The following is a 72089-nucleotide window of genomic DNA, read 5'->3' on the forward strand; positions in this document are numbered from 1 at the left end:
CTCCATTACTGTTAGCATCATCTGGAGTTCATTAGCAAATCTTCCGACATCACTGTCGCAATATTTTGAGATTCGTGGCAACTTTTACTACATTACTGTCGCATTATTTTGAGGTTCGTAGCAACTGTTGGAACATGACTGTCAGCATCAATTTGAGGTTATTCTAAACGTTCACTCCATTACTGTTAGCATCATTTTGAGTTCATTAGCAATTCTTACTAAATCACTGTCGCATCATTTTGAGATCATTAGCAATTCTTCTGACATCACTGCCGCAATATTTTGAGGTTCGAAGCAACTCTTACTACATTATTGTTGCATTATTTTAAGGTTCCTAGCAACTCTTACTACATTACTGTCACCATCACTTTGAGTTTATTAGCAACTATCACTACATTACTGTTAGCATCATTTTGAGTTTATGAGCAATTCCCACGACATCACTGTAGCATTGAATTGAGTTCAATAGCAACTCTTACTAAATGACTGTCAGCATCACCTTTAGGTTGTTCGAAGCAACACTTACTACATGACTGTAAGCATCACTTTGAGGTTATTCGAAACTTTCACTCCATTACTGTTAGCATCATTTTGAGTTCATTAGCAATTCTTCCGACATCACTGTCGCATTACTTTGAGGTTCGTAGCAACTCTTCCTACATTATTGTTGCATTATTTTAAGGTTCGTAGCAACTCTTACTACATGACTGTCAGCATCACTTTGAGGTTGTTCAAAACACTTACTACATCACTGTCAGCATCACTGAGTTGATTAGCAACTATCACTACATTACTGTTAGCATCATTTTGAGTTCATGAGCAATTCTTCTGACATCACTGTCGCATTATTTTGAGATTCGTAGCAACTCTTTCTACATTATCTTTGCATTATTTTAAGGTTCGTAGAAACTCTTACTACATTACTGTCAGCATCACTTTGAGTTTATTAGCAACTATCACTAAATTACTGTTAGCATCATTTTGAGTGTATGAGCAATTCTCACGACATCACTTTAGCATTAAATTGAGTTCATTAGCAACTCTTACTAAATGACTGTCAGCATCACTTTGAGGTTTTTCGAAACTCTTAATACATTACTGTAAGCATCACTGAGTTTCTTAGCAACTATCACTACATTACTGTTAGCATAATCTTGAGTTCATTAGCAATTCTTCCGACATCACTGTCGCATTATTTTGAGGTTCGTAGCAACTCTTACTACATGACTGTCAGCATCACTTTGAGGTTATTCTAAACGTTCACTCCATTACTGTTAGCATCATTTTGAGTTCATTAGCAATTCTTACTAAATCACTGTCGCATCATTTTGAGATCATCAGCAATTCTTCTGACATCTCTGCCGCAATATTTTGAGGTTCGTAGCAACTCTTACTACATTATTTTTGCATTATTTTAAGGTTCCTAGCAACTCTTACTACATTACTGTCAGCATCACTTTGAGTTTATTAGCAACTATCACTACATTACTGTTAGCATCATTTTGAGTTTATGAGCAATTCCCACGACATCACTGTAGCATTGAATTGAGTTCAATAGCAACTCTTACTAAATGACTGTCAGCATCACCTTTAGGTTGTTCGAAGCAACACTTACTACAGGACTGTCAGCATCACTTTGAGGTTACTCGAAACTTTCACTCCATATATGTTAGCATTATTTTGAGTTCATTAGCAATTCTTACTACATCACTGTCGCATCATTTTGAGATCTTTAGCAATTCTTCTGACATCACTGTCGCATTATTTTGAGGTTCATAGCAACTCTTTCTACATGACTGTCATCATCACTTTGAGGTTATTCGAAACACTTACTACATCACTGTCAGCATCACTGAGTTGATGAGCAACTATCACTACATTACTGTTAGCATCATTTTGAGTTAATGAGCAATTTTTACTAAATCACTGTCGCATTATTTTGAGATTCGTAGCAACTTTTGCTACATTACTGTTACCATCATTTTACGTTCATTAGCAATTCTTCCGACATCACTGTCGCAATATTTTGAGGTTCGTAGCAACTTTTACTTCATTACCGTTGCATTATATTGAGGTTCGTAGCAACTCTTAGTACATGACTGTCAGCATCACTTTGAGGTTATTCGAAACACTTCCTACATTACTGTAAGCATCACTGAATTGATTAGCAACTATCACTACATTACTGTTAGCATCATTTTGAGTTCATTAGCAATTCTTCCGACATCAATGTCGCAATATTTTGAGGTTCGTAGCAACATTTACTACATTACTGTCGCATTATTTTGAGGTTCGTAGCAACACTTACTTCATGACTGTAAGCATCACTTTGAGGTTATTCGAAAGTTTCACTCCATTACTGTTAGCATCATTTTGAGTTCATTAGCAATTCTTACTACATCACTGTCGCATCATTTTGAGGTCATTAGCATTTCTTCTGACATCACTGTCACATTATTTTGAGGTTCGTAGCAACTCTTACTACATTATCTTTGCATTATTTTAAGATTCGTAGCAAATCTTACTACATTACTGTCAGCATCACTTTGAGTTTATTCGCAACTATCACTACATTACTGTTAGCATCATTTTGAGTTCATGAGCAATTCTTCTGACATCACTGTCGCATTATTTTGAGATTCGTAGCAACTCTTACTACATTATCTTTGCATTATTTTAAGGTTCGTAGAAACTCTTACTACATTACTGTCAGCATCACTTTGAGTTTATTAGCAACTATCACTAAATTACTGTTAGCATCATTTTGAGTTTATGAGCAATTCTCACGACATGACTTTAGCATTAAATTGAGTTCATTAGCAACTCTTACTAAATGACTGTCAGTATCACTTTGAGGTTTTTCGAAACTCTTACTACATTACTGTAAGCATCACTGAGTTTCTTAGCAACTATCTCTACATTACTGTTAGCATAATCTTGAGTTCATTAGCAATTCTTCCGACATCACTGTCGCATTATTTTGAGGTTCGTAGCAACTCTTACTACATGACTGTCAGCATCACTTTGAGGTTATTCTAAACGTTCACTCCATTACTATTAGCATCATTTTGAGTTCATTAGCAATTCTTACTAAATCACTGTCGCATCATTTTGAGATCATCAGCAATTCTTCTGACATCTCTGCCGCAATATTTTGAGGTTCGTAGCAACTCTTACTACATTATTTTTGCATTATTTTAAGGTTCCTAGCAACTCTTACTACATTACTGTCAGCATCACTTTGAGTTTATTAGCAACTATCACTACATTACTGTTAGCATCATTTTGAGTTTATGAGCAATTCCCACGACATCACTGTAGCATTGAATTGAGTTCAATAGCAACTCTTACTAAATGACTGTCAGCATCACCTTTAGGTTGTTCGAAGCAACACTTACTACAGGACTGTCAGCATCACTTTGAGGTTACTCGAAACTTTCACTCCATATCTGTTAGCATCATTTTGAGTTCATTAGCAATTCTTACTACATCACTGTCGCATCATTTTGAGATCTTTAGCAATTCTTCTGACATCACTGTCGCATTATTTTGAGGTTCATAGCAACTCTTACTACATTATTGTTGCATTATTTTAAGGTTCGTAGCAACTCTTACTACATGACTGTCAGCATCACTTTGAGGTTGTTCAAAACACTTACTACATCACTGTCAGCATTACTGAGTTGATTAGCAACTATCACTACATTACTGTTAGCATCATTTTGAGTTCACAAGCAATTCTTCTGACATCACTGTCGTAATATTTTGAGGTTCGTAGCAACTTTTACTTCATTACTGTTGCATTATATTGAGGTTCGTAGCAACTCTTAGTACATGAGTGTCAGCATCACTTTGAGTTTATTAGCAACTATCACTACATTACTGTTAGCATCATTTTGAGTTTATGAGCAATTCTTCCGACATCACTGTAGCATTGAATTGAGTTCATTAGCAACTCTTACTAAATGACTGTCAGCATCACTTTGAGGTTGTTCGAAACTCTTACTACATTACTGTAAGCATTACTGAGTTTCTTAGCAACTATCACTACATTGCCGTTAGCATCATCTTGAGTTCATGAGCAATTCTTCCGACATCACTGTCGCAATATTTTGAGGTTCGTAGCAACTTTTACTACATTACTTTCGCATTATTTTGAGGTTTGTAGCAACACTTACTACAGGACTGTCAGCATCACTTTGAGGTTATTCAAAACATGTTCCACATTACTCTCAGCATCACTTTGAGGTTATTCGAAACTTTCACTACATTATTGTTCGCATCATTTTTGAGTTAATTAACAATTTATCCTACCTCACTGGAGCATTATTTTGAGGTTATTAGCAGCTCTTACTACATCACTGTCAGCATCATTTTTAGGTTACTCGCATCTCGAACCACATGACTGTCAGCATCACTTTGAGGTCATTCGAAACTTTCACTCCATTACTGTTAGCATCATTTTGAGTTCATTAGCAATTCTTACGACATCACTGTCACATCATTTTGAGATCAATAGAAATTCTTCCTTCATCACTGTCGCATTATTTTGAGGTTCGTAGCAACTCTCACTACATGACTGTCAGCATCACTTTGAGGTTGTTCGAAACACTTACTACATCACTGTCAGCATCACTGAGTTGATTAGCAACTATCACTACATTACTGTTAGCATCATTTTGAGATCAATACCAATTCTTCCGACATCACTGTCGCATTATTTTGAGCTTCGTAGCAACTCTTACTACATTACTGTCAGCATCATTTTTAGGTGACTCGCAACTTTAATCACATGACTATCAGCCTCACTTTGAGGTTGTTCGAAACACTTAGTACATTACTGAAAGCATCACTGATTTTATTAGCAGCTATCACTACATTACTGTTAGCATCGTTTTGAGTTCATTAGCAATTCTTACAAAATAACTGTGGCATTATTTTTAGGTTCGTAGCAACTCTTACTACATGACTGTCAGCATCACTTTGAGGATATTTGCAACTTTCACTACATTACTGTTAGCATCATTTTGAGTGCATAAGCAATTTTTACTCCATCACTGTCGAATCATTTTGAGATGTTTATCAATTCTTCCGACATTACAGTCGCATTATTTTAAGGTTCGTAGCAACTCTAACCACATGACGGTCAGCATCACTGAGTTTATTTGCAACTGTCACAAAATTACTGTAAGCATCATTTTGAGATCATTAGCAATTCTTACGACATCACTGTAGCATTATTTTGAGGTTATTAGCAACTCTTACTACAGTACTGTCAGCATCATTTTTAGGTTATTCGCAACTTTCACTACATTACTGTTAGCATCATTTTGAGTTCATTAGCAATTCTTACTACATCACTGTCGCATCATTTTGAGATCATTTGCCATTCTTCCGACATCACTGTCGCATTTTTTTGAGGTTCGTATCAACTCTTACTAAATTACTTTTGCGTTAGTTTGAGGTGAGTAGTAACTCTTACTACATGACTGTCAGCATCACTTTGAGGTTTTTCGAAACACTTACTACATTACTGTCGGCATCACTGAGTTCATTAGTAACCATCACTACATTACTGTTAGCATCATTTTGAGTTCATGAGCAATTCTTACTACATCACTGTCGCATTATTTTTAGCTTCGTAGCAACTCTTACTACAATACTGTCAGCATCATTTTTAGGTGACTCGCAACTTTAATCACATGACTGTCAGCCTCACTTTGAGGTTATTCGAAACACTTTGTACATTACTGAAAGCATCACTGATTTTGTTAGCAGCTATCACTACATTACTCTTCGCATCATTTTGAGTTCATTAGCAATTCTTGCGAAATAACTGTGGCATTATTTTGAGGTTCGTTGCAACTCTAACCACATGACGGTCAGCATCACTGAGTTTATTTGCAACTGTCACAAAATTACTGTAAGCATCATTTTGAGATCATTAGCAATTCTTACGACATCACTGTAGCATTATTTTGAGGTTATTAGCAACTCTTACTACAGTACTGTCAGCATCATTTTTAGGTTATTCGCAACTTTCACTACATTACTGTTAGCATTATTTTGAGTTCATTAGAAATTCATGCGACATCACTGTCACATTATTTTGAGGTTCGTAGCAACTCTTACTACATTATTGTTGCATTATTTTAAGGTTCGTAGCAACTCTTACTACATTACTGTCATCATCACTTTGAGGTTGTTCGAAACAGTTACTACATTACTGTCAGCATCACTGAGTTTTTTAGCAACTCTCACTACATTACTGTTAGCATCATTTTGAGTTCATTAGCAATTCTTACGACATCACTGTAGCATTATTTTGAGGTTTGTAGCAACTCTTACTACATGACTGTCAGCATCACTTTGAGGTTGTTTGAAACACTTACTACATTACTGTAAGCATCACTGAGTTTATTAGCAACTATCACTACGTTACTGTTAGCATCTTTTTGAGTTTAATAGCAGTTCTTATGACATCACTGTCAGCCACACTTTGAGGTTATTCGAAACTTTCACTCCATTACTATTCGCATCATTTTGAGTACATTCGCAATTCTTACTACATCACTGTCGCATCATTTTGAGTTCATTAGCAATTCTTACGACTTCACTGTAGCATTATTTTGAGGTTTGTAGCAACTCTTACTACATCACTGTAGCATTATTTTGAGGTTTGTAGCAACTCTTACTACATGACTGTCAGCATCACTTTGAGGTTGTTTGAAACACTTACTACATTACTGTAAGCATCACTGAGTTTATTAGCAACTATCACTACGATACTGTTAGCATCTTTTTGAGTTTAATAGTAGTTCTTAAGACATCACTGTCAGCATCATTTTTAGGTTACTTGCAACTCCAACAGCATGACTGTCAGCATCACTTTGAGGTTATTCGAAACTTTCACTCCATTATTATTCGCATCATTTTGAGAACATTAGCAATTCTTACTACATCACCGTCGCATCATTTTGAGATCATTAGCAATTCTTCCGACATCACTGTCGCATTATTTTGAGGTTCGTAGCAACTCTTACTACATCACTGTAGCATTATTTTGAGGTTATTAGCAACTCTTACTACATCACTGTCAGCATCATTTTTAGGTTACTCGCAACTCAAACCACATGACTGTCAGCATCACTTTGAGGTTATTCGAAACTTTACTCCATTACTGTTAGCATCGTTTTGAGTTCATTAGCAATATTTACTACATCACTGTCGCATCATTTTGGGATCATTAGCAATTCTTCCGACATCACTGTCGCATTATTTTGAGGTTAGTAGCAACTCTTACTACATGACTGTCAGCATCACTTTGAGGTTGTTCGAAACACTGACTACATTACTGTAAGCATCACTGAGTTTTTTAGCAACTATCACTACATTACTGTTAGCATCATTTTGAGTTCATTAGCAATTCTTACGACTTCACTGTAGCATTATTTTGAGGTTTGTAGCAACTCTTACTACATCACTGTCGCATTATTTTGAGGTTTGTAGCAACTCTTACTACATGACTGTCAGCATCACTTTGAGGTTGTTTGAAACCCTTACTACATTACTGTAAGCATCACTGGGTTTATTAGCAACTATCACTACGTTACTGTTAGCATCTTTTAGAGTTTAATAGCAGTTCTTAAGACATCACTGTCAGCATCATTTTTAGGTTACTTGCAACTCCAACAGCATGACTGTCAGCATCACTTTGAGGTTATTCGAAACTTTCACTACATTACTGTTAGCATCCTTTTGAGATGATAAGCAATTCTTACGACATCACTGTCGCATCATTTTGAGATCATTACCAATTCTTCTGACATCACTGTCGCATTATTTTGAGGTTCGTAGCAACTCTTAATACGTTACTGTTGCATTATTTTAAGGTTAGTAGCAACTCTTACTACATGACTGTCAGCATCATTTTGAGATGATTAGCAATTCTTCCGACATCACGGTCGCATTATTTTAAGGTTCGTAGCAACTCTAACCACATGACTGTCAGCATCACTTTGAGGTTGTTCGAAACACTTACTACATTACTTTCAGCATCACTGAGTTTATTAGCAACTCTCACTACATTACTGTTAGCATCATTTTGAGTTCATTAGCAATTCTTACGACTTCACTGTAGAATTATTTTGAGGTTTGTAGCAACTCTTACTACATCACTGTAGCATTATTTTGAGGTTTGTAGCAACTCTTACTACATGACTGTCAGCATCACTTTGAGGTTGTTTGAAACACTTACTACATTACTGTAAGCATCACTGAGTTTATTAGCAACTATCACTACGTTACTGTTAGCATCTTTTTGAGTTTAATAGCAGTTCTTAAGACATCACTGTCAGCATCATTTTTAGGTTACTTGCAACTCCAACAGCATGACTGTCAGCATCACTTTGAGGTTATTCGAAACTTTCACTCCATTATTATTCGCATCATTTTGAGTACATTAGCAATTCTTACTACATCACCGTCGCATCATTTTGAGATCATTAGCAATTCTTCCGACATCACTGTCGCATTATTTTGAGATTCGTAGCAACTCTTACTACATCACTGTAGCATTATTTTGAGGTTATTAGCAACTCTTACTACATCACTGTCAGCATCATTTTTAGGTTACTCGCAACTCAAACCACATGACTGTCAGCATCACTTTGAGGTTATTCGAAACTTTCACTACATTACAGTTAGCATCATTTTGAGATAATTATCAATTCTTCTGACATCACTGTCGCATTATTTTGAGGTTCGTAGCAACTCTTACTACATCACTGTAGCATTATTTTGAGGTTTGTAGCAACTCTTACTACATGACTGTCAGCATCACTTTGAGGTTATTCGAAACTTTACTCCATTACTGTTAGCATCATTTTGAGTTCATTAGCAATATTTACTACATCACTGTCGCATCATTTTGGGATCATTAGCAATTCTTCCGACATCACTGTCGCATTATTTTAAGGTTCGTAGCAACTCTTACTACATGACTGTCAGCATCACTTTGAGGTTGTTTGAAACACTTACTGCATTACTGTAAGCATCACTGAGTTTATTAGCAACTCTCACTACATTACTGTTTGCATCATTTTGAGTTCATTCGCAATTCTTACGACATCACTGTAGCATCATTTTGAGATCATTACCAATTCTTCCGATGTCACTTTCGCATTATTTTGAGGTTCGTAGCAACCCTTACTACATGACTTTCAGCATCACTTTGAGGTTATTCGAAACTTTCACTCCATTACTGTTGGCATCATTTTGAGTTCATTAGCAATTCTTACTAGATCACTGTCGCATCATTTTGAGATCATTAGCAATTCTTAAGACATCACTGTAGCATTATTTTGAGGTTATTAGCAACTCTTACTATATTACTGTCAGCATCATTTTTAGGTTACTCGCAACTCTAACCGCATGAGTGTCAACATCACTTTGAGGTTATTCAAAACTTTCACTACATTACTGTTACCATCATTTTGAGTTCATTAGCAATTCTTCTGACATCACTGTCGCATTATTTTGATATTCGTAGCAACTCTTACTACATTATTTTTGCATTATTTTAGGGTTCGTACCAACTGTTACTACGTGACTGTCAGCATCACTTTGAGGTTGTTGTAAACACTTTCTACATTACTGTAAGCATCCCTGAGTTTATTAGCAACTCTCAATACATTACTTTTAGCGTCATTTTTAGTTCATTAGCAATTCTTACGACATCACTGTTGCATTATTTTGAGATTGGTATCAATTCTTACTACATCACTGTCGCATCATTTTGAGAGCTTTAGCAATTTTTCCGACATCACTGTCACATTATTTTGAGGTTCGTACCAACTCTTACTACATGACTGTCAGCATCACTTTGAGGTTGTTCGAAACACTTAGTACATTACTGTAAGCATCACTGAGTTTATTAGTAACCATCACTACATGACTGTTAGCATCATTTTGAGTTCATTAGCAACACTTACTACATGACTGTCAGCATCACTCTGAGGTTTTTCGAAACACTTACTACATTACTGTAAGCTTCACTGAGTTTATCAACTATCACTACGTCATTGTTAACATCATTTTGAGTTCATTAGCAATTCTTACTACATGACTGTCAGCATCATTTTGAGGTTCGTAGCAACTCTTACTACATGACTGTCAGCATCACTTTGAGGTTATTCGAAACTTTCACTACATTACAGTTAGCATCCTTTTGAGATGATAAGCAATTCTTACTACATCACTGTCAGCATAATTTTTAGGTTACTCGCAACTCAAACCACATGACTGTCAGCATCACTTTGAGGTTATTCGAAACTTTCACTACATTACAGTTAGCATCATTTTGAGATAATTATCAATTCTTCTGACATCACTGTCGCATTATTTTGAGGTTCGTAGCAACTCTTATTACATCACTGTAGCATTATTTTGAGGTTTTTAGCAACTCTTACTACATGACTGTCAGCATCACTTTGAGGTTATTCGAAACTTTACTCCATTACTGTTAGCATCATTTTGAGTTCATTAGCAATATTTACTACATCACTGTCGCATCATTTTGGGATCATTAGCAATTCTTCCGACATCACTGTCGCATTATTTTAAGGTTCGGAGCAACTCTAACCACATTACTGTCAGCATCACTGAGTTTTTTAGCAACTATCACTTCGTTACTGTTAGCATCGTTTTGAGTTTAATAGCAATTCTTACGACATCACTGTCAGCATCATTTTTAGGTTACTCGCAACTCTAACCACATGACTGTCAGCATCACTTTGAGGTTATTCGAAACTTTCACTACATTACTGTTAGCATCATTTTGAGTTCATTAACAATTCTTACTACATCACTGTCGCATCATTTTGAGATCATTAGCAATTCTTCTGACATCACTTTCGCATTTTTTGAGGTTCGTAGCAACTCTTACTACATTACTGTTGCATTATTTTGAGTTTAGTAGCAACTCTTACTACATCACTGTCAGCATCACTTTGAGGTTGTTCGAAACACTTACTACATTATTGTAAGCATCACTGAGTTCATTAGCAATTCTTACAACACCACTGTCGCATCATTTTGAGGTCATTCGCAATTCTTACGACATCACTGTAGCATCATTTTGAGATCATTACCTATTCTTCCGATGTCACTTTCGCATTATTTTGAGGTTCGTAGCAACCCTTACTACATGACTTTCAGCATCACTTTGAGGTTATTCGAAACTTTCACTCCATTACTGTTGGCATCATTTTGAGTTCATTAGCAATTCTTACTAGATCACTGTCGCATCATTTTGAGATCATTAGCAATTCTTTAGACATCACTGTAGCATTATTTTGAGGTTATTAGCAACTCTTACTATCTTACTGTCAGCATCATTTTTAGGTTACTCGCAACTCTAACCGCATGAGTGTCAACATCACTTTGAGGTTATTCAAAACTTTCACTACATTACTGTTAGCATCATTTTGAGTTCATTAGCAATTCTTCTGACATCACTGTCGCATTATTTTGATATTCGTAGCAACTCTTACTACATTATTGTTGCATTATTTTAAGGTTCGTACCAACTCTTACTACGTGACTGTCAGCATCACTTTGAGGTTGTTGTAAACACTTACTACATTACTGTAAGCATCCCTGAGTTTATTAGCAACTCTCACTACATTACTTTTAGCCTCATTTTTAGTTCATTAGCAATTCTTACGACATCACTGTTGCATTATTTTGAGATTGGTATCAATTCTTACTACATCACTGTCGCATCATTTTGAGAGCTTTCGCAATTCTTCCGACATCACTGTCGCATTATTTTGAGGTTCGTAGCAACTCTTACTACATGACTGTCAGCATCACTTTGAGGTTGTTCGAAACACTTACTACATTACTGTAAGCATCACTGAGTTTATTAGCAACTATCACTACATTACCGTCAGTACCATTTTGAGTTTATTAGCAAGTCTTAAGAATATCACTGTCACCTCATTTTGAGATCATTAGCAATTCTTCTGACATCACTGTCGCATTATTTTGAGGTTCGTAGCAACTCTTACCACATTACTGTGTCATTATTTCAAGGTTTGTTGCAACCCTTACTACATTACTATCAGCATCACTGAGTTTATTAGCAACTATCACTCCATTACTGTTAGCATCATTTTGAGTTTATTAGCAATTCTTACTACAGCACTGTCGCATCATTTTGAGATCATTAGCAATTCTTCCCACATCACTGTCGCATTTTTAGGTTTGTTTCAACTCTTACTACATTACATTCAGCATCACTGAGTTTATTAGCAACTATCACTACATTACTGTTAGCATCATTTTGAGTTCATTAGCAATTCTTACTACATCACTGTAGCATCATTTGGAGATCATTAGCAATTCTTACGACATCACTGTAGCATCATTTTGAGGTTATTAGCAACTCTTACTACATCACTGTCAGCATCATTTTTAGGTTACTCGCAACTCTAACCACATGACTGTCAACATCACTTTGAGGTTATTCGAAACTTTCACTACATTACTGTTAGCATCATTTTGAGATCATTAGCAATTCTTTCGACATCACTGTCGCATTATTTTGAGGTTAGTAGCAACTCTCACTACATGACTGTCGCATTATTTTGAGGTTCGTAGCAACTCTTACTACAATACTGTTGCATTATTTTAAGTTTAGTAGAAACTCTCACTACATCACTGTAGCATCATTTTGAGGTTTGTAGCAACTCTCACTACATCACTGTAGCGTAATTTTATCCTTGAGATTGGGGACCAATAATTTTATTTTCCATTTTTGGGACATGTACTGTACACAGACACACAGATTTATGAAAGTCACTTTCAGGTGCCTGAAATTCCTTTGGGGACTAAAGTCTAGAAAAGTAATTTGAACATTTGTGTGTACTTTGTTTTGTGATGATAAGATTTACACCGACCAAGTCAGCCATATTGGCACCACAATCCAATTGGCATGTCAATAAACATCACCCAATAAACCAAGGTCTTCTGTCTCAATGTATGTCACTGAAACATACTGTATTGTATTGCCTCACACTTACAGCATACAAGGATGCATGGCGTGGGTGGAACTGCCTGAATCTCTTCTGCAATGGAAGTTTGGTCAACCGTGTGGAACATTCCTGCACGATCCCCTTTGAGTGGGAAAGTAGCATCAACACAGCACCACGTGGTCCACCAGCAGCTTGGATTTCTGGTCCTTGTCTTGTAGTTCCACTTGACTTCTCCAAGGGAAGAGACTGCAAATAGTCAAGAACTCTGGGAAATTTGGTGGCTGTGGCCTCCTCAAATTCCACATTGATGTGGACACCAGTTCAAAGTTCGAAGTGCAGTTATCAACTCTGCACTGAAGTTGTTTCGTTAAAGGATAAATGATTTCCATTGTCCAATGATTATTTTACATTCCAATCCTCTAAAGTGATGGAGTGATACTGTAAATATGTAGAAATTCTCTATTGTTCAAAGTACAGATTCTGTGTTTATACATTGTTGTAGTTTTTATACTTGGAGAAACCAGAATCTAACAGGAAATCACTGTAGAAAGTTGGCTCAGTTTCATAAAGTAACAACTAAATAGCTTCAATTGACAGTGATTGACCTTAAACTTGGCAATTTTAATCACTATGCTTGCTTTTCCACTGTCAAATGAACTTTTTAATGGGAAATTCCTGCTCATAGACTGGTTTGTTTCATACATGAACCAGTAAGAGCCCTGAACTTAGAGAAGAACCTGAAAGGTCCTTGTTCTTCATGTGTTTTTACGTGATGGGCCTTTTTTCCTGCAGTTTAATTCACATTTATCAACAATTAAAGGGCACCTAGAATGAAAATCATTGTTTTTGTGTTTTTGGTGTTTCTTCAACGTCCCCCAGCTGTGGGGAACACACACCAAGTGTGAGGCAGTGTCATAACCTCTGTTTGAAGGATCTCCCCTTTTTTGAATCTCCGTGGGAAAATGGACCAATGCGATTTTGGCTGAAGTGTTACGTCACAGTTCAGTCAGTGCCCCCCCCCCCACTCACACACACCCCTTTGACATATTTCGGGGGGGGGGGGCGATTATGCGAGCGAGCCGAGTGAGTGCAGCGCTCTTGTGTCGCAACTGGAGCCTGCAGCAGCAGCACTGACTGAGCAGATTGATTGAAGGAATGGCCTCGATAGAATTGAGACCTTTGTTTTATCTGCGCTGTCTGTCGCTAGCTGGCCTGGCCTGGCTTGAGGGGGAAGGAATCTCGCCAGCCAGACAGGCTACCAAGGGGCCAGGCCACCAGGAAAACTCCCAGTTGTCCCGACGGTCACCCCGCCGCTGCATATACGGCTGGATCTGCGAATGGGCCGTGGCTACTTGGTATCTTATCTTACGAATGTTGTTGTATGATATGGAATGTTGTCAATTGACAGTAGCCGTCACACTTAGCACTGGCGACAGTTAGCCGAGAAAGTGGGAGTACTTTCTTTTCAGTGACAGTGAGGGCAGCCAATCACCGAGTAGTAGTTAAATGAGGTTGCCAGATAAACAACGGCAACTGATCGCCGTCAACTCATGCACTTGCATAAATAATGAGGTTGCCAGATGAGGTCAGAAACTACCCCAATAGGGACAAATGAGGCATTCTAAACCCAACATGGTAACATAGCGGTTTCAGAGAGCCTTTTAGGAAGCTTCTGAGCCATCACAGACCCAACCATTTTTTGTGGGGTTACATATCACACCACAGAACAAGAATTAATATCCCTTCAACCTCTCTATGGCACCTTTAATGTACTGTAATTTAATGAGTTGGGACTGTGAAAGCTGCTGTGTATTTTTACAGTTTATTCCATGTAATTTTTTGGAACAGTTCATCACTGTAATTTGACGGTATTCGTCTGGAAACTCTGCTGCCAGACTTTTTACCGTTTTTTTATAGTTTTTTTTCTTGACAGTGTACACAGAGGTCTCGTGGTTGAGCCGGGGCACACAGAGTCCCGCCCCCACACAGCTGAGAAACGCAGCTCTGAGCAGCTGCCTCAGTCACACAGAAGATAGACGCGTTTCCTGGTTGGCGAGTGCAGACACAACTTCTCTGAGTGCAGGGTTCACTTCTCTCATTGCTGTTTGTTCACTGTTGAGGTTTTATTCCTCCACCAACCTGCTTCTGTCTGGAAAGAAACAAATAACTGGAGTGCTGCACATCAACAGACTTGGTGTTTGGACACGGACGAATGAAGTTTGGCTTTTTGTTTCTTCCATCAGATCAGAGCTGATAGGAAAAACAATCAGGTGGTTTCATTAAACCAGCAGTGAGCTGGACTTCAGCCCAGGTCCACAGTCCCACTGTCAGTTCACTTCAACATGAATGAACAAAATCCAACCCTCACCTGGCCTGGAAATAAATAACAATTACATAACAATAACTCCTTTATTTCTCTCCTGTTCAGGTCCAGTTGGACTCCATCCATCATCATCTTCCGCTTATTCCTTACTATTAAGGGTCGCGGGGGGGCTGGAGCCTATCCCAGCATCTACGGGCAAGAGGCGGGGTACACCCTGGACAGGTCGCCAGTCCCAGTTGGACTCATTCATCTCTATATGGTAGGATTTCACTTCATGAGTTCAGAAGCATCTTCACATGAGATGCTGGTTCCTCAAATTGATTGATTGTTGAATTCTGTGTTTGATGTCTGAATTCTGTCTTTGATCTCTGGGTTCTGTGCATTGAATTCCTGCTCCAGTCTTTGATCTCTGACTGATTCTAAACTCATCAAAGGATCACATCAGCATCTTGGTCCAGACTCCAGATGGTGATTTTACCAAGTGCACCACAGTCCTTGTTGCTGTCTGCTGTTGGGTCACAGCAAAGTAAGGAAACAGCCTGACGGTCCTCAGGAGGAAATCCAACAACCTCCAAAGATGGAGGTGAATCTAGACCCTCTCATGTTGGCCATCCTTGATGAACTTGGGCGGTACTGTGGTGCTGGGATGAGGTCATGGAGCTGATCTGGGAGCAGTCCTGATGTTAAATGATGAGATGAAGGACAGTGTGGAGGCAAAATGGACAAAATGTGTTAACATAAAATAAAATTGTAAACCTGTTTGAAGTCTTATTTTGTGTTTGATGGACATTTTTAAAATCACTAATGATTTTTTGACTGAACGTCCTGGATCCTGTGGTGCCTGATGAGGAGACAACTTGAGTACAGAGTTGGAGAAGAGGGTTTTTGGAGGGGAGATGATTTTTGCAGTGCTACAAGTCAATAAAATGTCATCATTTTTCAAAATGTCCTCACTAAGATGGTTATTAATTCTCTCTCTCCCTCATTCTCAGCTGCTACAGCCTTTAAAGAAAACCTTTGACTGGTGGATCTAACAAAGATCAGATGTTGTCTCCTCTAGAACATCAACAGCTTAACGTTGTGGGCAGGACTCCTACCTGAGCAGGGAGACCCCAATGGATTTCTAGTCCTGATAGGGAGAGGGAGCCTCCTGGGTCACGGAGTGGGGAACCTGATAGGGAGTGGGATGACCCGCCCATTGTGGGTGATTGACAGGGCAGGTTTGATCTATGTTTTCATTTTCAAAAGTAATTTTGAATATTTGTGGAAAGTTAGCCCAACTTGAACATGGAGAAGATGTCTTCTGATAGTGAATCGACTGTTGTCACATTTAAGGATCACTTGAGCTGATAAGATGAAGGCTACACAGGACCAGCTGGAGATTCCAGGGATTGAACCCAGGGCCTCATACATGCTCAGCATGCGCTCTACCACTGAGCTACACCCCCTCTGGTAGAGTCACTGTTTAACTGATGCAGGAACACAAACACAGACACAACATTTATTTTCTTCATTTTAGGGATGTCTGTGTAGGTTCTCATTCATCCAGGTCATCGTAGATCGAAGCGAAGTAAAATCTGGTCAAATGGACGTAAGTTTATCTTGAAGACGTTTCACCTCTCATCCGAGAGGCTTCTTCAGTTCTAGTGAAGAGTGTGGAAACTCCAGCTTATAAACCTATGTGGGAGTGGTCAGTGCTATTGTGGTGGAAACGACCCTCCCGAGACTCACCTGGCCTCCCCAAACGACAGTCGTTGTGCGGTGTCAGGGAGTTTCACCGACCACTCAGATGCTAATGGACTGTGCTGGCAGCAGCAACTCAGTCGCGTTTTAAGGTCTCATATGTGTGAATGTCACTGAGAAGAGAACTGATCTTGTCCTGGTAGTCAGTTGTGTCAAGGACCACCATGCATCTTCCTTTGTCAGCCGGAAGGATGGTGATGTTCTCATCTTTGCTCAGTGCATTCAAGGCCTTCCTTTCCTGGACCGAGAGGTTGGCAGAGGGGACCTTCGCTTCGGAGAGGGCCGCTGTGACCTTGAGTCGTAGTTCATCTGCTTTTGTGGTGGAGAGGTTGTTCTTCTTGATGGCGGATTCTGTGGCAGTGATGAGGTCCACCGTTGGGAGATGTTTCGGGGTGACAGCAAAGTTCATTCCTTTGGCAAGGACGCGTTTCTCAGGACTGGTGAGCTCCCTGTTGGATAAGTTCCTTATCCACCTGTCCTGCGAGTCCGCTGGGGTTGGGCCTTCTGCTTCTCGTTCCCGGTCGAGGCGAGACTGGAGGCGAGCGAATGTCCTTTTCTGCCTCTCCTTGCTCTTCTGATGTTGAGATAGTTGGGCTGTCCCAACGAAGGAGGTGACCTTGTCCAAGATGGCGGGTGGCAAAAATGGCGATAACTCTTGATTAAGGTGATCTAGCTTGGTCTTTAGTCCCTCGATGGTGAAATGGACCTGTCTCACTCTCTCGTTGAGAAGCTGATTTTGTGCCCGTTCCAAAATCTTGCTGGCCCTGTGGCCCCTCACGGTGGATCCTAGTAGTAGGCTAGTGGGAATGAGGTTGTGTTGGCGGCATCGGAGGTTGGAACGTAGATGGTTCCTGTAGTCTGCGATTTTCCTTGCAGTCCTTTCGCATTCCCGCACCACACTAAGGATGTCCTTCCCATAGTGTTCGGCAAGATGTCTGTGTAGGTTCTCATTCATCCAGGTCATCGTAGATCGAAGCGAAGTAAAATCTGGTCAACTGGACGTAACTGAGCCTGTGATCTCAAAGGCTCTGTGATCTCTGTCATTTCACTGTGATGTCAGCCCTCACAGTCTGAAGGCGTGTTCACATCAATCGTGACACAAATTTTCGTGCAACAAGTTCACATGTAAAGTCCATGTAGAGAGCTGAACTGGTGTGTGTACTCGCCGGCAACGTGAGTGACGCGTATTCATGCATTTGAAAGTATTCAACTTTTGTGACAAATTCTCATGACAAGGAGTCCAGAGAGCCTGTCAGCGTTGAGATTCCCCTGGCATCAGGGAAGTCATGTCAACGGTCCTGGAGCCTGGAGTTGGTGTTGGACCTTGATATCCTGGCACCGATCCTCACAAACAGGTCATCGAACAGGAACCTCGTCAGCCTGAAGTAGCGCTGGAAACGGCCGTCGTCCAGGCACAGTTCTTGGAGAAAGAGAGTTAAGAAGTTTAGAGGTCCAAGAAGCTTCTTCAGTTCAAAACTTGCCTTTAACCTTCAGTCTAACGCTGTTCCAGCATTGGATGAAAGAGACTGGTGCTCTCATCTTCTTCAACACTGACTTGTTCTACCAGGACAAGAGAATCTGAGCTTGGATGTCATTTAGCAGTCAAAGGCTTGTTAAACTGGTCAACATCAGCTGGTGTTCACTCTGATGATGTAGCGATGGTCTGGATTCTTCCTTCTGGAGCACCAAGCTGCTGGGAAGAAGCCTGATGATGTCAGAGTTGTGTTCAGTGGCTCCTGCTGGGTCCATTTCTGACAAATGGGCTCCAAAGAGTTCAGCTGTTTCAAAGGTCAGGGTTGCTGTTAGCAGACGAGGTGGCCGAGTGGTTAAGGCGATGGACTGCTAATCCATTGTGCTCTGCACGCGTGGGTTCGAATCCCATCCTCATCGCAAGTGTCTCTAGTTTCTGCTCCTAGATTATGGAAAGACTCTGAACTGTGAGGCTTTTAACTGACACAGATACCAGTTGAGTCAACTTCCCTTTCACAACCTGACCAAAACAACTCTGACACCCAGAGCTCACATGTGTCAATCACCTCTGGAGAAGGTCCCGCCCCCTTAGAGCCATAAATCCTCCCATCAGTGAAGAAAACTGAAGACACCTCTTGGATGAGAGCTGAAGTGTCTTCTAGAAACCTGAAAAAGTCCACTTGGAACGTTTAAATAATTCTACAATCCTACAGTTTCATTGAGCTTTTGTCCAAAGCCATGTTCATGTATCACATGTATATAATATATATGTGACACTCTTTCATCTACTCATTAACCAAAAATACAGTCTCATACCAGTAAATTTGTGCAGAAGAAAACGTTATTTGTGCTGCTTCTTTATTCATTTATTTAGTTTAGTTAGTATTTTTTAATGTGTTTTCTTTCAAGTCACATTTTGTCCATTAACTTCATAATCAGAGTCGCCATCTCATCACATGACTAAAGTCTGGGTTCTGTATTGGTGGTAAAATATCCTTCCATGCCCCTCACTAGTTTGCACACAGAAAAGCATATTTTACTGGTTTCAGATCTCTTAGCTTGTTCTCTCTCTTAAACCAGCTGTGGCAGCTTTCATTGTGTGATTCATTTTAAAATATAAATATGGAACAGAACCATTGGAATCAGATGTCAGGACATTTGAAGGAATGTCAATCTCCTGTTGAAATGTTGCAGTGTGCAGCTGAGGCTCTCTGGCAGTGGCACCAGGAGCCACAATGGCAGAACCTGGACCCTCCTGGAGGAGAACCACAGGTGAGGGCCTTCTTGGCTCCAGATTGATGGAAATCAAGTGTCTGAGGCTGTTAGCAGCCATGAAGTTGATCTGGTTGGCACTGGTATTTGTTCTTGCTGCAGCTCAGGAGTGATTCAGGAGAAGAGTTTCAGAACAGCCCAGGTTGGGGACTGGAATTTTAAAATTTCCCCTGGAACCAAACAACCTTGGGAGGTAAAACCTCCAATCATAGCCACTCAGATGCAGCAGCAGAAAGAAGCTGTCATCCACCCTGACAGTCAGAGCATCAAGTCAAGAAAACATCACCATCTTGTAGTTCCAAACCTCCACCTGTCAGATTCAGCTACTTCTTATTGTGGGACTTTAAACTTGAACACCATGGAATTTGGACAAGGAGTTTTCCTTCAAGTCCAAACATCATCGTCCAGCCTCCAACCAGAGGTCCATCAGTTATCATGGAGCCACAGGTGGAGTCTGGATTCTTTTCAGGAATGAGACGGCAATGAGAGTCCTGCCAAGTGACATCACTGACATGAATGGATGACTTCAGTCATGTGACTGGATGACTTCAGTCACGTGACTGGAGGACACCCAGATAGCAAAGGTCCACTCATGTGTGTCCTCACTGCTCCACAGGTCTGTCAAATGTTCTGTAAAATAGTTGGACCCAGCAGAGCTGCTAGATTAGGAGTTGATGGAGTCGTTGCAGATACCAGGGTCCAAAGTCCAGCTTGAACCTGGTTTGTGCAGTTCTTTGTCAAGCTAGCAGCCATTCTTGTCACTGCCAAGCTAAAGTGACTTCTGTCAACAAAGGTCAACATACAAAAGGATATTTCTACTGGCAGTTCAAGATTTTGATCAAACTCCTTTTTCAGAGCTGGAACCTTCCTCTTGTGTCAGCTTTCTGTTCCCATCTCCATGGTAACGGTCAGTTTTGACCCACGTCTTCAATCAGCTGTCAAATAAACTAAAACAGTTTTCTATCCTCCAAGTTGTTTCCATCTCTTGGTGACCTTGTTAGGCTTCCTTATCCATGGAAATATTGGTTTGAAGATTTAGTTGTGGGCCTCTGGACCTTTTTTTAGTCACTAAACCCTGGATTTATTTTTTCAGCAACAGAACTTTAATACAAACACAAAATGAAAAGCAGAACAAGCCAGAACCCAAAATATGGATTTGCAAGGTCAACAAACAACAACCAGTCAAGCAAACCAAACCAACAGAAACCAACTACAAATTGTTTGAGTCATGACAAAGTCCAGGACCCACTTTTCACCCTACAATGTAAACCAATGGGAGGCTGTCTCCTCAGACACACATAGCCTCAAACTGACGCTTCTCTCGTCTACACTGTAACTCTCTCCACTTCACAAATAACTTCACTACATTCCTGACAAAAATGCCTACTAAAATATGTTACATTCAACTTTTGACCACAATCTGGGGATTGATGAGCCTTTTTCAAACAACAAACTCTCCAAAAATCCTCTCTCCTCTCCACTCTGACAGAGAGCAGCGGGGGAGGGGCTCTTAGAGGCTCAGCTCTGATTCTCACTTGGTGTCACACTGAGGCTTCTACCTCCTAAACTACAAGTCCCACCGCTCTCATAAAATACATCCTTGGATTCAGGACGACTCCTGCTACTTTTCTGCAGTGGACAGAAGGAGGCTCAGGCCCAAACTACACTGCCTCCAGCTTTAATTAAGACCTCAGTTTTGTTCTCTGCCTCCATGACAGGTTAATGGACATCAACTGGTCCTGAGTCACCAGGAGACAAGGCGATGTCCAGCTGAGTGACATCACCAGGACTGTGGAGGTTTATACTGAGTCTCCTGACGACAAGTGGCAGTACAGAGATATTAAAGAGGGTCTGAGCTAAAACTGAACCTTGGGGAACTTCAACCTTTGATCTCAGAGTTCTGTTTTTAATCTTAGAATTCTTTCTTTGATCTCTCCTTGATTTCTCAATGATTTCTTTGTGGACTCCAATTGTCTCTGATCTCTCAGTGAGACAAAGACAGAGCAGCTCCAACCTCAGCCTCCAGGAGGCCCTGATCCTCTAGTGGTCAGTCCTCTGTGTTGTGGCTGCAGCAACCCTGGTTTGAATCAGGGTCCCAGCAGCAACATTCCTACTGACTAGTGTTTGTTGTTCAACTGGACAGTTGGTCTGGTGAAGCTCTCTCAGACACTCCTTTCTTCATCCTCCCTTCAGGCTCAGCAGCATCAGTGTCAATGTGTCTGACTCGGACCAGAACCCTCAACCTGGAGGCTGTGGTGCAATGAGAACACATCTGACAACCAATCAGAGGAGGGTCTGTTTGACTCCTGGAAACTCCATGAAAGCCTGAGAGGAACTTGTTCTTCATCTCCAAATTCCCTCCCTGCACGTTGTCTCTCCAGAAATCATTCAAGTCCAAGTTGAACCTTAGACTAAAAGCTCCCAGTAGGTGATGCAGGCTCCACCTCACTCCTGGTTCTGGAACCTCACCAGTTCTTGCTCTCTCACCACTTGGATCTCATGTTCCTGACATCTCTGAGCTTGTTTCCTATCCACCTGTCTCATGTTGATGAGGTCATCCAGCCTGATGATGTCTAGGTTCTCCTTTGAGTGTTTCCCTCTGGGAGAGTTCTCTCTCTGTAACTTGTGTGTGTGTTTGCTCGTATCCTGTTTCTCCTTGACAGCACTTTAGTGTTTTTACCACTGGTGTCTCATCTGTGGTTCACCTTTTATTTGACTTCTTTGTCAAAGATGAAGGTGTTTGTGGTCATTCATCAATCATGTGATGGCTCATGTGACTGTGAGTCTGATGGAGAGCTTGTAGCGTCTCTCACTCTGATCACTTCAGGCTATTGAAGCCACTCTGATGTAGCCTGACTAGCTCAGTCGGTAGAGCATGAGACTCTTAAACTCAGGGTAGTGGGTTCAAGCCCCACGTTGGGCGTTCATCTTGAACATCCCTGCTTGTCCTCTCACTTTCTGCAGCTGTGATTGGGAATTGTAAGAAAAATCACTGAATGAACAACACAAACACAGACTGTGTCTGAAGTTCCACACCTGCACCCGACTCAGAATGAAAAACCAGTTTGGAATCAATTGTATCCACTGTCAATCCTGATTCTGGAGAAATTTCTTCATATGTATTGATGGACGCGAGCCAAGCAGAAATTTCCCACAATGCCATAGTGTTTGGTCAGTGTTGAGCAGGCGTCAGTCTGACAATGATGTCATATTATTGTGTCATCACCTGACCAGACCCAAAAGTAGGCTCAGGTATCAGTTTCTTCTCAATGCTAATGTCTGCTAGCTTAGTCTGCTACTTTGATGGCTCTGCCTGCTCAAAGGTCCAGACCCCTGGATGTGGTGGTTCCTACCTGAACGTAGATTCTGTCAGCTCATGTTGTTAAATCAACTCACCAGGAACACCAGTAGATTTCAATGAACTGACAATGAGTCTCATTGAATGGGTGTCTCGTCCAACGAGAAGCACTCAGTCTCAGGTTGAAGCTCATCAATGAGGTCTTGTGGATCAGTGGCTTGCATGAATGAATGAGTTGGAAGACTTCTTGGAAATTAAAGAGGATTTAATACAATTAAGAAAACCCTTAAGACAGAGTGATAATTCCAGCAGAGTAATTAAGGCCCATATTGAGTAGCAGGTATGAATTAGCCTGGATTTATCTGAGCTTCAAGTAGACGGCTAAGAGGCAGGTGGAAAGGTGTGTAGGATGAACGATGGTGACCTCCAACCAAATGAAGAGGACTGAGTGGAGGCTGACCAGCTCTACGGAGTCAGGCGGAGTTTGGCAGCGAGACAGGAGTCCAGGCCTGAATCGGTGTGTGGCAGCACAGACAGCTGTGAGCTGTCATGCCTAATTGGCAATTGCACAGCCAACCACCGGAGGCGCCCTCACTCATAAGAGGGGCGATTCCCTCCCTGCCCCATCTCTCTCTCTCTCTCTCTCTCGCTGCTCCTGACGGGTGACGTCATTTCCGCGCCGGATGTTTTGCTTCGAAAAGGTAACGCGGCTTGTCTGCTCACCTGCTGCTCTTGGCTCACGTAGCACTGAGCTAATGATTGTGTATTGTGCTGCAGAGCGGCCGATTTGGTAATGAGAGTCCTGCCAAGTGAAATCACTGACATGAATGGATGACTTCAGTCACATGACCCAAACAGCGACCATCAGTCTCCCTCCAATCCTGTACTTGGGTAAACAACAAAAACAGAGTAAAAGTCTCTGGCAACATATTTGTTTCCTGTAGGGTTTCTTCATGTATGTGTGGTGTACCTGCTTTCCCAGAGGACTGCCATCTTTGTTCTGTGGGCTGACATGTTTTAGTGTCAGCACAGGTCATAGCGCTGAGACTGAACTCTCATTCTCCTCCAAGTATTATTTCCACCTCACACTCCTGCATATATTCAAGTGAACAGGGAACACAAATTTATGCTCAACTTCTCCTGTGTATTCATCCACAGTCACTAAACAACAACCAAACCAAACAAAAGGGGGTTTGCTAGCATGGCGATCAGCTGTAGTTCACCATCTTATCCAGGTCACATGACTCAGGAGTAGCGTGGCCGTCTGGCAACCAAAGGGTGGCTGGTTTGATCCTCACTTTCTCCAGTGACCATGTCAAAGTGTCCTTGAGTAAGAGACTGAACCCCTAAATACTTCTGATGAGTAGGTTGGCTCCTTGCATGGCAGCCTTCAGCATCAGTGTGTGAGTGTGTGTGAATGAGAGGACATTGTTCAGCTCCTCGAGTGCTGCTGAGGTAGAAAGGCTCTGTACAAACTGAGTCCTTTTACCATTTCTTTCCTGCCTCTAGCAGCGCTGTCGTCACTTCCTGTGACCGTGGAGGGAAGGAGTCCCCCTTCAGAATAAGTTTGATATCATTGTTACTTCCTCTTCAACATGCCTTTAGCAGACCAACTCAGAGAGCAGTACAGTGAGGTAGTGTGGCCGAGCGGTCTAAGGCGCTGGATTAAGGTTCCAGTCTCTGAGGAGGTGTGGGTTCAAATCCCACCACTGCCATCATGTCACTGGAGAGGTGTGGCAGGTCTCTCGCAGCCTTTCCTTTCACTTCCACAGGTATCTTCAAACCTGTGACCAAAAGAAGAAGTGGGTCCTGAAAACTCTCCAGCTGGTCCAGAACGCTGCTACCTGACTAGAACTAGTAGAAGAGACCATGTCTCTCCTGTACTGGCTTCTCTGCATGGCTCCCTGTCACATTCAGAATAGAATTCTCAATTCTCCTTCTACCATCAAAGTCCTCAACAGTCAGGCTCCTTCCTACCTGACAGAGCTCCTAGTCCCCTATTATCCAGCTAGAACCCTTCGCTCCCAGGATGCAGGGTTACTGTTGGTTCCGAGAGTTCTAGAAGTAGAATGGAGCCAGAGCCTTCAGCTATCAGGCTCCCCTCCTGTGGAACCGTCTCCCAGTTTCAGTGCTCACAGTGGTCCTCAGTGAGCTCAGGGAGCTTGTGAGGATAACCAGACACATGAAAAACTAGAGGGAACATTGGCTGGAGCTCAGTGTCTCCTGATGTACATGGCAGGGCAGCTGCTGCTGATGTCATCAAAATGAGCCCTGGAATCACAAGGTTTGCTGTGACGAGAGGCAGTGACATCAAGACATGTTTGGAGCTGTTTATGGTTGATGGTTCTGTTCATGCCACTGTCACTACAAAGAGTCAGCATTGCTGTGACAAACCTCAAAGGAAAAAAAGTCCATGGTGACAAGTGGAAAGACATTGATGAGGGACACCTGGATGCTTCTATTGGTGTTCTTCTTCTTCCTGGAGTGTTCAGATCCTGCAGTGAGGCCACTGATCGTCTCTGGGACGCATCGACAGGCAGAAATATTTTCCGGGCCACAAGGCCACTTCAGAACTTTCAACGAACATCAAGAGTCCTCAGATTTGACGACAGAGACACCGGAGCAAGAACTGACAAGCTTGCCCCCATTGGGGATGTCTGGGAAAGATGGGTGCAGCTCCTTGCACCAACATTCAACCCAGGGCCAGAGGTGAGAGTGGATGAACGTCTTGTCCCTTTCTGAGGAAAATGCCCCTTCCAGCAGTCCATGCCCAGTCACCAGGAAGGACGGCAGAGCAGAGTTTGTGTTCTGGCCTGTTCTGCTTTTCATTTAGTGTTTATATTAAAGTTCTGTTGCTGAAAAAAAGACTTTTATGCCAAACCCAAAGGTTCATTTTATCATTTTTTTAATTGAAATTGAGGTTTTACTGACTAAAAAAAGGTCCAGAGGCCCACAACAAAATATTCAAATCAATATTTCCATGGATAAGGAAGCCTAACAAGGAAACCAAGAGATGGAAACAACTTGGATGATAGAAAATTGTTTTTAGTGAATTTTACAGCTGATTGAAGATGTGGGTCAAAACTGACCGTTACCATAGAGATGGGAACAGAAAACTCAAATGGAAGCTCAAAAGGGGACTGAGCTCCAATGGTAGAGTGCTAGCTTAGCATGTGGGAGGTAGAGGGATCGATGCCCTCATTCTCCAGATTACTTCAGCTTGTTCTGTTGATCAGAGGAGCTGCTGGGTGATGAATGCTGATGTTTGTCCACTGGTGTGATAAAGTGTCCCCTGTTACTGAGATGTGGATGAACACCTGCTCAGGTCAAAGCTGCAATCAAACCAGGGACTCTGAACCTCCCACACAGTGAAGGAGTTTGTCCTGCAGGTTGATGGACGCTTATTAAGTTCTATCTTTGATCAAATATAAGAAATGTAAAATAATTCAACATTGATTGCATTTCCCTCCTTTCTTTGGTGCCCTCAGACTTTCTGAGAACTGTAGGAGGAACTGCCCACTATTCTGTGTTTCTTCTGCTCAGTGGAGGAAGGAACGAAGGACCGGAGCTCTAAGATTTTCAGTTCCTACATCAGTGAACAGACTTTCTGTGCTGCAAGGAACCAAAGCTACTAAGGAGGATTACAGAGTTTGGGAGTCAGTGACTTAATAGAGTCTAACTAAGGGTTGAACCTGAATGAGACAGTCACCCTTCAACATGGGGCCATGGCAGAGTGAACCAAGAACACTACAATGGGGGTGAGAGTGGAGCCATGATGGATTCACAGTTCATCACCTCCACCATCATGTGGACCACCTGATCACCTCTCCCTCAACCTCTAAATAACTCATTCCCTGACCGGGAATCGAACGCGGGCTGCGGCGGTGAAAGCGCCGAATCCTAGCCACTAGACCACCAGGGACCACACTGAGCTCTCCAACAACAGAGACTATAGACAATGACTCAAGAACACAGGACTCTGTTGTCTCAGCTTGAGATGCAGAGGGTCCACCAAGACCACCAGACACCTCAGCCTCCTAAAGACAGTCCACCCCAAGGATCCTGTCCCCCTCTGCTCCAACTCAGCCCTCCATTCATAACTGACTTTGTCTCAGTCTCTTCTCAATGCCAGTCACTGAAACACTGACAATGTGATGGGGCTTCCTGTCTTTACTGCATTTTCTTCAAAGGATCCCGTGTGTCTTCTTTCTCTCTGTCTGTACTGGAGTGTGGTACCAGGCCCAGCTTGAACGGGTGACTGTGTCTGAGTGGGTCGAGGCTGGGCTGCAGGTATTGGGAGGTTAGAACCCATCTGTGAGGCTCCAGGTGGAGCGATCACCTGTGAGGGTCCAGGGACAGCAGGAAGCTGCACAGATGGTAAAGACATGGAGGGGAGACAGGTGGTGCTGGAGCAGTGACAGGAAGTGTCTGGCATTTTGGTTCATCCTGTGAGATGACGTGAGGTTGTGGTTTTGCCTCCAGCCTCACCTCCTCATCAGTGTTCAAAAGGTTCAAAGGTGAAAAAATGGGATTCAACCAAACAGCTGGAATGAAGAGTTGGTAACACTTGCAGAGCTGCAGGGAGCTAGACAGGTCTCACCGTGGGGGGATTTGTCCCACAGATCCTGCTGAAGTGGCTCCTTCTCCTGAGACCTGCAATGCTGGCTGGACCGTTGGAAAAAGAACACAACAAATCTTCATAAACATTTACTTCAGCAGGAACACACAAGAAGGTGGGACTGGTTCCTTTTTCATGTTCACTATTTTGTCGTCTTGGTTCATGTTTTGGTTGTCAAAGTCAATTCTGAATATTTGTGGAAAGTTCGCCTGCCTTTACTTGTACCAATACTTTCTTTAGTAACAAATTAAAAAGCTCAAGCTAAACTTCAGTCAGGACAACCATTCTTTCTCATTCTTCGACCTCTGTTTTATGTCCATGACCATCCTGTCTGTCACCTTTGGTGATGGAGACATCAGTTGATGACATCAGCAACGGTCCTCAACCTAACTGCCTCTGCCAGAAGTGAGCTGTCATCTGTCTCAGGGGACACAGTCGGGTGGACCGGGGCGGATGAGGGCCTGCTGCTTCCTTGAAATATTTCTAAATATTTCAGTTGCAACTGTATAGTGATGGTGGCTCAGTTTAGAGCTGTCAATCAATGTTAATAACTGATCTTAGCATCTGGAGATTATTTTAGGAACACAAATACTTTTACTTCATTCTGAGGATGAGCAGATGTTCAATATAATTCTCATTTCCTGGTCAAAGACTCCTGCTAGTCAGAGAGGATCTGGGCTGGATTGGAAAGCTTCTGAGAGGAAAACCTTCACTCTGGACTGGACTGAGAACGGAGCAGCCTCAGCTTCCTGGAGCCTGACTTGCCTCTGTGGTCTAAGGCTGTGTGGGCTGACATCACAGTGAAACTACTGAGATCACAGAGCCTTTGAGATCACAGGCTGACTTCCTTTTTATCCCTAAAATGAAGAATAAAAATGTTGTGTCTGTGTTTGTGTTTGCTGCATCAGTTAAACAGTGACTCTGACAGAGGGGATGTAGCTCAGTGGTAGAGCGCATGCTTTGCATGTATGAGGCCCCGGGTTCAATCCCCGGCATCTCCAGCTGGTCCTTTGGAGCCTTCATCTTATCAGCTAAATTGATCCATAAATGTGACAACAGTTGATAACAAACTACCAGAAGAGAAACCAGTCTGTTGCATATCAAAGTATTTGTAGCTGGGTCAGTGTGACTGTGAGCCTTCATAGCCAGCATGAAGGAGCTGGTTTTATCTTTGCTGGGGAAATCCCACACACAGCTGCTCTCAGTTCCAAAAGTGTGTGTCCTCACTCCTCCGTCCTCCTGCTGCCCTCAGAATACAGACACAATTCAACCTGGCAAGTTTGGAGCATAGAAGTGCTCCTGAAGAGATGTGTGTCAGCCCACAGCTGGCTGTTCTTACCTGGAACCTCAAGATGAAACTGCTTCCACAGATTGGAAATGAATCTGATGTTGACTTTTGGACAAATCACCTGTTCATCAGTTCATCATCACTTCCATCCATTTCTACTGCTTATCTTGTTATAGAAAGGAGTCTATCTGCTGTGTGACTGAGGCAGTTACTGTGAGCTGCTGCATGTCTCAGTGTGTGTGTGGGGGGGGGGGGCTGTGTGTGACTGGTCGGCTGCCAAGGATTATTGATGAGATCAATCATGATCAGCTCTGAGATCACGGCACAGAAGAAGGAGACTTTTTGATTTTTGGGGGTTCAGTTTCTAAGTCAGACACATCATCACAATTTGAAGTTTTCCTCCAGTAAAAAACAAAACCAAACAAAAACATGATTTGACTTTTGATGTCTCCATTTTTTGGAAATTGTGAGTCCAACAAGCAGGAGGCTGTTTGAGCTTGGAAACTGTGAAGCATCACCAGTAACTGCTGGTTAATTTACAGGTGTTTCCTCCAAAAAGTTTAAAATGAACTCAATGCTGAATCCCTCGTCGTCATCACTGAGCTGCAGAACTGGTCCATGCAGGAGGCTGAGCAGGTCTTCCTCTCTGGTCCAGTGTCTCAGCACAGGTCAGAGTAGAGAATTAAAACATGAACACAAATCTTTATCAGCTGTTTACTGATATCAGTGACTACCTTCAAGTAAGAGTGTTAGTGAATGGACCCTTTTTAAAGTTTATGTTATAATGTGTGAAAAATGATGCTCACAAAAACACTATAAAAGTGTTTGTGCTAAAATGATTCCGTAGATTTTATTGCCATTTTAAGAGTTCAAGCGTATTTTGGTGACATTGTTTGATATCATGACTCTCAGTTCCTTTAGCAGGACCATCGTGACATGAAATCTTCCTCATCATCCCATATCGACCCTCAACCCCTCACACAGAACCAGGAGCCCTCAACTGAAGGAACCTTTAAAACTGAGAAGTTGGACAGAAAGCAGTATTTTGGTGGAACGAACCTTTAAAACTATAAATTAGAAAGTATTTTGGTGGAACGAACCTTTAAAACTATAAATTAGAAAGTATTTTGGTGGAACAAACCTTTAAAACTATAAATTAGAAAGTATTTTGTTGGGATTGGAATAAACCTTTTATACTATAGTTAGAAACTAAAGGACAGGAAGTAGTATTTTGGTGGAATAAACCTTTAATACTACAGTTAGAAAGTAGTATTTTGCTATCATCTAATTCGATAGGTGGCGCTGTCACCAAAAAACAAAAGTTCCAGAACTGCATTTTATCATCCAATTCAGTAGGTGGTGCTGTGGGGTCCTGGAACTGCAGCTCTCTGGTGCTGCAGGATCTCCTCTTGGAAAGCCTCACAGTTCAGAGTCGTTCCAGAATCTAGGAGCAGAAACCAAAGTCTCCTACGACGAGGATGGGATTGGAACCCACGCCTGCAGAGCTCAATGGATCAGCAGTCCATCACCTTAACCACTCGGCCACCTCGTCTCCTAACCACCATGATGTGCTGCTTTCTCTGAGCCTTTGAAACAGCTGAACTCTTTGGAGCCCATTTGTCAGAAATGGACCCAGCAGGAGCCACTGAACACAACTCTGACATCATCAGGCTTCTTCCCAGCAGCTTGGTGCTCCAGAAGGAAGAATCCAGACCATCGCTACATCATCAGAGTGAACACCAGCTGATGTTGACCAGTTTAACAAGCCTTTGACTGCTAAATGACATCCAAGCTCAGATTCTCTTGTCCTGGTAGAACAAGTCAGTGTTGAAGAAGATGAGAGCACCAGTCTCTTTCATCCAATGCTGGAACAGCGTTAGACTGAAGGTCTGAAGGTCCCTGGTCTGGTCCAGGTTTCAACAGGGGACCAGCATCAGCCAGCATTTAAATGTGGACAGCAGTGGAGGTGAAGCCCACATCAAGGAAACAAGCCTCCTATCACTGTCCTGTGCTGAGTTTCTTTAAAAAAAAAGTGAGACAAACTCAAGAGTTTCTGTTTCCTGTGTTGGACTTTGGCTCAGAGAATCAGAGCCAATCAGAAGCTTGTTGGTCTTGGATGCTGGTGATCAGGAGCAATGAGGGGCTCAGTGTCTTGCTCAAGGACACTTCAACATGGTCACCAGCTGAAGTGAGAACTGAACCAGCAACTCTGCTAGACGGCCACTCTTCGTCCAGGCCGTGCCCCCCTAACCTGAATCATCATGATGTCATTATTTGTTGCTTTAATTCACCAAATGTGTGACGTGGTGAGTTTGTCAGGAGTTTAAAGACCAAAGTTGTGAACACACAGAGAAGTAAACCTGTCAAAGCTGCTTCACTTGATGAGTGAAACTGAGGAACTGATAGAAGAGCAACAAAGAAAATGGAGTCAGAAGGTCGTCTTCTTCACTGCTCAGTCACAACACTGACACACACACACACACACACACACACACACACACACACACACACACACACAAATAGTTTGTCTTTGAGAGAGGCCAAAAAATATTTGACTGTGCTGACATGAACTTTCATTGTCTAATTTCAGTCTCCTACAAAAGTGTGTGAATGTGGTCGTTGTGGCCGAGTGGTGAAGGCGATGGACTAGAAATCCATTGGGGTCTCCCTGCTCAGGTTGGAGTCCTGCCAACAACGTTGAACTGTTGACAATTTAAATTTGACTCATTTTTCCTCCACACTGTCCTTCATCACAGCATTTAACATCAGGACTGCTCCCAGATCAGCTCCATGACCTCATCCCTGCACCAGAGTACCGCCCAAGTTCATCAAAAACGGCCAAGCATAAATATATAATATGTATATAATGTGAACACACCTGTACAGGTGCGTTAACGTGCTTAATAATAGAGAATGAGTGAAGGGTGTGTTCAGAGTGGAGTGCAGTACCACAGTCAGGCCAGCAGGTGGGGCTTTCGTTGGTGCTGTCTACCTAATTGCGGTATCTGTGCTCTGCCAGCAGAGGTTGTGCTTCACCACCAATCTTCTCGGGTGTCTGAGTGGTGCCGCCATGTTTAGGTCGTAGCAGGAGGACGTAGGTTGGTACTTGGCAGTTCGGACGTAGCGAAAGTCATGTTATGAATGGAGGGCTGAGTTGGAGCAGAGGGGGGCAGGATCCTGGGGGTGGACTGTCTTTAGGGGGCTGAGGTGTCTGGTGGTCTTGGTGGACCCTCTGCATCTCAAGCTGAGACCACAGAGTCCTGTGTTCTTGAGTCATTGTCTATAGTCTCTGTTGTTGGAGAGCTCAGTGTGGTCCCTGATGGTCTAGTGGCTAGGATTTGGCGCTCTCACCGCCGCAGCCTGGGTTCGATTCCCGGTCAAGGAATGAGTTATTTAGAGGTTGAGGGAGAGGTGATCAGGTGGTCCACATGATGGTGGAGGTGACGAACTGTGAATCCATCATGGCTCCACTCTCACCCTCATTGTAGTGTTCTTGGTTCACTCTGCCATGGCCCCATGTTGAAGGGTGACTGTCTCATTCAGGTCCAACCCTTTGTTAGACTCTATTAAGTCACTGACTCCTGCAAGGACAAACTGTAATCCTCCTTAGTAGCTTTGGTTATTGATGATCTGCAATGGTTCGTGGGGGGTGGAGCCTATCCCAGCAGCCTTCAGGTGAGGGGCGGGGTTTATCCTGGACAGGTCACCAGTCCATGGCAGGGCCAACACATAGAGACAGATTGCTTATAAAAATGTTCATCCCCAGTTTGAAGTTAGAGACAGGATTTAAGTGTAGAAGGTTTTTGTGTCTTCAATTTAATTCAAAGCGTTGTAAACTGTTTCTAACAAACTCTGCTGTTCAACAGTCAAAATGTTTTCTAACCAAGCTGAATGCTCTCATATACTTTTTAAAGTTGAGTTTCTTTCATGTCCTCCTGAGATCAAAGACAGAATTCTAGGTACAAATAAATAAACAATAAAAGCCCCCTGATGACATCATCATCAATTCTGACTTTGATCTGGAGGCTCTTGCTTCAAATAAAAAACGTTGTTCCATGGAAAGATTTGCATATAAACACACAAACAAACACAGACACAGACACACACACACACACACACACACACACACACACACACACACACACACACCCTCCCAGTCACTAACCCATATTGTCACCACTTAAACACCACTGGAGTATTGAAAGAGATTCCACAAGATTATGTGCCTTTGAGTGCCTCTAAAATTCTCCTACCAGAGAAAAGTTTTCCATACTTTCACACACATTTTTTTAAGACTTTCCAGACCTGTGCCAGCACCCTGTACAGGTGCCTCCACCTCTGGAGCAGCCTGTCCTGAGTGGATCCAACAGTTTCCCATGGGTGACTCTGTCATGGTCTCTCTCCTCCTGCTGTCTCCAATTCTCAGAGCGCTTCTACTGGTTTCTCCCCATCGTCCCTGTTGCTAGGCAGAGCACTGGTGAGGACTGAGGCCAGTGATGTCATCACCTCCAGCTGAGACGTGCCAGGTGGTCCTGCTTCATTCAACTCTGCTGCCTCTGCCACTGCCCTGACTGGTGAGGCTGACAGCAGGTTCTCTCTCATCTAAACTCTCTGTTTACAATGGAGGCTGAAATCCTTGTGATTGGTGGTTCAATCATCAGGTCTGTTGAACTCCCAGGTGCCATCACCTGCTGTCTTCCTGGTGCCAAATTTGTGGACATTATTGAACGTCTCCAGGACTCATCGATCTCCACCCCTCCTGCAGGTTCTCCCTGTCTCTGTGGTGGTTCTTTCTGGTACTCCAGCTTCCTCCCACAGTCCAAAGACATCAAGAGGGTAGTGGTTACCTGGACACTCTAAATGACTGTGAGTGTGAATGGTTGTCTGTCTGTGTGTGTTGGTCCTGGGATGGACTGGCGACCCATCAAGGGTGAACCCCCTCCTCACCTGATGTCAGCTGTGATAGACTCCACCCCCACGAACCATTGCAGACAATCAGTATAGAAATGGAAACTTAGCTGCTATGTTGAATCACTAAAACCTTCTGAAGTCTACTTTTGCTTCAGTGGAAAAGTAGAATGTTATTAACTCTCCCAATGGTTTGAATTCTGATTTCCACCTCTTTTTAACAGATTCACATTTAAAAAAAAAACTACTTTCTTTTACCAGAGGACAGTTTTGATCCATCAACCTCTGGGTTCTGGTCCCAGCACGCTTCCTCTGCACCACCATTTATTAAATAGGCCTTGATTTAGTATTATTTATTTCTTCTTTTATTATTATTATTAATTATTTTATTGACTTCACCCTGATAACCAGGAGGTAACCTGGTAGTCAGAGCAGCGGTGCTCAGGTCTGTGGACTCAGAGGAGGATTATGTCTGGATCTTTTCTTTTGATGTCCTGCTGTCTGCTCTTGCTTTTGGAGCTTCCTTCAACAACTACCAGGCCTCCTGGGTACTGTAGGAAACATGGTCAAGTTCTTCTGACTTCTCCAGGAACGTCCTGCTCACATTGGTCTGTCTTCATTTTGACTCCTCCCACTGCCACAATGTCCAGCCTTTATACTCTTGGTGACTGGGGCCCTGGTTGCTGCAGGCCTCAACACCAGCCTGTGGTTGTGAGCAGGGCAGAACAGAACTGACAGTATCTCCCGTGCAGGACCTGGGTCAGCGCCTGGTGCCAGCTGGCCAACGTCCTGGAGTTCATTCAGCCTGGAGAACCAGATGCTGGTTCCTTCTTTTACCAGGCAGGAACGGGCAGCAGATCCAAGATCAGTAGGTGTGGATGAAAAAATGAAGAAAAAATAAAAACGAGAAAAAGCAGTTTGGTTTGGAGTGCATTCCTGCCTGATGTTCTTGATTGGTACAACTCTCCTTCAAGTGTGGGGAAAACAGCAAAAAGAATAAAACACTTGACATTGAGAGAACAAAGACTTCTAAGATCAAACACAAAACTCTGAGATCAAAGGTTGAAGTTCCCCAAGGTTCAGTTTTAGCTCAGACCCTCTTCAAGGTGGAACCAGCAGAGGAGCTCAGTAGAGACAACTGGACAGCAGCAGGACAGAACAGAGGCTCTCCACAATGGCAGGAGACAAGAAACAGGTTTGGACCATCTGGGCTTCTGTCCACTTTGATGTTTTTCAAACATTGAAGGAAATTGTAAAAATCAACATTGTGGGAAACGTTGGTTTGCCAGTGTGTTTACATCAGGATTTATATTTGAGAGTGTTTGCTCATCTGTTCCAGAAGCTTCTTCTAGAGTTGAGCCTGGATGAGTGGAGGGACCTTTTTGACCATCAGGACTGGTTTTTGATGGCCTGATGGTGCATCGGGGTCATCATGGTCCTCCACCATCTGCAGGGGTTCCAGGACTGTTGTGGTGTTTGTGGGAACTGCAGGGGGGAGCCCTCAGACCTGGAGAGGAAGTCCTGACACCAGCAGACCCCTCACCACCTGCAGCCTTTTTCCAGCTCCACCAAACCCACCATTCACTGCCTCCTCATCATCTGGGCATCAAAAGCAGCTCAGACCTGCTGCAGCTCAGAGACCTCAGCCATTTTTAGGATGTCTCCATGATTCTCCTTCACAGGATTTTCATTCAGAAACAAGAGAACTGTCAAAGACCACAACAGTTTTCAGCTTGCTGCTAAACAGTACTTCAACTACCATTCCACTGTGTAATGGCAGTGACTGATGTGTACTATATGCAGTACTAATCAAGTACAAGGCAAGGCAAGGCAAGGCAATTTTATTTGTAGAGCCCGTTTTCACCAACAGTTTGTCTCAAAGGGCTTCACATGGCATCATAACAACATCCTCTGCCCTTAGACCCTCACATCGACTGAGGAAAAACTCCATAGAAAACCCTACCCTACAGCCCTGACTGCTACTTTATCTCCAGTGATAGGAAGGATAAGAATGTTGAAATGGACCCAGCAGGAAGAGAATCTCAAGTCATGGCAACTTTACTGAGCAGCACTCTAAACCTGCTTTGTGAAACGGGCCCCTGGTCTCTTTTAAACGCCCGGGCTACAAATTGATCATTTACGGTACATGTAACATGTGTGTGTGCCTCTAATTTACATAAACTGTTAATACCAAGACAAATGCTACCTTCAATTAATCATTCATGTCATGGAACCCTTGGTCTCCATTACATTGGTCAACCAGAGAAGCTTCAACTGATGACGCTCATTCAACCATGATGAAGGTCAACCTCCATTATCTGCTATGCTCCTTAACAGGGGAATTAGCTCAAATGGTAGAGTGCTCGCTTAGCATGTGAGAGGTAGAGGGATCGATGCCCTCATTCTCCAGAATACTTTAACTTGTTCTGTTGATCAGAGGAGCTGCTGGGTGATGAATGCTGATGTTTGTCCACTGCTGTGATAAAGTGTCCCCTGTTACTGAGATGTGGATGAACACCTGCTCAGGTCAAAGCTGCAATGAAGTCAAGTCATCACCCTGTAAAGCAACAAATAACAACAGTAACACTTTACAAGTAGAACAGGTCCAGTTCCACACTCCTTAAATGAATTTACACCCAACTATTCTTCATGAGCAAGCACATCCTAGCTTAGGCCCAACTTTTCTTGGCGCTCTCCCAGATGCTTGGGAGCTGCTGGGGGAGCGCTAGTTGGGCCTAAGCTAGGAGCTAAGCTAAGGTGGTCTGCACCAGCTAATGAGGGCTGGCTAGCTCTCGCAGCTTTGGTGCAGAGCCGCTGCAGGTCCAATTCAACATCGCTAAGCCTCACCTCCAACACAACAAAAAACTACATTTAACACACTTATCAGTATCACTAAAGGAGGCAGAGGAGGAACAAAACATGTGGCACTCTGAGCAGGAGAGAGGAGAACAAGAGGGAGAAGCCATCGTTAGCTTAGCGTGTTTACAAGGCAGAAAGACTGTTGCTACCAGAATGATGGTCTTTTAAACTTCAGCCAAATAAAGCAATTAGGTATTAATTTTTGGTGGGTAATTAGTCAATGAAATAAGGAATTAGCAGGGAGGATCACACTTTAGCGAGCACAATGAAGCAAGGCTCTACGTTCAGCAACACAGAAAAAGGAGTTGAGGTCACACGCTTCCTGCAACCAAGGTAAAAAATCCAGGACGGACGAAGGGGAGGACGACAAAGACAAAGACACAAGAAACAGAGATAATAACCTTAAACTCCATAACAACCATAACACATATTGCCCACACACACACACACACACACACACACACACACACACACACACACACACACATTTTGTGAAACAACTCAGGTGTTTTACTCAGAGGGATTCATTCATGATAAATGAGCATGGAGGAGACCCAGTAATCATCAACACAAGCGTCACATGTGCAGGTCACCACCCACTTTTATTGATTGGTTCTTGTAAGAATCACTCCTAACGCCATCAGGGTGTCATTTTTTGTCCTGCCCTGTCTCAACTGTTGGAGCACAACTACAGCCTGAACTCTGCCACTACCTTATCCCTCCCTAACATCCTCATACAGACCCACTATCTGGACTAACCTGACCCCCCTAACCCTCATCAGTCACTCCTAGTGCCTCACACTGGAGGGAATAGGAGCGTCTGTGAGCTCTGACTGTTGGGATGCACATCCATGTGATGAAGAGCTGTTTTAAACAGGGAATCATTTGACCTCTTGATCTGTGTGGGCAGGTACAGAGGGACAATTCCATCATGAACAATAATATTACTAAACAAATGGGTCTTTAGCTTCTTTCTAAAGGTGTCCACAGCGTCCTCATGTCCAGTGGGAGAGCGTTCCAGATTCTAGGAGCTGCAACCTGGAAGGTTCACTCTCCTTCAGTGAGGCTGAATCCCTGTGGTCAGGGAGGATAAGGGACCCCACAGGTATCACTAAAGTGCTTTAGACTGCAAAGCACTCAGCTAATCAAGCTGGGATCAACTGCTGTGGTGATCAAGGTCTCATCATATATAACAAACAAAGAAAACAAAGTTGAGGAAAAGCAGACAAAGAAGAAACTATGAACATAAACAGAGCATCTTCTACACCAGATGTCACACGGCTCAGTAGACCTCTGGTTTGACCCTTAGCAGGTCCAGTCTCCAGGGTGCCCCCATCATTCTGCTCTTCAGTCACAGGACATGCAGCAGAATCCCGTCGCTCCTCTGCAGAAGAACATATGAGAGCGTCTGCTTGCTCTTCTCTGACTGGACGTAGGGGAGAGTCTGTTTGCTCTTCTCTGGCTGGACGTAGGGGAGAGTCTGCTTGCTCTTCTCTGGCTGGACGTAGGGGAGAGTCTGCTTGCTCTTCAGAAGTTTGCTGGACCTTCACTTGAAGGTCATGATTTTCCTCTTTCAAACAACTTTTTAAATCATGAAAATTTCCCAGGATTTCCCTCTGAGCACTGCTCCTTTTCTTCTTTTTTTTTCTCACTGCACATAGAAGACTCTGAACTTCACCGTTCAGACTGCCAGTCTTTGTGGGGTCCTGGTCCTTCCTTGATTCAAGGTGGGCCAACTCAGCAGTGAAGGTCTCTGTCTCCTTAGATGCAGTAGAAACTCGTCTCCTCAAACATCCATTTTCTGCCTCTCTCTCCTCACTCTGGGATCTCAGCTGTTCAAGAGTCGTCTTCTTCTCAGTGAGTTCTTGTCTCATTTTGTTCATCTCTGCCTGGATGGAGCTGAGCTCACACTTGAGGTCACACTTCTCCTTGTAAACCATCTTCACCTCAAGCTGAAGATTGTGGACTTGTGTGTTCAGGTCTCTGATCTGAGTCTGGTTCTCCTCCCTCACAGATTCAAGGTTGCCCACCATGGCAGACATGTTCTCTACCAGCTGATATGCAATAATCTTCTCTTGTCCAAGACTAGAAACCTGTCCCCACAAATTCTGGTTTTCTGTCCATCTCTTGTCACACAGAGACTGAAGCTGATCAAGTGCACTTTTCTTCTCAGTCAGGTCTTCCTCAAGACATTTCATCTCCACCTGTTCACTCTCCCTCAGAGACTGAACCTGGGTCAGTTCTTTTCTGAGCTCATTGTTCTCTCCATCAACCCTCCTCCCCTCACACTGAAGACTGTGGACTGTTGCGTTCAGATCTTCTATCTGAGTCTGGTTCTTGTCCTGGACCGTTTGGAGGTTGGCCACCACAGCAGTGAGGTTCTGGAGCTCCTGGATTGCTCTTTTATTCTCACGTTCAAGGGTAGAAACTTGTTCCCTCAAATTCTGGTTTTCTGCCTGTGTGTTGTCACACAGAGACTGAAGCTGCTCAAGGGCAGCTTTCTTCTCAGTCAGGTCCTCCTGCTCTGTCAGCCTTAGAGATGGAGGAGCAGGATCACATTGACCAGGATCATTCAGTGGATAAATACAGCTCCTACTGAGATCCACCAGATCTCTGAATGCTCCAACGATACAATCCAATGGAGTCATAGCCTTCTGTCCTGGGTTGATCTGAAGATCTTGAGCCAGACTAAATCACCTGGAACTGTGAAGTCTTTAAAGACCAAAACTGCCCCATAAATGTGGAGTCTGGGTTCTTTTCTATAATGTGATGGCAATGACAGAGTGACATCACTGACATGACTGGATGACTTCAGTCATGTGACTGATGTCTTGAGTCACATGACTGGATGACAGTGTAGATTCCAATGTAGAGGTTGGGGAAATAGTCTCTGAGAATCCAGCTTGAAGCCACGCCCTCCTTGTTTTTGAAAAACCCAAACAGAGACCATCAGTCTCCCTCAAATCCTGTACTTGGTTCAATGTTGCTGTTCCATTTTGCAGCAGCAGGTGTCGCTGTGATACCAGGTTCAGTTCAAGATTCCCATCTCCAACTCATGTTGTTGACCTCAGTGGCAGGTAAAATGGCGCTTCAGTAGATCATGTGATCAACTCATGTGTGTCCTCACTGCTCCACAGGTCTGTCAAATGTTCTGTAAAATAGTTGGACCCAGCAGAGCTGCTAGATTAGGAGTTGATGGAGTCGTTGCAGATACCAGGGTCCAAAGTCCAGCTTGAACCTGGTTTGTGCAGTTCTTTGTCAAGCTAGCAGCCGTTCTTTTCACTGCCAAGCTAAAGTGACTTCTGTCAACAAAGGTCAACAAACAAAAGGATATTTCTACTGGCAGTTCAAGATTTTGATCAAACTCCTTTTTCAGAGCTGGAACCTTCCTCTTGTGTCAGCTTTCTGTTCCCATCTCCATGGTAACGGTCAGTTTTGACCCACGTCTTCAATCAGCTGTCAAATAAACTAAAACAATTTTCTATCCTCCAAGTTGTTTCTATCTCTTGGTGACCTTGTTAGGCTTCCTTATCCATGGAAATATTGATTGATTGATTGATTGTTTGTGTTTAGATGCATGTGTGACACTTCTGAGTGTTCTTTCCAGAGATGTTTCCTGCAGTTGAAGCACAATCCATTTGTCCTGCTGTCCTGACTGCTTGGGCAGTCCTGACCCTCTTTCTTCTGGAACCAGATCCTGAGTGGGGTTGTGGCTGTGGCTGTTCTGGTTGGTGTTGAGGCAGGGCTGCTGAGGAGGATGCTGTTGCACTCTTGGTGGATGTGGGTCCACAACACAAATGCAGTCTATGCAGACACATCAAGGATGGTCTTTGTTGTGTTGTTGTGTAGGTCGATGGGAGAACGAGGCTGATGAGAGTCCCTGAAGCTCCCATGACTGGGAGAGGAGCTGCTGGCAGTGTTGCTGACAGTGCACTTCTGACTTCAGGTTTGGCTCTGATTGTTGCTTTGTCATCTTATTTTGATAACTGGGTCTAAACCAATCCTTATGATTTTATAATTCAGTGAAAAACATTTTTCTTTTATTTTTTTGAACTAGAGGTTCCTGACAAAGTCAAAAATCCTTGATACAATAAACAAATTGATGTGGTTCTTTGATGCATTTAAATCCTAAAACAGGTCCCACAGGAGGAAGGTTAAATCATGTGACCATCATCATAACAGCTGTTGACCTTGTTGTAACTAGTTGATGGTGCTAAATATCACCAGCTTGCTAACGTTAACTAGCTAACATTGCTAGCTAGCGAATATTATTTTCTAACTTCAGGCCTAAATTTTGGATTGACTGTTAAAATTGTTCCCCTCACCTTTGTAACACCAGGTTTTGTCTTGATGATGTCATTGTAACTGCCTTTCTGATTCTAAAATATAAATGCATCCAAAATAAAAATGTCAAACTGCCCCTCCATGGAAACATCATATTTAATATACTGCAATATTCTTTTCCAGTGTACTGCACTATATTTTTGTTTTATCAGAGAGACTTTAATGTCTGTCTTTGATCTCTAAACTCTGACTCTGATGTCATTGGTGTTGACTGAATTCTACCCCCTGACAGACTGGGAAGGCTCATATTGGTGATGTCATCATAAATATATGAAGGTCTTGTTTCAAAGTAACTTGTTATTTTGTTCTTGGTTGTCATGGTGACTCGTGGTATCGGGGCTCCATTGATGATGTCATTTTGTCATGGTTGTGCACTTGTGACACTCAAGGTGAACGTACTCACAGCTGATTGGACCAACTGAGATCAGCTGTTCTGAACCTGATACTCAGAGTTTCCATCTCAGTGTCAACTCAGGAGTGACTGAGGAGAAGAGTTTCAGAACAGCCACAGTTGGGGGACTTCCATCCAGCAGCCATTTTCTATCCCTGTAAGGAATTAAGGGATCTGGAGCTGCTGGGTTCAGGTGGATCCAGAACACAAGATGGAGGTCAGTCAGGACCCCAGAAGGAGACCAGCATCTGGAAGGTGGAGATGCTTTAATCTGACACCGTTGTGTCAACAGTTCTGAAATCAGAACAAAAATAAACAGTTGTATTTCCACCTGCTACTCCTGCATGTATTCAAGTGAACAGGAACACAGATTCATGCTCAACTTCTCCTGTGTGTTCATCCACAGTCACTAAACAACAACCAGACTGAAGAACTCCTTCATCCCCCGAGCCATTAAACTGTTAAACTCCTCACTGGAGGGGGGGAGGGCCAACAGAAGGACTGTAGGAGAGGGCTGAGCACCATTAACTTGCCCCGATAACAACCGGACACTCGTGCAATATAAGAGACTGTACATTATTATCCATCCATCATCATCTTTCCGCTTATTCCTACACATTAAGGGTCGTGGGGGGCTGGAGCCTATCCCAGCGTCAACGGGCGAGAGGCGGGGTTCACCCTGGACAGGTCGCCAGTCCATCGCAGGGCCAACATACAGAGACGAACAACCATTCACACTCACATTCATACCTACGGTCAATTTAGATAATCCAATTAGCCTAGTCCCCGAATGTCCATGTCTTTGGACAGTGGGAGGAAGCAGGAGTACCCGGAAAGAACCCACACAGACACGGGGAGAACATGCAAACTCCACACAGAAAGATCCCGTGCCCGAGCCGGGACTCGAACCCGGAACCTTCTTGCTGTGAGGCCACAGTGCTATCCACTGCGCCCCGTACATTATTATTATTATTATTATTATTATTATTATTATTATTATTATTATTATTATTTTATTTATTATTAGTATTATTATATAATTCTTGTTACTACTGCTATTATTATTATTATTATAACTATTATATATTTTATCATATTACATCATCATCATCATTATTATATTATATCATCATCATTATTATTGTTATAATTATTATTATTGTTATAATAACAATTAAGAACAATTAATATTATGATTATTCCTGTCACTATGCACATATACATAACCATCCAGGTACACAGAGGCACACGCACATGTATATATGCACACATATATATATATAGTCTTTGTTTTCTCTTCTTTGCTATTTTTATTCTAATCTATGGTAACAGTGCTGTGAATGTATGTTGAGGAGAGTGCAATTTCCCTCGCAGAACGTCCAAAAGGGATTAATAAAGTAGTCTGTCTGTCTGTTTGTCTGTCTGTCTGTCTGTCCAAACCAGACAAAAGGGGGTTTGCTAGCATGGCTGCTGAGATAGGAAGGCTCTGTTTAAATTGAGTCCTTTTCCATTTCTTTCCCGGCTTCTTCAAGCGGTGCTGTCGTCACTTCCTGTGACCACGGGAGGGAAGGGGTCACCCTTCAGAATAAGTTTGAAATCATTGTTACTTCCTGTTCAACAATTCTTTAGCAGACCAACTCAGTGAACAATTCAGTGAGGTAGTGTGGCTGAGCGGTCTAAGGTGCTGGATTTAGACTCCAGTCTCTGAGGAGGTGTTGGTTCAAATCCCACCACTGCCATCATGTCCCAGGTCACTGGAGAGGTGTGGCAGGTCTCTCCCAGCCTCTCTGTGCTGGAGGTGTTGGCTGCTTTTATCACTGTGGGAGGAAAATGTCCTGAACTTGAGGTGTTCTCCTCATCTTGAACTCTCCAAAACAACAAAGTGCAGTAACGCTGAGCTGCCTTCAAGCCAACAACATGGGCACAGTGTACCCAGAGCCACAGGCTCCTCCCAGTATATGCAGCACTGCCAGTGACCTCTGCTCCAGTGCAACAGTGACTCTCCAAACTGAAGCTGATCCAGGACCAGCTCAGGAGGAGCCATGGAGCAGACAGGCTCTCTGATTTAATGCTGCTGTCTATTGAGAGGAACATCCCAGTTGACTCCAACAAGGCTGCTGATGTCTTCAAAGCCAGGACCAGAAGAAGAACCCTCCTCTGAGTCCACAGACCTGAGCACCGCTGCTCTGACTACCAGGTTACCTCCTGGTTATCAGTGTGAAGTCATGGTGAGGTGGTCAGTTGTTCCTTTGTTTTTATTCCAGAGGCCTGGGAGTTAAACACTGAATTAAATAATTTTAATTCTTTACTTGAAGTTTCCTGCTGTTTTGCTGGAAATGTTTGACAACTTCCTCCATGCTGGTGCCCCATCACACACAACAGGTGCACTTGTCCTCTTTTCACCTCTGACCCACAAACATTCCACCGGTGAACGTCCAGAAATTGAAGCATCAACAGTTCAGCAACAATGGATTCTTCAAATCACCTCTGAAATAAAAGATGAATCTTTACCTGCTGAGGCTTCAGAGCCAAATTGTGAACCTTCAACTCTCACATTCCTGTTCTTGTCTCAATCCTGCTCTCCTAAATCAAGACTTGTTCAATAGATGGTCAAGCAGAGAGGAGCAGAGGAAGAGAGCTGGGACCAGAACCAGAGGCTGATGGATCAAAACCATCCTCTGCTCAAAGAAAGGAGAAAAATAAACCTGTTAGTTTAGAAATGTGAATCTGATAAAAAAGGGGTGGAAAACAAATTGATCTTACTGCAGAATCACCAACCATTGTGAGTTAACAACAGTCTCCTTTCTGACTGAAGCAAAAGTTTACTTCAAAATGTTTTTCTGATTCAACATAGCAGCTAAATGTCCATTTCTATACTGATTATCTGCAGTGGTTCATGGGGGGTGGAGCCTATCACAGCTGACAATGGATGAGAGGCGGGGTTCACCCTGGACAGGTCACCAGTCCATCACAGGACAAACACATAGAGACAGACAACCATTCACTCTCACAGTCACACCTACAGTCAATTTAGAGTATCAATCAGCCTCGTCCCCTCTTGATGTCTTTGGACTGTGGGAGGAAGCTGGAGTACCAGAGAGAACCCACACAGGAACAGGGAGAACATGCAAACCCAGAACCTTCTTGCTGTGAGGCAACAGCACGAACCATCGCACCATTTTGTCCCCTGAAAATGCCATCAGAATTTTTCAATTTTCTGTAAAATCAAGTACACATGAACACACTACACTGATCTCAGGGGTAGTGGCACACTGGATAATGTGTCTGACTACAAATCAGAAGCTTCTAGGTTCAACTCCTGGCCAGCTTAATTAAAACTTTACACTGAGAAGCTTTCATTTCCTGTCCTTCTTCCCAGGATGGTTCCACCTCAGTGGAAAGGTTCATGAAATACTCATCAACTTCTCTGGTCCAATCACATTTATGTTGGCACACAGAGAACAGATCCAGAGTCAGAGCTGAGACTTCAGTCTAACCACCTTAAGATGGAGGAGAAGAAGCCCTGATTTCTGGGTCTCACAGTCTTTTTACTCTCTTGGCTCCACCCACACAGGGCAGGAGAACATCCTCATAGTGAGTCAGTGTTTTTCCATGTTTAACCCAATCAGCTCTCAGTGGTTAAGAACAGGTGAGTTAGTGAGTGTGGTTCGTTCTAATCTGATGTCCAAGCTGCAGGGAACAGCAAAGCCAAACAGTACAGAAGCCTTTCAGCATTCATGCAGACTGGAAAGAGGCTGAAATACTCCCTGCTTCTGGAAGGAGCAGAGATGGAGCCAGAAAAAACACAGAATTTACCCAGACTCTGATTTGAAATAGCAAGAGACTCAAGCTGGTCATGAAGTATGATTGGCTGCCTCTTCGTGATGTCATTCACACACACCTGTATAATCAGGATGTGAGCTGAGGGGTGGAGATCGATGAGTCCTGGAGACGTTCAATAATGTCCACAACTTTGGCACCAGGAAGACAGCAGGTGATGGCACCTGGGAGTTCAACAGACCTGATGATTGAACCACCAACCACAAGGATTTCAGCCTCCATTGTAAACAGAGAGTTTAGATGAGAGAGAACCTGCTGTCAGCCTCACCAGTCAGGGCAGTGGCAGAGGCAGCAGAGTTGAATGAAGCAGGACCACCTGGCAGGTCTCAGCTGGAGGTGATGACATCACTGGCCTCAGTCCTCACCAGTGCTCTGCCTAGCAACAGGGACGATGGAGAGAAACCAGTAGAAGCACTCTGAGAGTTGGAGACAGCAGGAGAGAGACCATGACAGAGTCACCCATGGGAAACTGTTGGATCCACTCAGGACCGGCTGGACAGACACAGATCAAAGACAGAATTGATGATGATGTCATCAGGAGGCTTTGATAGTGTCTTTATTTGTACCTAGAATTCTGTCTTTGATTTCAGGAGGACATAAAAGAAACCCAATTGAGGAACGTAGAGGAGAACATTCAGCTTCATTAGAAACACTTGAACTGTTGAACAGTAGAATTTGTCAGAAACAGTTTACAACACTGAGTGACAGGATTGAAGAGGGGAGATTTTTCTACTTCACATTTAATTCTAACTTTAAACTGGAGATGAACATTTTTAGTCGTTCATATTCTAACATACAGAGGAAGTCATGACATTCCCTTTTTTAAAAAAGAAAAACATGTGAAGCTCCTCCCCCCAGCTCCAGATGGACAGACAGACATGAGAGTGGCCAGGAAGCAAAGAAGTGTTGTGCTTCTCTCCAGTGCTCTGGTGTTGTTGTGTTCTTCTCAGCTCCATCATGAAGACCTGCTGGCACTGGGCGCTGGTGGAAGTTTGCAGCTCTCACTGGAAAGTCCTGAGGCTCCTCCCACTCTGAAGCAGGCAGTTGCTCCCAGCCAGCCCACACTTTCACTCTCTGGTGTAGGAGTGAAGAACAAAATCAGAATCAAGAACCATCTCTCTTTCATTGGGGCTCCTTTCTCCTTGTTCTGATCCAGAAACTCAACAGCTTCTATCATTGATTTGACAGGAAATGTTGATGACACACTGGGATTTTTGTTCTCCTGCTGTCACTGTCAAGTGCCAGTTCAGATGTACTTGACGTTACAGAAAATCCAGCACGGTGGTACAGTGGTCAGCACTGTGGCCTCACAGCAAGAAGGTTCCAGGTTCCAGTCCCGGCTCCAGCACAGGATCTTTCTGTGTGGAGTCTGCATGTTCTCCCTGTTCCTGCGTGGGTTCTCTCTGGTACTCCAGCTTCCTCCCACAGTCCAAAGACATCAAGAGAGGACGAGGCTGACTGATACTCTAAATTGACTGTAGGTGTGAATGGTTGTCTGTCTCTATGTGTTGGTCCTGTGATGGACTGGTGACCTGTCCAGGATGAACCCCGCCCCTTGACCAATGTCAGCTGTGATAGGCTCCACCCCCCCATGAACCTTAACAGATAATCAGTGGAGAAATGGAAATTTAGCTGCTATGTTGAATCAGAAGAACCTTTTGAAGTCTACTTTTGCTTCAGTCAGAAAGTGGACTGTTGTTAACTCTCACAATGGTTGGTGATTGTGGAGGAAGACAAAATCCTTATGAAGCTCTTTTTAACAGACACACATTTCTAAGACGCAGGTTCATTTTATTTTGTTCTTCTAGCAGAGGATGGTTTCGATCCATCGACCTCTGGGTTATGGGCCCAGCACGCTTCCTCTGCACCACTCTGCTCTACCATTGATGGTGCCAGGAGGCCTAAAAACACACAAACACCATTCAATCCAGGACCTTGGATCCTAAACTGAAACTCCATCACATGGTGGCTCTGCTGGGGCTCCCACAGGTGAGTGAGGCTGAGCTCCAGTCTGCTCTGAGGAGGCAGCAGACATCTGCACCACTCAGAGGTTTGGTTGGTGTCTTTGACAAAATCCCAACAAACTCAAATCCTGTTGAAGCAGGAAGTTCTAGTTGAACTCTCATCCACGTCACATGACCAAGAAAACCTCCTCTTTCATTCAGACCAGAACAGACAAACATAGAAACATTGTTTCAGCTTCTGATCAAACAATAACATGTTCTTGATTGTTTGTCATGTTCTATTAATCAGACTGATGATCTCTGGATGTTCTAGGAGGTGTGTCTGTTTCTGATGAAGCCTGTTTGGTGTGGGGGGGTTAAGATGGTGGGGGCTGTTTCAGTTCTAGTGCTGAAGGCTTTCACCATGACAGTCAGACTCTCCTCTGTCCTTCATGGTCCCTCAAATGTGCAGTGGACCTCACAAACTGAATTTAGCCTGAAAACTCTTCATGAAAAGCAGGTGCCTCAGAGTCTCTGTGGCGCAATCGGTCAGCGCGCTCGGCTGTTAACCGAGAGGCTGGTGGTTCAAGCCCACCCAGGGACGATGAGCAGGCTCTACTGGTGCTTAGGAGTCGCTGTGTTAATGATCTGAATGTGGACGGACAGATTGACCCTCCACAGCAGACGCCTGTTACAGATCTCTTGATGAGACGCTTCAGTCTTCTGTTTAGTCGTCGTGTGTCATGCAGTGTTGAGGAGGCCTGCTGGCTGTGGGTAAAGTGGGGGCTCAGAGTTTGTGGAGTCGGCTCTGGAATGAAGGGGGTCACTGTTTGGTTCTCAGATGCTCCAGCTCAGGTTAGCGAGGTGGTGGAGAAATGAATGAGAGCTCTGCCAGCTGGAGCCTCTTGGGTCCCGGGAGGCTTCACTCCTGGAGGTGGAAATGGTGAGGAGTTTTAAAATCTGCTCCTCTTTCACGCTGACTTGTTTTCTTGGGTTCCCTCTTTTATTCATGTGTGATTTTAGTCTCAGCTCTCTAAACCTGAATGGAGCCAGAACCCATTCTAAAAGAGCTGCTCTTTTATTCTCCTGGAGATCAAGAGGATCCTGCCATGTTTGTCCAGGAGACCCACAGCACAACAGTCAGTGAATGGGGATGCAGGCAGGCTTTTAATGGGGGTCATTTGAAGTCCCAAGTCCAGTTGGAGCAGAGGGTGGAGTTTGAGTCTCCAGGAGTTTTTGTTGTTGTTTTTTTCACCAGTTTCTTTTGGTTTGGAGGAAATCATTCCAGGTGTTTGAAAGAAGGTGAGAGCAACTTTGGAAAATGTTCAACTGGTGTTTTTAAATGTCTTTGCACCAACAAATGGTTGACAGGACAGCTTTGGAAACATTTTAATGCCACTGTTCAACACTGAATCTGCTGGTTTCCTGTTTTTAGGAGCTGATGGGAGCTGCACAGAGAAGCTCTTTGAGACAGGAACCATTCAGAGCTCCACCCTGCTTCTTCCAGCAGGATCCACAGATCCACCAACACACCAGCTGTTTGATGTGTGGAGGCTTTTGACCAGGATTCCTGGACAGCACAGCTGGACTCACTCAACAGCTAACTTGTTAGCACCGACTAGACAGGAGCGCTTCTATGGTTTTACTCAGTGGTTCAATATTTTTAAGAGATGTCCCATTCAGCCTGTGGGTTTGAGTGATCACTCTTCAGTCTCCTGTTCTGTTTTATTAAAATATTCATTTAAAAGCTCCTGAGAGAGAGAGAGAGAGAGGGGGGGGGAGAGAGAGAGAGGGACAGAGAGAGACAGAGAGAGACAGAGAGAGACAGAGAGAGACAGAGACAGAGAGAGAGGCTCAAACTGATCTCAAAATTTACTTCAAAATTCTTTGATTATAATCATTTTTACTCCTTGATAGATTCATCACTACAGTGTCATAGAGGGTCCATTACTATTGCAGTATATTAAAGAATATAATGGGTTGGGCCTGTGGCTGTTTCCTGGGGGAGGGGTGGCTTGGGGCTCCCTGTGTTCTGGGGGTTTCTGGGTGCTCTGGTGGCCTGGTCCTGACCTGCCTGCTATCCTGGACTGGGGGCATGTTGTCCTGGTCCCCCACATCAGCTACAGCCAGCTACCCACGGCATCCAAGACAAACCGTAGCACACACATACACATACACACATGTATACACACATACACGCATGGAGCGCACAACTGACCCATAATCACACACTCAGACATTTATCTTAAAATGATATTAAACCAAATGGTAAATCTGCACTGGAAATTCTGCAACCAATGTTTTTCTTTTTTTCTGTTGTTATTGTTTTTGTTTGTTTTTCTCCTATTGCCCCCCCCCCCCTTGTCCTCCCTGTCCTGTCCCTGCTCTCTCTTCCTGTCCTCTCCTGAGTCTCAGTCCGGTAGCTTCATCAATGAACCAACACCATTCCTAATAAAGTTCAACACAGATGGGGATAGGAGGAGTTTATCAGGTTCCTCCTTAGCAGAGTAGAACTGCTTCAGTCCAACAAAGCACCAGGAACATGGATGCTGCTGCTGAACAGGACAGGTTAAAAAAAATAAAAAAATGAAAACACCAGTTGAACATTTTCCAAAGTTGCTCTCACTTTCTTTCAAACACCTGGAATGATTTCCTCCAAACCAAAAGAAACTGGTGAAAAAAACAACAACAAAAACTCCTGGAGAATCAAACTCCACCCTCTGCTCCAACTGGACTTGGGACTTCAAATGACCCCCATTAAAAGCCTGCCTGCATCCCCATTCACTGACTGTTGTGCTGTGGGTCTCCTGGACAAACATGGCAGGATCCTCTTGATTTCCAGGAGTTTAAAAGAGCAGCTCTTTTAAAATGGGTTCTGGCTCCATTCAGGTTTAGAGAGCTGAGACTAAAATCACACATGAATAAAAGAGGGAACCCAAGAAAACAAGTCAGCGTAAAAGAGGAGCAGATTTTAAAACTCCTCACCATTTCCACCTCCAGGAGTGAAGCCTCCCGGGACCCAAGAGGCTCCAGCTGGCAGAGCTCTCACCTGCGTCTGCTGTGGAGGGTCAATCTGTCCGTCCACATTCAGATCATCGATGCAGCGACTCTGCTCGGATCAAACTACTGAGGATGAAACAGACCAATGTTGACATCAAGTAGCAACTCAGCAGCTGATCAACAGAGTCCTCAGCACCAGTAGAGCCTGGTCCTGGTCCCTGGGGGGCTCCAACCACCAGCCTCTCTGTTAACAGCCGAGCGCCACAGAGACTCTGAGTCTGTGAGGTTTGTGTCTTTCTGGTTCCACTTTTCCTGCCTCTGCTGTCTTTTTTCAGGTCTTCTTGATGGTCCGGCTTCTTCTACCTCATCAAGGGAGTGAGCAAAAGAAATTTACAATCCATACCAGGCAGAACACCAACAAAACACTTCTTTCTTCACAGTTTCAACATTTGTGATAAATTTCCACCCAACAAACAAACAACTTAACAGACAACATTCACCTATAAAGTTTTATACATTTATTAAACAATAAAAGACAACTGATTATGAAAAATATGATAAAAACACAGCTCTGACATCATCAAAATAATCTCAAAACTGTCACAGACACAAAGAGTAAAATAATCAAGAACCATTAATTTATTCAAAACAAAAACAGATTTGAAGATGAAAGAACACACAACATAATTTTAACTGAAGAGAAACAAAAAAACATTCCTCTTTTCTGCCTCCACCTCTACCACCTTCTCTTCATTCTTCTAGTATTTATAAACGTGCAATATTCTTTTCAAATATATTTCTCTATATTTTGGTTTTCTAAGAGAGGCTTTGATGTCTGCTTTGATGTCTAAACTCTGACTCTGATGTCATTGGTGCTGACTGAATTCTACCCCCTGACAGACTGGGAAGGCTCCTATTGGTGATGTCATCATAAATAAATGGAGGTCTTGTCTCAGTGTCAGGAACCAATCAGAGCAGCCTCCTCCTGACTAAACAGCTCTACTCATCAAGCCCCTGACCCCAGACTCTTCTTGGTGAACTGATCAGAGATCAGATTAGTAGAGAAGCAGTGACACAAAGGGAAACTTCCTCATTTCCTGAACGCAGCTTCATCAAACAGAGCAATGCTAACTGTTCACCTGCAGCAGTGATGTCATCAGGACAGGAAGTTGATCAGACATGGGAACTTTGACTCAGATCAACCAGGGAGGGAGGAGTTCTCAGAGTTTGATTGTGCTGATGAATCATCAGAACTCTCCATCACGCCGTGGTCTCAGCGTTGGACCTGAAGTCCCAGGCTTCAAGGGTTCTCCCCAAACTCTCAGGGTGGGTCTGACCACATCTGAAGGAAGTAATTCCACCAGTATTAAACTCAATGCCATGTCTCCCTACTACAGAGATCCCTGATTCTGAGTTGAGTCCTTGAAGGCAGCTGTCATGAAACCACTGCTTCAGAAGCCTCCTCTAGACCCTGAGGTTCTCGCCAACTCCAGACTGATAGCTAACCTCCCCTTTCTCTCTAACGTCCTGGAGAAAGCAGTTGGTAATCAGCTGAGTGACTTCCTACATGACAAGAGTTGATTTGAGGGGTTCAGTCTGGTTTTAGAGCCCAGCCCAGCACAGAGACAGCGCTGTAGAAACTACTAACTACCTTTAATTCATCAGATCATGGCTTGGTGTCTGTACTCGTCCTGTTAGACCTCAGTGCTGCCTTTGACACAATTGACCATCAAATCCTGCCACAGAGACTTGAACACTTCAACACTTCCTTTAGGTCATGTTATTCAAAAACACTCCATACATTTCCATCGTTACACAGATGATACTCAATTATATTCATCAATAAAGTTGGATGAAGGCCAACAGTTATCCAAACTACAAACATGCATTCCAGACCTGAAGGCCTGGATGACTTGTAACTTTTTACTGTTCAACTCTGATAAGACAGAAGTTCTTGTGCTTGGCCCCAAACCCTTAGAGGCCCATTTTCTAGTGATATCACTGCTCTGGATGGCATCACTATGGCCTCCAGCAGCACAGTTAAGAACTTAGGGAGTTCAATTTGGTCAGGAGTTGTACTTCAATTCCCACATTAAACAAATTTCAAGGACCGCCTTTTTTCATCAACACACTATCTCAAAAATTAGACACATTCCATCCCAAGATGATGCTAAAAAAAATAGTCCATGTATTTGTTACTTCTAAGCTGGATGGTTGTAATTCTTTATAATCAGGCTGCACTAACAAGTGGTTGAAGACTCTGCAGCTGGTCCAGAATGCAGCTGCAAGCGAACTGACAGGAACTAGGAAGAGCGACCACATCACCCAAGTCTTAGCTTTGCTGCACTGGCCTCCAGTAAAATCCAGAGTAGTGTTTAAAATCCTCCTCCCTTTGAAGCTCTTCAAGAACAGTTCTGACACAAAACAAACTGAAGGTGTGTTCTTGTATTATTATTTTGAACGATTGCAGGGATTTGTTTTTGCAGCATCAAAATGTGATCCAGTTTTGGCGCACACCGCTCATTAGCTCCCAATACACCGGTTGAACTGAAAAGTCACGTGGAATCTCATGTCTTTTGGAGGGTGGGGAAATGTTCATTCCTCCTAGTTGGAGGCACCTGGGCCCATATTTGGTTCATCATTGTGTTGTTTTTTTTTTTTGTTAAATACATTCATTATTTGGCTTTCAACCTGCATCTCCCACACTTTTGTTACAGCTTCAATGTCATGCTTTGACAAATGGTTTCTCCCCAGTGTGCGTTCTTAAGTGTCTTTTCCAATTTCCCTTGACTGAGAATCTTTTACCACAAACTGAGCAGGGGAATGGTTTTTCCCCAGTGTGCGTTCTCATGTGTTTTGTCAGATTTCCCTTTTCTGACCATTTTTTGCCACAAACTGTGCAGGTTAAGGGTTTCTCCCCAGTGTGCATTCTCATGTGTTTTGTCAGGTGTCGCTTTTCTGAGAATCTTTTGCCACAAACGGGGCAAGGGAGTGGTTTCTCCCCAGTGTGCGTGCTCATATGTGATTTCAGATGTCCCTTAACAGAGAATGTTTTGCCACAAAGGGAGCAGGGGAATGGTCTCTCTCCTGTGTGTGTTCTCATGTGGTTTTTCAGATATCCATTTTCTGGAAATCTTGTGCCACACACTGAGCAAGGGAATGGTTTCTCCCCAGTATGTGTTATCATGTGTCTTTTCAGATGTCTCTTTTCTAAGAATCTTGTGCCACAAACTGAGCAGAGGAATGGTTTCTCCCCAGTGTGCGTTCTCATGTGGTTTTTCAGATATCCATTTTCTGAAAATCTTGTGCCACAAATTGAGCAGGGGAATGGTTTCTCCCCAGTGTGTGTTCTCATGTGTCTTTTCAGATGTCTCTTGTCTGAGAATCTTGTGCCACAAACTGAGCAGGGGAATGATTTCTCTCCGGTATGTGTTCTCATGTGTGTGGTCAAATATCCCTTTGAGAATCTTTTGCCACAAATTGAGCAATGGAATGGTTTCTCCCCAGTGTGTGTTCTCATGTGTTTATCCAAACACTTTCTGTTACTAAAACCTTTACTGCATGTTGAGCACCTAAAGGGACGCTCATCCTCACTGACTTCTGTCTCAGATTCAGAAGAGTCTGACATCTGGTCTTCAGTCTGGGGTTGTACAAGTGGATCTGGATCTACCTTGCTGGCTGGTTCTGGTTCTGGTCCTCCACACTCTTCTCCATCAGCTTCTGTTTTCAGATGATGAACTGGGCTGCTGCTCAGAGACTCTTCTTTCAAGTTCTCCTCCGTTAGACTCTGATGAAGCTGTGGGAACTGAGGTTTCTCTTCGTCCCCTTCACTCTTCACAGGGACCAGAGTGAAGGGGAACGTGGTGATATCAGCCTCCTGCTGCCCTTGAAGCTGCCCTCCCTCCTCACTGGTCCAGAGCTCCTCCCACTCCTCTTTAATGTGGGGGGGCTCTGGGTCCTGCAGCTCAGGGGGAACCTCTTCTTTAATCACCAGCAGCTGCTCCACATCTGGAGGACACAAACAGCAACATCAGAAATCTCTTCATTTGACTCTGAAACAGCGGAGCAACAGACAGAAACAGAGATCAACTCAATGAAAAGAGACGTCCTGCTACTGACGACCAGTCAGCAAACTGGGAACAGAAACGCTGGCTTCAGATGCTTGGATCAACGTTGTGTCACCCAGGTCAAAGGTCAAAGGTCCCCTCTGCTGAATGGTTTTGTCCATTCATGATCACATCTGCTAGTTGATTCATCAGTTAATGTCTGACATTTCTTGCACATTTGTCAGGCTCATCCATTTCAGATCCAGCAAACCTAAATATTTTACAAAGATAAAACACAAGGAAACACAAAATGCAGTTTTTGGTGCCAATGTCATTTAATAAGGTAAAAAACATCTGAGCCTCCGAAGGCCCATGTGAATAAGTGATTGCCCCCCTGACCCTAACAGCTGGTTGAACCACCTTTTGCAGCAATAACTGCAGTCAAGTGTTAGCGATAAGAGGCAATGAGTCTTTCACATCGCTGTGGTGGGATTTTGGCCCACTCTTTTGTGCAAAATTGAAAAGATCAATCAGATTGGATGGTTTTCGGGCATGAACAGCCTTTTTAAGGTCCTGCTACAGCATCTCAATAGGGTTCAGGTCAGGACTTTGACGAGGCCACACCAAAACCCTCATTTTGTTCTTTTTTAGTCTTTCAGATGTGGACTTGCTGGTGTGCTTCAGATCGTTGTCTTGCTGCAGAACCCAGGTACGCTTCAGCTGGAGGTCTTGAACTGATGGCCCAACATTCTTTGCCAGGATTTCTTGATAGCGAGCAGAATTCATGGTTGTTCCACAGCTGAGTCAATGCCTATGATATCATTTTACTCTTAATTTGGTGAACTTTCTAAACCTCTAATACTGTAATATTGTAGTAGTAACAGTGTGATGGCCTTTTATTTAGAATTGGAAACTCTTCTCATTGTTCTGTGTTGTTGATGAATGGTTGATGGTCTTCAAAGTTCCTGTTCATGTTGGAGCACTGGAGGTCTGAACCACTGAGACACTCAAAGAGCTGCATGAGTGACGTCACTTCAAGCTGGCAGAACGACTCCAGCCAGGGTCCTGCTGAGTGTTGTGATGCTCCGTGTTTAGCTGTCAAGCTAGCAGCTCTGGACTCACTGATCTGGACTGAAACTGCATTGAAATGAAACAACAGAGCTTCACTGGTGTCTGCAGGAGGTTTGCCTTTGGATTTTGTCCCCTAAAGCGACTGTAACATTGGTTCATTCTGACGGGACTCATTTGCATATCATGTGACTTGCTGCAGGAGACAGACTGCTGACGTGTGTGTGTGTGCGCTGACTGTTTTGATGTTGAGGTGTTAATTGTCATGTTGTATGCATTTCTTTGGAGGTTTTAAATTAAATCAGTAACAACAGGAAATAAACCAATTGTTTCAGGTCGACTTTGTTTCCTGAGCTCCTAAAACTTCCCTTTATGTTGGTAACAATGCAGCTGGAGCCTGGTTCACATTCTGGTCCACAAGTTAGCAGCAGTTGGTGATCCAGTGTGAACGTCATTCAGGCGAGGTGTTGTTGTGGTTCAGTTCAATGGTAACACGCTGCTACTGATTGTTAAGGCAGGGCTTCTTAACAGGACCCAGGAATGAGGGGCCCAGCAGGTCCCTGCGGGGACTCACCTGCTCTGTCCAGCCTGACTCGGGGCTTCAGCACGGCATCGAGCAGCAACCTCTGCCGGCGGTTCTCCCGCTCGTACTCCGCCACGGTTTCCTCCAGCAGAGCCACGATCTGCTCCGCGGCCGCCGCCAGCCGCTCGGTGAGCAGCGCTCTCAGCACCGGGACTCCAGCCGCTGAGTCTCCTTCTCCCAGCTGCAGCAGGAAGTCTTCAGCGGCGGCGAGGATCCGCTCCTGGACCGACACCCGCAGCAGCTGCGCGGCGCACATGTTGAGGTTCTACCGGCGCCACTCAGCCTTCAGGAGACAAAGACCGAGGCCGGGGGTTCACGGACTTCTCCTTCTTTCCTTGTTGTGTTCAAAGCTTCCCGCGTCTTCTTCTCCTTTTGTGAAGCGCGTATTGATGACGTATGTGGTGACGTCCGAAGCCTCTTCAGCCGGCAGTGACCACGTGACTGATTCAGGACCTGCTTCTCCGGCTTGGCGTGAGATTCTAAATGTAAAGCAGTGAAACGCCGTGGTTTCCTCCCTCTGGTTCGCGCGTCTGTTGGAGCTCCACGGCAGGAGAAATCGCTTCAAGAAACCCAACAGACTTGATTTGAAAACGTTGGAAAAACTTCTTTTTTTAATAAAAATTGTAAAATCAAAGCGTCCTCATTCCCATCACTTTCACTGAGACTTTCACATCATGGTCCCATTGTTCAAAGACATGGAACGATCCAGTATGAACGCAAAGACTTCAATGATCTCATTGTGTTCACGGGTCATCAAATCAGTGTCAGTTCAGTCGGTCAAGCCTGCAGGGAAGTTTACAGTCCAGCAGGTGTCAGTATTCAGTGACAGTAACACAGTGTCATGGCGTCCACAGGCTTCATGACGCCTCATCCACCCTTCACTCCTGTCTCGTCCTTGTGTGCTCACTCCAGCCCGTTGATGCACCTGCCACAGCCTCTACCTTGTTAATGCAGCCGTGCCTGTCTTGTGTTCTTCAGCCTCTGAGAGTTTTTGAAAGTTTTATCCGATAGTCTAGATTTAGTGGATACGTTTGCAGCCGTTTGGTTTCTCTGCTCGGAGTACAAGAACATCAACGTCCCTTGCCGTGAACCCTGCTTCTGTCCTGAGTCTGAGCCTGGTCCTGTCAATCACAATGATCCAATTTTTGGAACTGACCATATCTTTCTTTCAAAAACAAAAGAAATCAAGAGAGCGATTCCTCCGTGATGGCATGAAAAGATCTTCCTCACAAACGTGGACGATACAAAGCTCTCTTCCTCTTCATCTCCAATTATTTGACCAAATTTGGCCGTCAAACTGGAGAGAAAACTCAGCCCTGTTGAACTCTGGCAGCTTTCCATTTACAAATAACACGTGTCCACGTGACAAAGTGTGTGAGCAGGAAGGAAGGGAGAAGGGGGGCTGAGAAAATAACAGCAGATCCCTGGATGGAGACCCCGTGCTCTTCTCTCCACCTCTCTTCCTCCCTGCTCTCTCCACCCCTCTTGAACAACACTGCAGGTGAACAGTTAGCATTGCTCTGTTTGATGAAGCTGCGTTCAGGAATGAGGAAGTTTCCCTTTGTGTCACTGCTTCTCTACTAATCTGATCTCTGATCAGTTCACCAAGAAGAGTCTGGGGTCAGGGGCTTGATGAGTAGAGCTGTTTAGTCAGGAGGAGGCTGCTCTGATTGGTTCCTGACACTGAAACAAGTCCAAAGCTCAAGTACACAGGCTCACATATTGTAGTATTCTCAGTCTTCCCACTTCAAGTATTTTCTCCCTTCAAGTATTTTCTACTCTGCACACCAAGTTACCTCTTATGTTAAGTTACTAGCTGAGAGTTGTGCAGGACACTTGGATGGAAACATAACCTTTTTCTCTAATCAGCACAACAATGTGGGCGTGTAGTGAATCAACACCATAACAGTAACGAGGAATGAATGCAGCAGCCATCTTGGAATCACCAGGTTTACAAGGCTTCCACTCGGTGAGAGCAACCCCTCGATGGAGGAGAAGAAGCCGGACCATCAAGAAGACCTGAAAGAAGACAGCAGAGGCAGGAAGAGGGACCAGAGACACACAAACAGACACAACACTGCCACCTTCTGATCTGATGACATCAGAGTTGAATGTGTGGACTGATTTGGAGGCCAAGCCTCACAATAAAAGAAGCATTTTCATGGGAATGTGTTCCATCCAGGGCTGCACGGTGGTGCAGTGGTCAGCACTGTCTCCTCACAGCAAGAAGGTTCCTGGTTCCAGTCCCGGCTCCAGCACAGGATCTCTCTGTGTGAGTCTCCATGTTCTCCTGTTCCTGTGTGGGTTCTCTCTGGTACTCCAGCTTCCTCCCACAGTCCAAAGACATCAAGAGGGGACCAGGTTAATCCAGACTCTAAATTGACTGTAGGTGTGACTGTGAGAGCGAATGGTTGTCTGTCTCTATCTGTTGGACCTGTGATGGACTGGTGACCTGTCCAGGGTGAACCCTGCCTCTCGCCTGAAGATACTGGCATAGGCTATGGACATCAGGCAGCTGGTGTGTTGGTGGATCTGTGGATCCTGCTGGAAGAAGCAGGGTGGAGCTCTGAATGGTTCCTGTCTCAAAGAGCTTCTCTGTGCAGCTCCCATCAGCTCCTAAAAACAGGAAACCAGCAGATTCAGTGTTGAACAGTGGCATTAAAATGATGCCAGTGCTGGTTGTCTCTGTCTAAGGGTTTTGAGGGCATCCAGCTGCAGCCAGGAGACAAACAGGGATGCTGCTTGAGGACATCATCCAGGAGGCTGTCCATGGGGTGGAGCTGGGGTCTCAGACTGGGGACATTGGACAAGAACTTCTCAGAGGAAACTCATCATGGTGGCTCAGTGAAGAAAACTAGACCTGAGCTGCCTGCTGGAACCTAGCAGGTGAAGGACAGAGCTCCACCTCTTTGGAGACACCACCACTGTGGGCTCATGTTGGCAAAAGAAGTGGGTCAGTATTTGACACACACACACACACACACACACACACACACACACACACACACACACACACACACACACACACACACACATGCATGTTCTTACACACAGAGACTTTTCCTCTGTTTTTGTTTTTTACTGGTTTTGAACCAGTAAGTGGTTTCTGTTGGTTTGGTTTGCTTGACTGGTTGTTGTTTGTTGACCTTCCAAATCCACATTTTGGGTTCTGGCTTGTTCTGCTTTTCATTTTGTGTTTGTATTAAAGTTCTGTTGCTGAAAAAGAGACTTCTTTCTCTTTTTCTTGAAGTAAATATATGAGGGTCCAAACTGACCCATAACACCATGGATGTTCCAATAGTTAATGATATTAAAATGAATACTAAATCAAACCAGTCCATGTCAGAGATGTGTTCTAACACCCTCAGTAACGGTCAGGAAACACAACAACCTTTGGTTCATTTCTAGGATTTTCTTGAGGTTCATTTTACCATTTTTTAACTGAAATCGAGGGTTTAGTGACTAAAAAAAGGTCCAGAGGCCCACAACTAAATCTTCAAACCAATATTTCCATGGATAAGGAAGCCTAACAAGGTCACCAAGAGATGGAAACAACTTGGAGGATAGAAAATTGTTTTAGTTTATTTGACAGCTGATTGAAGACGTGGGTCAAAACTGACCGTTACCATAGAGATGGGAACAGAAAGCTGACACAAGAGGAAGGTTCCAGCTCTGAAAAAGGAGTTTGATCAAAATCTTGAACTGCCAGTAGAAATATCCTTTTGTATGTTGACCTTTGTTGACAGAAGTCACTTTAGCTTGGCAGTGAAAAGAATGGCTGCTAGCTTGACAAAGAGCTGCACAAACCAGGTTCAAGCCGGACTTTGGACCCTGGTATCTGCAACGACTCCATCAACTCCTAATCTAGCAGCTCTGCTGGGTCCAACTATTTTACAGAACATTTGACAGACCTGTGGAGCAGTGAGGACAGACATGAGTTGATCACATGGTCCACTGAAGCGCCATTTTACCCTGGTACTGAGGTCACCAACATGAGCTGGAGTTGGGAATCTTGAACTGAACCTGGTATCACAGCGACACCTACTGCTGCAAAATGGAACAGCAACACTGAACCCAAGTACAGGATTGGAGGGAGACTGATGGTCGCTGTTTGGGTTTTTGAAGAACAAGGAGGGCGTGGCTTCAAGCTGGATTCTCAGAGACTATTTCCCCAACCTCTACATTGGTATCTACACTGTCCTCCAGTCATGTGACTGAGGTCATCCAGTCACGTGACTGAAGTCATCCAGTCATATCAGTGATGTCACTCTGCAGGACTGTCATTGCCGTCTCATTCTAGAAAAGAATCCAGACTCCACTTTTATGGGGCAGTTTTGGTCTTTAAAGACTTGACAGTTCCAGGAGATTTAGTCTGGCTCAAGATCTTCAGATCAACCCAGGACAGAAGGCTATGACTCCATTGGATTGTGTAGTTGGAGCATTCAGAGATCTGGTGGATCTCAGTAGGAGCTGGATTTATCCACTGAATGATCCTGGTCAATGTGATCCTGCTCCTCCATCTCTCAGGCTGACAGAGCAGGAGGACCTGACTGAGAAGAAAGCTGCCCTTGAGCAGCTTCAGTCGCTGTGTGACAACACACAGGCAGAAAACCTGAATTTGAGGGAACAAGTTTCTACTCTTGAACATGAGAATAAAAGAGCAATCCAGGAGCTACAGAACCTCACTGCTGTGGTGGCCAACCTCCAAACGGTCCAGGACAAGAACCAGACTCAGATAGAAGATCTGAACGCAACAGTCCACAGTCTTCAGTGTGAGGGGAGGAAGGTTGATGGAGAGAACAATGAGCTCAGAAAAGAGCTGACCCAGGTTCAGTCTCTGAGGGAGAGTGAACAGGTGGAGATGAAATGTCTTGAGGAAGACCTGACAGAGAAGAAAAGTGCACTTGATCAGCTTCAGTCTCTGTGTGACAAGAGATGGACAGAAAACCAGAATTTGTGGGGACAGGTTTCTAGTCTTGGACAAGAGAAGATTATTGCATATCAGCTGGTAGAGAACATGTCTGCCATGGTGAGCAACCTTGAATCTGTGAGAGAGGAGAACCAGACTCAGATCAGAGACCTGAACACACAAGTCCACAGTCTTCAGCTTGAGGTGAAGATGGTTTACAAGGAGAAGTGTGACCTCAAGTGTGAGCTCAACTCCATCCAGGCAGAGAAGAACAAAATGAGACAAGAACTCACTGAGAAGAAGGCGACTCTTGAACAGCTGAGGTCCCAGAGTGAGGAGAGACAGGCAGAAAATGGATGTTTGAGGAGACGAGTTTCTACTGCATCTCAGGAGACAGAGACCTTCACTGCAGAGTTGGCCCACCTTGAATCAAGGAAGGACCAGGACCCCACAAAGAGTGACAGTCTGAACGGTGAAGTTCAGAGTCTTCTATGTGCAGTGAGAACACAAAAGAAGAAAAGGAGCAGTGCTCAGAGGGAAATCCTGGGAAATCTTCATGATTTAAAAAGCTGTTTGAAAGAGGAAAATCATAACCTTCAAGTGAAGGTCCAGCAAACTTCTGAAGAGCAAGCAGACTCTCCCCTACGTCCAGCCAGAGAAGAGCAAGCAGACTCTCCCCTACGTCCAGCCAGAGAAGAGCAAACAGACTCTCCCCTACGTCCAGCCAGAGAAGAGCAAACAGACTCTCCCCTACGTCCAGCCAGAGAAGAGCAAGCAGACTCTCCCCTACGTCCAGCCAGAGAAGAGCAAGCAGACTCTCCCCTACGTCCAGCCAGAGAAGAGCAAACAGACTCTCCCCTACGTCCTGCCAGAGAAGAGCAAGCAGACTCTCCCCTACGTCCAGCCAGAGAAGAGCAAGCAGACTCTCCCCTACGTCCAGCCAGAGAAGAGCAAGCAGACGCTCTCATATGTTCTTCTGCAGAGGAGCGACGGGATTCTGCTGCATATCCTGCAACTGAAAAGCAGAATGATGGGGGCACCCTGGAGACTGGACCTGCTCGGGGTCAAACCAGAGGTCTACTGAGCCGTGTGACATCTGGTGTAGAAGATGTTCTGTTTATGTTCATAGTTTTTTCTTTGTGTGCTTTTCCTCAACTTTGTTTTCTTTGTTTGTTCTATATGATGATACCTTGATCACCACAGCAGTTGATCCCAGCTTGATTAGCTGAGTCCTTTGCAGTCTAAAGCACTTTAGTGATACCTGTGGGGTCCCTTATCCTCCCTGACCACAGGGATTCAGCCTCACTGTAGGAGAGTGAACCTTCCAGGTTGCAGCTCCTAGACTCTGGAACGCTCTCCCACTGGACATGAGGACGCTGTGGACACCTTTAGAAAGAAGCTAAAGACCCATTTGTTTAGTAATATTATTGTTCATGATGGAATCGTGCCTCCTTACCTGCCCACACAGGTCAAGAGGTCAAATGATTCCCTGTTTAAAACAGCTCTTCCATCACATGGATGTGCATCCCAACAGTCAGAGCTCACCGATGCTCCTATTCCCTCCGGTGGGAGGCGCTACGAGTGACTGAGGGTCAGGGGGGTCAGGCTAGTCCAGATAGTGGGTCTGTATGAGGTTGTTAGGGAGGGATAAGGTAGTGGCAGAGTTCAGGCTGTAGCTGTGCTCCAACAGTTGAGACAGGGCAGGACAAAAAATGACATCCTGATGGCGTTAGGAGTGATTCTTACAAGAACCAATCAATAAAAGTGGGTGGTGACCTGCTCATGTGACGCTTGTGTTGATGATTACTGGGTCTCCTCCATGCTCATTTATCATGAATGAATCCCTCGAAGTAAAACACCTGATGACTCCTGAGTTGTTTCACAAAATGTGTGTGTGTGTGTGTGTGTGTGTGTGTGTGTGTGTGTGTGTGTGTGTGTGTGTGTGTGTGTGTGTGTGTGTGTGTGTGAGTGTGTGGGCAATAACTACAAGTTATCTATGTATAGATCAAAAAATTATGAATCAGTTGGATACATTGACAGTGGAAGTTCAGGTTTCCTGTAATTCAGTTTGCAGACAACACAGAAAACTGCCCCTGACCCCTCCCCTCATTCTGGAGGCTTTAACATGAAAATGAAAATGCTGAGAGACACAAATGCAAATCAGAGTATTTGACCAGAGGTGACATTTTTTAATGCTTTTCTTGTTATATTTGTTATATATGTTCTGTATGGTTATATTTGTTATGGTTGTTATGGAGTTTATGGTTATTATCTCTGTTTCTTGTGTCTTTGTCTTTGTTGTCCTCCCCTTCGTCCGTCCTGGATTTTTGACCCTGGTTGCAGGAAGCCTGTGACCTCAACTCCTTTTTCTGTGTTGCTGAACGTAGAGCCTTGCTTCATTGTGTTAGCTAAAGTGTGATCCTCCCTGCTAATTCCTTATTTCGTTGACAAATTACCCACCAAAAATTAATACCTACTTGCTTTATTTGGCTGAAGTTTAAAAGACCATCATTCTTGTAGCAACAGTCTTTCTGCCTTGTAAACACGCTAAGCTAACGATGGCTTCTCCCTCTTGTCCTCCTCTCTCCTGCTCAGAGTGCCACATGTTTTCTTCCTCCTCTGCCTCCTTTAGTGATACTGATAAGTGTGTTAAATGTAGTTTTCTTGTTGTGTTGGAGGTGAGGCTTAGCGATGTTGAATTGGACCTGCAGCGGCTCTGCACCAAAAGCTGCAAGAGCTAGCCAACCCTCACTCGCTGGTGCAGACCAGCTTAGCTTAGCTCCTGGCTTAGGCCCAACTAGCGCTCCCCCAGAAGCTCCCAAGCATCTGGGAGAGCGCCAAGAAAAGTTGGGCCTAAGCTAGGATGTGCTTGCTCATGAAGAATTGTTGGATGTAAATTCATTTAAAGAGTGTGGAACTGGACCTGTTCTACTTGTAAAGTGTAACTTTTGTTATTTGGTGCTTTACAGGGTGATGACTTGACTTCATTGCAGCTTTGACCTGAGCAGGTGTTCATCCTCATCTTACTAACAGGGGACACTTTATCACAGCAGTGGACAAACATCAGCATTCATCACCCAGCAGCTCTTCTGATCAACAGAACAAGTTAAAGTATACTGGAGAATGAGGGCATCGATCCCTCTACCTCTCACATGCTAAGCGAGCGCTCTACCATTTGAGCTAATTCCCCTGTTAAGGAGCACAGCAGATGATGCAGGTTGACCTTCATGCATGGTTGAATGAGCGTCACCAGTTGAAGCTTCTCTGGTTGACCAATGTAATGGAGACCAAGGGTTCCATGACATAAATGATGAATTGAAGGTAGCATTTGTCTTGGTATTAACAGTTTATCTAAATTAGAGGCACACACACATGTTAATGGTCAGGTTTATTGAATCAGCAAATATGTGAAACATTTGCTATGCCATGTGTTCCAGGGAGGGACCTGGGAAGCACAGGGGGACCGGCCATCCTGCCTGTGGAAAATGAAGACCCCAGTGTCAGTCAGTGGGAATCACTGTGCAAGGCCTGGTATTTAGTGTTGATCTAGTTTGTCTCATGTAAATGTGGCAGTTTCAGTCGTCACGTCAGTCCTCACCTCTTCCTGGTGGTTTCCTTAAAGGGGGTGGAGCCAAAAGGGGAGAGTGGCCCAAGGAAGCTCCTTCAGAGCTGTAGGTGCAAACCTTTGCTCCCAGATGGGAGAGGGGGTACAATCACAGGCGAGGTTCATTGAATGATTATGTGGATGTATGATTGAGTTGGTGTAGTAGTCTGGAATCATGTATATATTTAGTCAGGTAAAGTTGTTGCTGGTTTGATGTAAATATTGATTGTAGAGCATGGTTGTGGTCTCACCTCCACTCTATGGGCCATCCATCGTCATCTTCTGCTTATTCCTTACTAGTAAGGGTCACGGGGGGGGGGGGGCTGGAGCCTATCCCAGCATCTACGGGCAAGAGGCGGGGTTCACCCTGGACAGGTCACCAGTCCATCGCAGGTCCAACACACAGACGAACAACCATTCACGCTCACGCCTACGGTCAATTTAGAGTATCAATCAGCCTCGTCCCCTAATGTCCATGTCTTTGGACAGTGGGAGGAAGCCGGAGTACCTGGAGAGAACCCACGCAGGCCCGGGGAGAACATGCAAACTCCACACAGAAAGATCCCACGCCCGAGCCAGGACCCGAACCCGGAACCTTCTTGCTGTGAGGGCACAGTGCTGACCACTGCACCACCGTGCAGCCCCGCTATGGGCTAGTCTGTCTAATTTCTTGCAGCCAGGAGGGAATTAAAGGCAGTCAGGGGTTTTTCATGTAAGTTGATGGTGTCTCATGCAATCTCTTTCAATACTCCAGTGGTGGTTTAAGTGAAGAAAAACATGGGTTAGTCAGTAGGACTCTGTGTGTGTGTGTGTGTGTGTGTGTGTGTGTGTGTGTGTGTGTGTGTGTGTGTGTGTGTGTGTTTCCATGCAGACTTTCCCTTGTGACAACTGATTTGATTTGGAAACCATCTCATCTAAATCTCCTCTCCAAAAACCCTCTTCTTCAACTTTGTACCCAAGTTGTCTCCTCATCAGGCACCACAGTATCCAGTAGGTTCAGTTAAAACAGTCATCAGTGATTAATGTTCATGTTCAATGATGAGGTTTTGATTTATTCTTCCAGAATCATCTGAACAAACCCTCCTCAACACAGTGAAGCCTTCATCTGACAGGAGGAGTTTCTTTTCCCAGTGATTCCACTGACAGTGAAAAGCTACGTTCATCAGACTGGTCTGATAGGATCAACTACTGGTTGCTCTGGAGTGGAAACAGCAACCTGTCAGGAAACATTAGTCAGATCAAAGCCAAGATTAAAGCAAGAGCCTCCAGATCAAAGACAGAATTGATGATGATGTCATCAGGGGGGCTTTGATAGTGTCTTTATTTGTACCTGGAATTCTATCTTTGATCTCAGGAGGACATGAAAGAAACACAACTGAGGAAAGTAGAGGAGAACATGCAGCTTCATTTGAAACACTCGAACTGTTGAACAGTAGACTTTGTTTGAAACAGTTTACAACACTGAGTGACAGGATTGAAGAGGGAAGATTTTGGTATTTTCAGTTTAATTCTAACTTAAAACTGGGCATGAACATTTTTAGTCGTTCACATTCTAACATACAGAGGAAGTCATGACATTCCCTTTTTTTTAACCTGTCCTGTTCAGGAAATGGAAATGGAAATTTAGCTGCTATGTTGAATCAGAAAAACCTTTTGAAGTCTACTTTTGCTTCAGTCAGAAAGTGGACTGTTGTTAACTCTCACAATGGTTGGTGATTGTGGAGGAAGAAAAAATTCTTATGAACCTCTTTTTAACAGACACGCATTTCTAAAGACACTGGTTCATTTTATTTTTCTTCTTCTAGCAGAAGATGGTTTCGATCCATCGACCTCTGGGTTATGGGCCCAGCACGCTTCCTCTGCGCCACTCTGCTCTACCATTGACGGAACAGTCCTTGTTTTATGAGAGCATTCTCTGTCTTTGTCTCTGCCCTGCTCTCCTGCTCTCTTTCCCCTCATTTAGTCCTTGACATGATCCATGCTCTACAGCTCTGCGGGTGGAATGAAGACCTGCGTCTGCTCTGCCCGTGCTGTCCTTCGTCTCAACCTAAATTGTTTGACCCACCTTTATAATGATCGGACTCGCTCCCGCTGAGCGTGCCAGGCGTGCTCTCGCTGCAGACAACACAACCAAACTGGCCCCGATCAGGATTTGACAGGCCGAACTCGCGCCGAAATCTTTACAAAAAATCCATTTTTGTCACCCACGTGAAGATGGGTGGGAACATGCCCTAAAAACACCAAGAATAATATTCACCACCTTCTGAACGGGTCCTGGCCCGTCTCCTGCATCAGGGGCCGCCGCAGTCGCCCATCAGCTGTTCAACAGCTGTTCGCCGCAACACTCAATCAGACAAAGACATAGAAGCTCAAACTGCTGTTGCGGAAGCCATGATCGTATAGTGGTCAGTACTCTGTGTTGTGGCCGCAGCAACCCTGGTTTGAATCCGCGTCACGGCAGCATGAGATAAATTTCTTTGTGTGTGTTGATGGACACAAGCCAAGCAGAAATTTCCCACGATGCAATAGGGCAGTGTTTGGTCAGTGTTGAGCAGGCGTCAGTCTGACAATGATGTCATATTATTGTGTCATCACTTGACCAGACCCAAAAGTAGACTCAGGTATCAGTTTCTTCTCAATGCTAATGTCTGCTAGCTTAGTCTGCTACTTTGATGGCTCTGCCTGCTCAAAGGTCCAGACCCCTGGATGTGGTGGTTCCTACCTGAACGTAGATTCTGTCGGCTCATGTTGTTAAATCAACTCACCAGGAACACCAGTAGATTTCAATGGACTGACAATGAGTCTCATTGAATGGTAAACATGTCAAATATGAAGTCATCACCTGAGGAGGTCTGCTGCTGGAATGAAGCTCCAGATATTCACAAGATATTCTAGATCTTAAAATAAAGCATTTTTATATTTGATTTATTGTTCATTAGCCTGCTTCACATTGTTTGATTTTATGTGTTGGATATAAATAGAACTTTGATCCACAACCTCCACAAACACTCTTGTCCAACTTTTGTGCCCAAATTTTCTCCTCCTGAGGCACCAAATCAAGTCAAATCATTTTTATTTGTTTGAACCAAATCACAACAAAGTTCTCTCATGACTCTTTACTAGTAGAACAGGTCCAGCACCAAACTGCTTCAATGAATCTACACCCAACAATTCTCCATCAGCAGCACATCCTGCAACAGTGGTGATGAACACCTTCCTTTTAACAGGCAGGAACGTCGAGCAGATCCAGGATCAGTGGGGACGGCCTCCTGCTTTGACCGGTTGTATGTAAAGCTCCATCAGATTGGAACAACCTTTCCTCCTCACTTGGGTCTCTCTCTTCCTTTCTCATCTTCAAATCATCAAGCATTTTCAAACATCTGCTCTCGTTTCTGATGCACCTCCCCTTTTCTCTCCGGGATTCACTCTCTACTTGTTCTTGTTTGTTCTCTGTACTGTAAATATGTGGATATTTGTGTATGAATATTCATTGTGTACTTTAATGGTGCATGGAAGCAGTATTTATTGAGATGGGTGTTTAAATGTATGAGTATGTGAACACAGGCCCACTCTTATTCTGCAGTGGGATCTCTGATCATACTTTGTATAATACTGGATGGTGGGGGGGGGGGGGGGGGCTTTGGGGAACATTGTTGGCCTGTACCTGGGTGTATGATGTGTGTGTCCTTGTGTTGAAAATATAATCTACTTTTATTATTGTTGTATTGTTGGTCATTATTTGTCAGGACCCCCTCCAAAATGAGATGGTGCATCTCAAGGGGCTGCCCTTGAAATCAAGAATCAAGAATGAAGGTGTCTGCTGGTCTTGGTGGACCCTCTGCTTCTCCAGCTGAGTCAACAGATTCCTGTGTTGCTTGAGTCATTGTGTATCCTGGCTGCATTCAGTGCTTTCACCGCTGCAGCCCAGCGCGATTGCCAGTCAGGACAGGTGTTATTAAAAATGGAAGAGGGGACAGTTTTGGCAGGACAAGTTGCTCCACATTCAGGAGATGGTGGGAAGTTTCAAAGCTGCCATAAATCTTGATAACAAACTCCTTCACTGTGTGGGAGGTTCAGAGTCCCTGGTTTGATTGCAGCTTTGACCTGAGCAGGTGTTCATCCACATCTCAGTAACAGGGGACACTTTATCACAGCAGTGGACAAACATCAGCATTCATCACCCAGCAGCTCCTCTGATCAACAGAACAAGTTAAAGTATTCTGGAGAAGGAGGGCATGGATCCCTCCACCTCTCACATGCTAAGCTAGCACTCTACCATTGGAGCTAATTCCCTGCTAATGAGCACAGCAGATAATGCAGGTTGACCTTCATGCATGGTTTAATGAGCGTCACCAGTTGGAGCTTCTCTGGTTCAACAAACCCTTGGGACCAAGACAGGAATTGGAACCTGTGCAGGTCCAGACCCATACTGAAGTTGGTGGAGACAATTGTTTAAACCAGGGACTGAATGAAAAGACTTGCCCAGACTCCAGCTCACTCTTCTGAACAGACCCCTCATCTCTGTGTGGAGTAAACATCAGAGGTGGGGGGTGCAGGTTCTGCTTTGACCTCTGACCTCCTGAGGTAAAGCAGTGGAGATGTTGAGCTTGAAGGAGTTGACGGCCTCCTTCATCTTCTCATTAGTTTGCGAAACTCAGCATCATGAAGTGTTGCTGAAATTCAACATGTCAGCTGAGGCCAGAGATTCCTGCGTTCCCTGAGTCCTTGAGTGTCGTCTCTGTTGTTTGAAAGCACAAAGCTGTTCCTGATGGTCCAGTGTGTCAGATTCTGGGCTCTCACAGCTGTAACTGGGGTTTGAGCTTCGTTAAGGGACTGGTTTTGTGGAGAGAACCAAGCAGAAGAATTGACAGTTTCAGCAGGAAAGGTGACCATTGCTCCACAACCTCAGTCCCAGGATTCATTCCTGCTTCACCCAGCATGGCCCTATGATCAACAGAAATGAACTGCCAGTGGAGGTCCTCAGTAATCCAGGTCATGGTTTCTCTAGATTGCTGTGTTGTAGTCAGGACACTTGCAAATATCAGCCTCTTTCCTCCATGATCTCTCATTCTTTCTGTTCTCTCCATTTCTCCTCTTCGTTTCTACTCCTTGCTGACTGTTGTTCCTCACTTGTGGCAGAGTTCAGTCAGTGGACCGGACATTTTGCCACTACACTGTCCATCATCAGGGCATTTAACATCCAGGACTGGCTCCCAGATCATGGCCATGACCTCATCCCCTGCACCAGTGGACAGTTCATCAAGGATGGCAAACATGTGGGTCTCAATTCCCCTCCATCTTTGTAGGTTGGTTACATTTCCTCCTGGTCTTTAATCCATCTTTAGTTGACATTTTTCTGTTGAGCCCAGTTTGTTGACTGCCAGGCTGTCTTACTTTTCAATGGCACAACAGCAGACAGCAAGAGGGTTGCTATGGTGCAGTTGGTAAAATCCCTATCTATAGTCTGCAGAAATATGCTGGGAGTTCTTTTTTATTATGAACCAGAATTCAAAGACTGACCAAGGAAACCAAAGCACAGAATTTAGAGATCAAAGAAAGAAAGCAAAGACAGAACCTGAAGATCAGGAAATGGCACAGATCAATGAGATCCATGGACTCATCAGTGAAGGTTTTCTTTTGGTTCATGGTCACTTGTTGTCGTACTGGTGTGATGATGTCAGACCCTTCTCATTCAGTTCAAACAGACTCCAAAGTGTAGCTGTGATGCAGAGGGCAGCAGCCTTGTGCTTGGTACCGTCATGGTTCTCTGCATTGTTAGCAAACTCACCAAAGACCTCCCTGAAAGCAGGATCATTTTCCCAGAGTTCTTTTTTAACCAAGTACCAATTTGTCCCTCTTTAAAAACAACAAACAAAGATGAGGTCAGACTGAGATGGACGAGATGATATGGATGTGATTTATGGCTTTCAAACTCCAAATATTCAATTTTTCTTCAGGGCTTTTGAGAGGTTCTGGGTAATGAATGAAAATTTAAGTTGGGCAAAAACGACATGCGGGGTCACTGTGTGTGTTTACACGTGTGTGTATTTCTTGGTTTATGGTGTTGGAGACCATTTCCATCATCAACACTGATCAGGAGTCCTCGTCCTCATGGGGACCAAAGACCGGCCCTGATGCAGCGCAATGCAGTTTGTGAGCTCTTTCAGAGTGAAGGTCTGGATTGAGTTTAGTTTCAAACAAAGATTAAGATTCAGTTGGTTAAGATTAAGATTAAGATTAAGGTTAGGCTGCACATAGAACGAAGTTGATCGAATGTTCTCATAAGAATAGCTGGGCACACCTGAGTGTGTTTACATGCAGACTTCCTCTTGTGACAACTGATGTCATTGGAAACCATCTTGAGGACATTTGGAGAAAGTTCAATCATTCAGCTGCAGTTACAGTGACTTACAACACTGCAACAACAACAACAAAAAACCCTCCACAAACACTCTTGTCCAACATTTGTGCCCAAATTTTCTCCTCATGAGGCATCAAATCACTACAAAAACAGCCATTAAGTTGATCTGGTTGGCACTGGTATTTTTTCTTGCTGCAGCTCAGGAGTGATTCAGGAGAAGAGTTTCAGAACAGCCAAGGTTGGGGACTGGAATTTTGAAGTTTCCCCTGGAACCAGACAACCTTGGGAGGTAAAACCTCCAATCCTAGCCACTCAGATGCAGCAGCAGAAGAAGCTGTCATCTACCCTGACAGTCAGAGCATCAAGTCAAGAAAACATCAACCATCTTGTATGTGGAGTCTGGATTCTTTTCTAGAATGAGACGGCAATGACAGTCCTGCCAAGTGACATCACTGACATGAATGGATGACTTCAGTCACGTGACTGGATGACTTCAGTCACATGACTGGATGACCTGAATGAATAAGAAATCAAATATAAAAATGCTTTATTTTAAGATCTAGAATATCTTGTGAATATCTGGAGCTTCATTCCAGCAGCAGACCTCCTCAGGTGATGACTTCATATTTGACATGTTTACCATTCAATGAGACTCATTGTCAGTCCATTGAAATCTACTGGTGTTCCTGGTGAGTTGATTTAACAACATGAGCTGACAGAATCTACGTTCAGGTAGGAACCACCACATCCAGGGGTCTGGACCTTTGAGCAGGCAGAGCCATCAAAGTAGCAGACTAAGCTAGCAGACATTAGCATTGAGAAGAAACTGATACCTGAGCCTACTTTTGGGTCTGGTCAAGTGATGACACAATAATATGACATCATTTTCAGACTGACGCCTGCTCAGCACTGACCAAACACTGCCCTATTGCATTGTGGGAAATTTCTGCTTGGCTTGTGTCCATCAATACACACAAAGAAATTTATCTCATGCTGCCGTGACCCGGATTTGAACCGGGGTTGCTGCGGCCACAACGCAGAGTACTAACCACGAGACGATCATGGCTTCCGCAACAGCAGTTTGAGCTTTGATGTCTTTGTCTCAGTGAGTGTTGCGGCGAACAGCTGTTGAACAGCTGATGCGCGACTGCGGCGGCCCCTGATGCAGGAGACGGGCCAGGCCC

The 72089-nt window shown here is 44.0% G+C and overlaps 4 non-coding genes across 4 annotated transcripts; all 4 read left to right on the plus strand.

Moving 5' to 3' along the window:
- Positions 1–18911: 18911 nt before the first annotated feature.
- On the plus strand, positions 18912–18993 carry trnas-gcu (transfer RNA serine (anticodon GCU)). The gene has a single exon. It is a non-coding gene; the product is annotated as a tRNA-Ser (tRNA).
- Positions 18994–24776: 5783 nt separating this feature from the next.
- On the plus strand, positions 24777–24858 carry trnal-aag (transfer RNA leucine (anticodon AAG)). Its single transcript has one exon. It is a non-coding gene; the product is annotated as a tRNA-Leu (tRNA).
- A 3832-nt stretch (positions 24859–28690) lies between these two features.
- On the plus strand, positions 28691–28762 carry trnaa-ugc (transfer RNA alanine (anticodon UGC)). Its single transcript has one exon. It is a non-coding gene; the product is annotated as a tRNA-Ala (tRNA).
- Positions 28763–47864: 19102 nt separating this feature from the next.
- On the plus strand, positions 47865–47938 carry trnan-guu (transfer RNA asparagine (anticodon GUU)). The gene has a single exon. It is a non-coding gene; the product is annotated as a tRNA-Asn (tRNA).
- Positions 47939–72089: the final 24151 nt, after the last annotated feature.

Source organism: Aulostomus chinensis, chromosome 1 (assembly GCF_037954235.1).
Source record: "Aulostomus chinensis isolate RoL2024-O1b breed Wild chromosome 1, RoL_Achi_v1.0, whole genome shotgun sequence".
In the NCBI taxonomy this organism is placed as follows: Eukaryota; Metazoa; Chordata; class Actinopteri; order Syngnathiformes; family Aulostomidae; genus Aulostomus; species Aulostomus chinensis.